Raw genomic sequence first — 59605 nt, 5'->3', positions numbered from 1 at the left:
CATACTGTCTTGTAAAGTGTGCCAATCCATATCTTGTTTACATGAGTAGTTATGAGAAGGCAGACATAAATTTATTTGCTGTTTGTCACTATCACTTATGTCCATGAAAAAATACAGCTACTAATTCAGTATAGTTATAAATAAAAACAGGAGTCAAGAATAACGGGCTTTGATATTAACAATCCAGTTACTAGTAAATTATTGTAAACAGTTTTGTTTCTGATTCAACCTTGAATGAATGAAAAGTAGATGTACAGTAATTTTTAGATAGACAGCATTCTGACAACAGAAGATCATAAAACTTGTGGACATGGTCATCTAGATGTCACCCCATGTATTCAGTATAACTATAAGCACTCATGATGTATCAGAAGCTAACAGGCTATAATTTAAACTTGGAATTATTATAATTATGGAATTTGCATAATTTTTAGTGCTTGAAATTTTTTAATACATTCCCTGTTCATTCTGTACTGTAATGTTCTGTGCTGCGCACAACACATTCTATTACAAAGAAGATAGTACATTTTCAATAGAATCAATGAACTGTGCTGGGCACAACACTATCTAACCAAAATACATTGTATGGAAAGTGTTATGAACCTCTCAACACATTATAATACCAAATAAACATGGAATCTATATGAAAATTTCAACCACAAGAAATTTTGCAAATTCCATAATGAAAAAATAATTTCAAGTTCAAATTATAGCCTGTTAGCTGCTTTAAATTTAGACAATTATCAACCCCTCTAACTTCAAGCTCCAGTTTGTGTAAAAGCTTTCAGCAAAAACTAGAAAACAGTGAAACAAGCTTTAAAGTCCCCCTATATTAAGTGAAACTATCTTGTGAGGTCATCTTTATCTTTTTCTGCTTACGAATTTTGAACCCACAAGTGATAATTATATCAAGATTTAATATAAACAAGGATAAAAAGCTTGTCAAAAAAATATACTTATTTTTCTGCTTACCTGCCCCCAAAAGAAGAATAGGTAGGATTCAGGCAAACAATTTCAAAAATGAAGAAAAATCTCTACTAAAAATATGGTTGGTTAGCAGAAACCCATTAATTATTCAAGCTTTAGTCTTTTATAATAAGTTATAAGCAAAAAATACAATACTGTATTATCATTTGAAAAGACAGCATTCACCATCAAGATATACATTGTAACAAAGAACAGGGTAAAACAGTTGGGTTTTTTTTTAAATGGGATCAGAACATCAGAGATGTAAAAGTTTTATTTCAACTGCAGAAATTATGTTAAATTATTTTGCTTTTTTCTGCAACAGGTAATGCACACCAATGACGTAAATCATTAAATTATAAGTAGTGTGAATTAACCATGGAATATTTAAGATTCTGTTGATATGAGTATGCTTATTAAATGATGCAGGACAATTTTTATGAATGACCTAGTATCTCTCCTTCCTAACGAATCTGAAGGATTGTCAATTGAAGATTTTTGTTAATGAGAGTTTTAGTAAAACTAAACTATTTAATTTATGAGTGGGTGACATATTTTTGCAAACACTTTTAAATTGTAAAATGATATTCAAATGTTGAGTCAATACTTCATAGTAAAAACAAAATTGAATGGATCAATATGGATGATATAGTGTGACAATCATGAGCAGTCACGCTTCACATACCATCTATAGAAAAGTTTAGATACCCCATACAGTTTTAAGCTGTAGGAAGAATGAAAGAATCTACAAAATACTTTATATCAATGAAAGTTTTAGTTTTTGAAATATGATGCACCTGAAATTACTACAGCTGTGTTACAGTAGTCTCAACACAAATCAAAACGTTTAGAATAAATGTGGTACAATAGTGTATCAGTTAGCTTTTCTGTAAAGCCACATGTAGTGCAAATGACTAATCTAGATAGATAGGCACTGTAAAAAAATCTATTTTATTAAAAAAAAAAAAAAAAAAAAATATATATACATGCAAATAAGATGATATATATTATAGGGGTCACTTCTCAAGAGATGTTGACTGGCAAAACTAATGTCCCTCTTCTTTTCATATTTTATTTTACTATATCTATTATATTGTCCTCTTTATACAATAGACAATATTTAATTAGCACAAACACATTTACATTAAATGGTTATGGCATACAGTAATTTATCCAGTATGGTAATGTTTTACTTAAATTAAAAATAATAATGCCTTTGATTTGTACAGTTCTTAATACATGTAATACTATACAAATGCTTGTTTTAAAAGCAAATGAAAACTAATAGCAAAAGTTCCCTGCGCGGACGTCGAAGAAGGCACTTGAGGTTGGAATTCCTATTACAAAACAAAATAACTTTTGATTGGACAACTGCCGCAATGGAATGTTGGGCTATCCCAGTAAATAAAGCTTCTATTCTAATTACCAATGTCTAGTTTAACTTTATCTGAGTTATTATTCTATTTCGGAATATGGTTTCAATTAAACTTCTAAGGTAAATATAAACAACGATTTGATAGATTTTTGGGAAAGAAAATTAAATGGAAATAGAAAATCTGGGACACCCCAAGTGCAGATAAAAATATCATCCAATCAGATCCAATCTTACAAAAAAGTTTCATGTACATGGTAAGTGCGCTCCAAATAGGGAAGTTGATAAAGTTTGAGTCATAAACTGCGAAATGAATTACGAACATTGTATTGTTTACTTTTAACTTTGGACTTGCTTGAGTGCTTTTTATATCATCATTATCTGGAATAACAACCGGAAATCAAATCAACTTTTGTCAAGTACAAATGTAATGGTGAGTAGACAACACAATCAGTTCTTTAGTAATAAAGTACGGGATCGGCCATTGCCAGAAGTTTGACCTATAAAAAGTAGTAATACAATCGCTCTATGTGTGCTGTTGAAATATTTATCTGATTTCTCACATATAAGATATAGTTTCGTTTTTAATTGGAAATCGATATACTTTCGTTTTTATATTGGAACAGATGGGTAGCTGAAAATCAAAGAAAAAGCCACTGTGGATTATGTAGTAAAAAGTTTATACACATCCGTTTTGACCCAGCCTAAAATATTTCCGGATTAGTGTGATTTATTTCTATATTCAAAACCATCAACAAAATGGCTATGGATGGTTCTTGGGAATTAAATATAAATGTGACTGACTTGGCTGTAGAACGGACCCTGAGGGTGACTGGTGACCTTCACATGGGAGGTGTTATGGTGAAGTTAGTTGAAGCTTTAGGTAAGTTTGGGTACCAGTTGTAAAATACACACATGGTACACGTTAAAGTAGTTACAATTTTATACATATAAATGTTCATGAAAAGAATGTAGCTCTTGTACCAGTCCACTAGAGAGGGGGATAGGACCTTAATCAGGACTCCGGGTTCAGGTGTTTTTAAGCCCTGGATTTCTGGTTCAGGACCCCTCCTACCCCCTTTCCACTAGAGTTATTTTCTATCTTTATACATATGTACATGTCAGGTTGAGTGGGGGTTTTGGGTGGGATGCCAGTTACTTAAGGGGACCCACACGGCCCTGTACAAATGTATGGCTATATTTACCTTACATGCACTGTAGATCTAACCCAAACACTACCCTTTAACATAATCAAGAGTTAATCAAACCGTAATGATATAAACTTAAACAAAACCCAATATAGTTAACATGGTAAAGGGTCTCCTGACGTAAATGAAAGCAGGAGCGGGATACTCCATGTGTGAGATTAATTGTAAAATGTTATGGTAAGCATATCTATCTTTGATTCTTATCAAATCTCAAAGTACATGTACATTGTAGATGTGATATAAGTTAAAAAGGTGTCAGGATTAAGACAAACCTGTCCTTCTAATGTACAAAAACTGTAGTTTTACATATGTATTTGTTTTTAGAGTCAAAGCTTACATGTTAACAATACATGTACATGTATAATTCATGTACAATGTATATATTTACTATAAAAAAGAAGATGTGGTATACATGTATATGATTGTCAAAAAATGGTCAATTAGACAACTATCCACAAAAGACCAAAATAACACAAACATTAACAAATATAGGTCACTGTACAGCCTTCAACAATGAGCAAAGCCCATACAACATAGTCAGCTATAAAAAGCCCTAATAAGACAAGTTTTCGTGTTTTCATACATTACATGTATTACATTTACAAATTCTGAATGGAGGAAGGGTAAATTTTTGACACAATTCTAGAATAAGGGAAAAGAGGGGGGATATGACCTTTATCGGGACTCCAGGATCGGGTGTTTTTAAGCTCGGGACTTCAGGATCCGGAAATTCTTTTTTAAACCCCGGATTTCAAGATCAGGACCCATCCTATCCCCCCTTGGAAAAGGATTCTAATATATAAAAGAGTCAAAAATACCTCAAACATAACCATGATAACCATAGCAAGCTTTAAGGCAGTAGATAAGAAATGCATGCATGGAAAGTTTGATGCAGGAAGCAAAACAGAAAAATAAAAAATATGAACAGAAGCTTTGCCTTGTATCTCTTCCTGCAGGAAGTTTCTAATTTGAATTTGGTTTGAACTTATCTATAAAATATTGTCAATTGATATACATGTAAATAGATATATAAATTAAAATCTATTAATTTCAATGTATACTTTGTACAAAATGTGTATATCATCATACATTGATTACAAATTTACAATGTAGCATTTTATGTTATCTCTATTTTTCTCATCTTTTTTACTTGACAATTATTTGGCTTTATATATGTACAACACTGCCTAAATTAAATAGAATATATAGCTTTACCAAAATTGTCAATAACGAAATTCGACTGTCAAATTTGTTTTTTTGCATAAACAAATGTACCCAAAAAAGTAGGTACTAGAAATTTCTACATGCGTTATATACATGTATAAATGTACATAAAAAATGTATATTGTTTCATTAAATTTGTTTAATTTCCTGATAAATATATGGTGCCCAGCATTCAATGTTTAATGATATGTTATTCTAAAAATTTTACATCATTTAAAGGTCATTGTACAGGACCTAATAGTATGGATAAATTTTAATTGCTAATTTCAAGCTGATAATTAGCCCAATCATGAGATATATACAAGATAGTGTTATCAACCAAATACGCAATGATAGTGGGATATTTAGTTTACAATAACTCAGTGACCCATTAAATGACGCCCATTAGATAAACTATTTATAAAGGATATGGAATTTGGTAGTTACCTATCTTGGCCTATTTATGTGTAATGGACCAAGAAGTTTAAACAAATAGAAATGTTTAGTTATGATTTATAGGTCAAATAATAGACATTATATTCTTGTATGTCTATTATTTGAGTTGAACTTCCAACGTTCTTATGATTTAATGAGGTGAACAAATATTTCACGATTTATTTTTTTTTAATGTTGGATGTTTAATGTTGGATGTACAGGCACAATGATGTACGAAACTCAAGTTCAAAACTTAATTTATAGAATAAGTGTTATGCAGCTTATAAATGCTCAAGCATAAAAACATGTAATTGTAAAACGTAATATTAATATGCACAAATGCATTTCAGAAATATTTGTATACTAGTTAAAATTCTAAATGCATTAGAGGCATTAACATAAATGCATATTAATATTTTTAAATGCATTTGTGTACAATGGATGCTCTTGGTACATTTGTTTATTTTAAGTACCAGTTTCTTTGATGTATTTGCTTGTAGGATAATGCAGTACATTTTGTAACTTCCTTCAATATCACCTCAGAATGTTATTCTTTATTGGTGTCCACCTTATTTGTTTATTGTTTATAAAATCAGGCCAACTTGTTTTAATTGCTTCACATTTTGTCATGTCTGTCCCTTTATTAACTTACTTTATGATATGAGGTTGCTCATGATTGAAGGTTCCTTGTACATGTACATCATTTAGGCTAGGGTTTTTAGAGACACATGTTTTCCATATGACTTTTAAGTCTTGAAAAAGTTTAGAGGCAGAAAAGGATGAAATTTGACTCTGAACATTCTGATTTTTATATTGTTTATCTTTATGATCAATTTTAGGATATGATAGAAATGTTTTACAAAGAATCCAATCAAACATAGTATAAGTACTGATTTTTGCGATTAAAAATCAATTTCATTCATATCAAATTCTATTGATTAGATTAATAGCAAGCATTTGATATGATCTAATTTCCTCCGACAATCAATTACACAGCTTAACATTGTTTTCTATTCATCTATTCCTGTACTTAAAACGATAATTCATTATTGACCATTGATTCCTGCTAGATAACCAGACAAAAAGTACATGTATTATTTCAATGGCAATGGCATTTATAAGTTTCATTTGCCAAATGTCCTTGAAATTTAAAATATGGATATTTGAAAATGTATAACAATATATTGCTTCATAACTTTTGCAAATGCCAGATCTCCAAAACCATCAACCTTTTATTTATTCTGCAAAAATATTGTAGTGGGATATTTTTTAGTTGGTAATAACAAGTTCGATGAATTTTGGGCCATTGCAAGAAGATAAACAGTACACTTTCCGCAGGCTTCCAATGTAGGAGTAAATTATAGGTCATTATGTAAAGATTACATAGCCGTTAAGGCAGGATTTCAAGCAAAGATTTTTTTCAGTGGATCTGCCATTTCAAAGAACTGATGATTACTGAATGCGTCAACAATCATGAATGTACAAACAAATGCTGTCATATATACATGTTACTGTATGTGCTCATACATGTAGGTCATAAATTACAGTAGCAGTCATGGGTTAATTTTTGAGAATCTTGTTTGCTTATTCAATATTTCAACAGAATTAAAATTAGAATTTGGGCGATCATCGATTGGCCACTCATCACGATTCATTTGTAGGTGGGTGTGGAAATACCAAAATCCACAAAATGTACAGGTATTCGATTCTACATTTGTAGTTCAAAAGATGTTTTAAAATATTGGTTATAGAATTTTGGCCTCAATATTGTAACCTTATTATGTCAACATAGCGGGGGAGGATGAATGTTATACAAAGATTATTTCAGATTATCAGATCTCCCTTATCACAACATTATCAACAGGAAGGACTGCTGTGTTGTCTGTTTTAAGATTTATAGTCAACAGTTTGTAATCTGCAAATCAATATTTTAAGAACCTCTCTTGTGAAGAGGAGCAAAAGATTATTAAAAATGATGGGCATTTATAGAACATCTCTAATAAAGAGGAGCAAAAGATTACTTCAGATCTAGAAATAAAGCTATCAGTATTATCATTATTCTGAATGAGTTCATCTCCTGATGTTATCACTGTCTTTAGTGTGTTTGTGTTGATGATATTCTAAATGTGGTTATAAAGTACTTATAATAATGCATGTTGTCCAAGAATGGCTTTCATCTTCAAAGGAGACTTGGTCTCTGTAAGATAGTTATAGTTGTGTGATAAGCAGCAAACATACCACATCTGCAATCTCATTTAAATTTTCAATTCACAAATTCGCATGATAGTATTTTCATGTACAATGAATAATGAATGTATATTAACCCCCCCCAAAAGTAAAGGACATGAAAGGGATTTATAAAATATGTAGTCGGACATAGTAAACCTCATGACACTGTCCTGTGAAAAATGAACATCTTTTAAAAACAACTAATATTCTATTATAAAAGTTTAGTAAATTGTGTGCACATATTACATGTAATAAAAGGACATGAAACTTGTCTGATTTGAAAGATAGTATGTTCATATTTGTTTGAATTTATAGATATACATGTGCACTGGAATCTTGTTTTGGTGTCTTCGAATAAGCTCATACAGGTGTCAAAGACATGATTCATTCATTATTGCAGCCTGCGTTAGATTATAGTTGCATTTGAATTATGTAAAATTGTTTTGAATGTTCTCTTACATGTAGTTGATGAGCTAATGTGCTGCAATTTGAAGTTTTGTGTTTGTTGATAAAGATATTAGATAAAAAGTTGTTTGCAAACAGCAACTACACTATCATGACTGTAGCAATGTAGATGTTGGTTTTATTTTGGTAAATTAACATCAATAAACTGACTGCTCATGAAATATCTGGAAGAGTCACAATCAAAGCCAAAGTAGAGTGTACTGTTCCGTATTTATGTGCAAACCATAGTTATAATTTAATTTTCATTAAGTTGTAGATAAGGTAGTATGCTATTAGATTCCAAAGTGTGTATATATGTAATTGTTCAAATGAATTTTGAATATTTATCAAATTTTATTTTACAGATATTGCTATGGACTGGTCAGATCATGCCCTCTGGTGGCCAGATAAAAATGTGTGGTTATCAAGACCTAGAACCACATTAGATCAATACGGAGTAGGGGCTGATGCACGCCTTTTATTCACACCTATGCACAAAGTACTGAAAGTACAAATCCCAGATTTACAAATCCTCGAGCTGAGAATGGACTTTTCATGTAAAGTTTTCTCCGCTGTGGTTCAGCTCTGTAAAGAATTAGGTAATTATCGTTTATCGTACAGTATGATAATGGATTACTATGATCACCCGCCAAAAATAATAATTGCTTCATACTTCCGAATAGTTCTGACATAGTTGAAGTGTATTAAAAACAAACATTGGCTTTTACCAGTTAATATTAAGATGGAGACTGGGTTGATAGCTAATTAATCTCATTCCACACTTACTGTACCTATACTTATTTATGTAGAATCAAAATGCATAGATGAGGATTCACACATTTGATTCTGAAAAAAAACACAAAAAATTGTTGGTGTCAGATATTGAGTAATCTATTGAAACATTGATTTCTGGTTATGATCAGTGATAGATGGAAGAGGGGGTGAAATGGGTGTACTCTTTTAATAAAAAACAAAACATTTTGGCATCAGATCATCAAATAATGCTGTCTGATGTTGAGTAAAATATATTTAAAAGTAGTTCCTGTCAATTTAGACATGACAGAGAGCATATACATCCCTTGGTTAGAAAAAAACAAAATATTTTGGCGTAAAAAAAAAAGGAAAAACACAAAAATACTGAAGTCCGAGGAAAATTCAAAAAGGAAAATCCAAAATCAAAAGGCAAAATCAAAAGTCCAAACATCAACCGAATGGATAACAACTGTCATATTCCTGATATATCAAATTATCTTGATGCTTTTTTATACAATTACAGACAATTAAGCCTACGTATACTCTTCCATCAATCAAACTAGGGATATCCTCTCAGTGGAAATAGTCTGATTTTGAAAAATTGAACCATGTCATGTTAAATAAAAATAAGCAAGAGATTTTTCATAACAAACCAGTTTATTCTATAGATAATTGGCACAATGAGTGATGAATAATGTTAACTGATTCACTTTGTTTGTAATGTTGCCATACTTTCTGAAATTATGCTCCATGCTAAAAATACAATCATCAAGATGTCATGATTTCAAAGAATCTCATGCAACGATGTTAAAGATATCAAGTCTTCATTAGAATCTTTATATACTGCTTAGTCACTGCTTACTAAACTGGGAGAGGCGTGAGACTTGTTTTATATCATACTTATTTTGAAGAGTTCATATGTACTTTGTACCATTTAAAAAGAAATTTACAAATTAGATTTCCAGGTTATTGCCCTCTTTCAACAAAAAATATAATCATAGAAGAAGATTTTTTTTATACTATGTTTGAGATTGGGGTAGAATTTCACTATAATATCAAAAATTTACAAGACTTATACATGAAACTATAGGGAAAACTGGATTGTGATGACTTTGTAATCATGGTTATGGTAATTTTATTTAGAAATTGTTGAGGGAAATATTGCATTATTTTTATTTTGTTTGGTTTTCACGTATTTGCATCCAAATATGATCATCTCTGCTAATACAACAAACCACATAACATCTATTATTAAAATTTCAGGTATAAGACATTCAGAAGAAATGTCTGTAATGAAATATATGGATAAAGATGATTTAAAAAAGAATATTAAGGAGAATTTAAACCATAAGAAAAAGAAACAGGGATCGACAGAAAACCTGGGTGTAAATGGCAATGGAGTACAGTATCATTCTCCCTCTGGGAGTATGGAAAGACTGAGTCCATTCAGTAGAAGTCCTGCGGGACCCTCACCTACAGTAAGTACATTCTTCTCAGGGACTAATATGATGAACCACATGTTGATTAAATAATGAATAATCAACAGGTCAGGAAATGGTTAACTGAGTAAGATTTATTTAGATGGAAAGTTTTTAAATGTAGTAAATATTCTCAACCAGTGATATTTCATCATAATTGAAATATTACAGTTTTATGCATAATTCTGGTAATCATATTCTTTGAAAGTTCAGGAAGATGCCATTTAAGGTCAATAGCTGTCTATAAATATATATGTTATTGTTACTGCATACTTATACAGGGAGATGCCATTTGAGGTCAGCAACTTATATATGTAATTCTTTTCCCTTTCAGAATACTATAGGAAGAACACCGGGATATAATGCTAATTATACTGCTAATTCAGTTTCACCTTACAATACATTAAATGCAAATGGAACATTATCCCCAGGATCTATGTACAGTTTATCATTTGAAAGTGTCATGGAAAATGCCCTGGCAAATAGTCCACAGATCAGTGTCAAGGACGCTGCACAGTACTTACAAAAACCAAAAAATCTGATCGAAAAAGCAAGACAAAACTATGCGTAAGTAATCTTATTTGAAGGAGAATTATTTTTTCGAAGAGCCATGTAGAAAATATGTTGTATAGGTATAGCAGAGTTCACTTGGTTCATTGTTTTTGTTGGAATACCAGTATCATAGATTTCGTAGATAAACATGAACCACAAAATTGAATGATCAACAAAGTTCAATTCTTGTATAGGCTTGATCTATGATCTAAGCAAAACCACAAATTCATATCCATGAAAATACAATGTTTCTTCAATGCTTAAAAAGTGGTATCCATGAAAAAACACAGCAAAAAAAAACATCAAAATCAAATTTCTGCAAAAATAAACTTTATCCTCAATCAATGAGTATTGGCCATGGTACCCTGGAAAATAAATCAAGCTTGAGTACATGTACCTGCTCAATTACTATATGTTGATATATTTTTGTGAAAAATTGGTAAAGTCCTTTCTAAACTCTGTTTATGCACAGACATATTGTGTCTGTTTCTAGCAAAGGGCTAATAAGTCTATTGGAATTTGAGGTAGATTTAGGAGGTTTTACATCTGAGTCATTGTTATATAACCCTTTATTGGCCACTTTATTCTGCTTCTTGGCAAATTTTGATTCCTGAATGTCAGTTGAAATTGGAAGAATTGCCAAAACATAGATTTATATGCTGTGTGATGCACTTCTAAAATGTGCCATTTCACTACTTAAAGTGGTGAACCCCATTTGGGAGATGATAAGCCAGTGTATTACGTAAACATGTATCTAATTAGGTAAATACAGGTAATAAACAGTCAGGTAATAGTTTATGGTATGTCTAATTACCAGATAAATGAATTTAACTTGGTTTTACTGCATGATATAACAAATTAATCGAAAGTTACACAGGAAATCTAAAAGACTTGTAAATGTGCTTGTTAAATAAAACTTTATAGAATTTCTCTCTGTGTGGTAGACTGCCTGAGAATGCAAATTGACAAATGTTGGTCAATATAAGCCTAAAGCTAATAATTCAATGCTATCTAAATGATTTCCATGCATTACATAATTCAAAAAAATGGTGCTCTGTGTACATGATGTACCTTAGTACATGTATTGCAAATGAAGAAGTCAAAGGTTCCAAAACATTGCGGTGAGCTTCTTAAAATTTACACCCCTGAGACAACTTATTACAAATTTCTGAAATAGTCATATACCTGTCAGTAATGTAGTTCTATTATTGAAATTTTTGCCTAAATGTTATTTTTGCAAACACATGTTTGGTACATGCATATGGAACATTTGTGGTTGACAAAATGAGCCTTTTAGGTATCGTAAAGTGTGTCAGAAATTTGTTCAGGCAATATATAGATGTACTTTTAATAGAGGTTTGTTATTGGCTGTTGCATGTGCACATTTACATGCATATTTCCAAGAATCAAGTTTTGTGTCAAAGAATAATGTTTTGTGATTGAATTCTCCAAAACTATCTATAAATAAATGGCATATAAATTCCTCAAATATTTACACTTATAACTTAAGTGGATGTAATATCTAGCTACCCACTCTCAAATCTTACCACAGATTTTGTGAAAAAGATTTATTAATTTTTCCAAGTAATTTGTCTAAAGAAAAAGACTGATTAATTGTTGTTGTTTGCTTTATGTCCAGTGTCAAATATTTCATGCATGTTTAGGACAAAACAAATTGAACAATTAATACAATAAGAAGGTTCTGCATTAGTTAAAGGATGCTGTGATAAAGATTGGGGGGAATTCTGACTGCCACCTGTTAAATGTGTTCTATGGACAGGGATAGAAGTCTTGCATTGTGACACCCTCTTCCCCCTATCTTTATGGACACATAAACAAGTTTTTGCAAGAGTTATTAAAGAGAGTTTAACACTATATTACACAAGGCTTCAGGTTTAACATTCCAATTCTGACCAGACATGACTGCACACTTCTACATCCAGCTGGTCAGTAAAAGATGATAATTACCATATTTCTATTCCCCAGTTATCTTGGTAGAAAGAAACAGAAATGGCATGGCCACTTCATTGGAAGAATATGGTTAACCCTTCTAAAAGTTTTGTCAACATTGTGCCAACTCCCAATGTGATTAGGTTGAAATGACATAATCTATTTGAGTAGTACGATACATTTTGTACTTATATCAATTTAGGTATGATTGTATTTCCTGAAAGCAATCAAAACATTTCTACATGTCTGATTACATGTTTTCTACGTAATTCTGTTTTTGTGTTCAAAAGCTGGAACTGTAATAGATAATGTTAGTGATTGTATATATACTGAAGGGAACTTATCTGATATGATTATGTAACCATATGTTTTGATAAGAAATTCTGACATTACTTAGCTATCTTAGTCTAGTTGAAGTAAATCATGTACTGGTTTATAAGACTTTATCTGACAAGTGTTCTAAAATATTTATTTCAATCCTTTGGGGATGAATATATTAAATTTCAAATTAAAATACAGGCGGAAAAATAATTTTGTAAATATGAGAAAATATTTTCTAAATGTCATCAGTTTCTCGTCAAACTTTACTTGTCATGGTTAACCATTAGTAAACCAGTCTAGACCTAATAGGAGGGGACATGATTTTCTACTTATAAACATTTTTTAAAAGTCACTTTTGAATAATTCTGGGTTAAAAAAGTATTGAAATGACTCAAAATTTTATATCAAGCATTTTTAAGTAGGAACTTCAAAGAATATATTTTAGTTGCCTTGAGAACAGGAAATTGTAGGACCAAACCCTGACTACTTGTTTTTAATTGCTTTTGCCAACACTGGTCATCTTATATAAATCCAGTTGTTAAAGAGCCACATCATTCAAAATTTCCAAAATTTTTATTTCTCATTTCCCTCATGATCCTTCATTTTTAAAACGATTGCAAAAAGTCCGAGGAGAAAATTTACAATAATAACAAAGTTATTACCACAGGTGAGTTTTCGTCGATTTAAATCACCTGGATAAATTTCTCTGTCGGTAAGTTCCGTAAGCTCTCGGCAAAAATACGTCACATCGAGAACAAATATATACTTCCGGTTATTGAAATCACTTTGTTTACACTGAATCTACGTACAAATACCGAATATATATAAGTTTTTGTATCATTATAATGCCGAGGGGAGACCGTGGTGGTAAAAGCAGTGGAAGTGGCACAAGATGTGTTGCTGCCAACTGTGGAAATACACATAAAGATGGATATTCTTTGCATACTTTTCCGAAGGATCCATCACTTTGCCGACAATGGGTTGACTTCGTGAAGGTAAAGAGGGCAGTTTGGTCAGGTCCAACAGAATATTCTGCCATATGTTCAGATCATTTTAACATGGACTGTTTCCCATTTCGTTTTCGGTTTGAGTTGGAACACTTGGGACGAAAACCGAAGAAAGTGCAGCTGAACTGTAATGCCATACCCTCAGTGCATGCCGCACCAGAACCATTGCCATTGGCAGTTACCCCTAAGTCAAAGAACAGTTCCAAGGAGAAACGGAAGGCATCTACTAGCAAATCAGTCACCTCCACATCAGCATCACCAACAGTGACAAATACAACACCAACAGCAACTAAGACTAGAGCAATGCCATTCCCACTAGAAATGTTGTCACCTTCTGAGGATGCAGTATGCCAAAGTTCTCCTCCAAAGAAAGTTCGTAGAGGATATGCAAAGAGAGAAACTGCAAGGGTAAGAATAGTCATCATGGTCATTGGTTTCATTACTCCATAGGTTTATTAAAATTGCAGTACCATTTTTATCATTAATGCATACATATATATGTATTCTAGCAGGGGTCAATGGGGTTGTGGCACTTCCCACATAGTATATATACATGTACAAGATAATAGGATGCCCTGCTTTGATAAGTCACATTCTCCAGCTGGAATTGACATATAAAAAATAAGAAGATATGGTATGATTGTCAAGATAACTCTCCACAAGAGACCAAAATACACTGAAATTAACAACTATAGGTCACTGTACAGCCTTCAACAATGAGCAAAGCCCATTCCACATAGTTAGCTATTAAAGGCCTTGAAGAGACAATGTAAAACAGTTCAAATGAACGACCTAATATGTGTACAATAAATCAATGTATTTAAAACAAGGCATACATGTTTAAAATCTAAATTATATAAAAAGGATAGGGTTCATCAAACACAGGCTGCCACAGTGTAACGTAAGTTACAATATAACAGTCTTACATTTTATGTATATTATCATTATTAATACTTGATGAAGATAGTAAATTTTTTGTGTTAATTTTTTTTTAGCTTATAGCTGAACATGTCCATAAAACAGCTGGAAATACTTCACCTGCAGCAGTAGTTGACAGCAGTAAGGGAGATGGTGTGGATGCACATGTAGTAGAGGAAACAACCGAATTATTGTGTGTTGAAGAGGTAAGCTATATTTTTCTTTGTACATATCACTTGAGAGGTTTAACCATTATATTGAGATGTTTACACATATATAATAAGAAACTTTCTAAATGTTACTCTTCCTTTTTTTTATACTAAATTATAAATTGTGATATATTTTATGTTTATTTTATGTAGTACAGAGGTACTTAAAATATGTAGAATTTGCAATGGTACTGTATTCTATTTTTTCTTTTTACAGGCTACAGAATTTGTTTTAGAAGAACATGGTCCAAGAACCAAGACGAAGGGCACACAGTATAATTGTAAACCAAAAAGAAGATCAATGTACTGTCAGACTAAGTTATCAACAAAAAAGAAACCAGTAAACACTGAAAGAAAAAATATGGTCAATAAAGGTAAAGATTAATTAATAAAATTTATATCTATATTTTTTTATAGTGTTTTTATGGCAAAGCTACAAATGTATGATAGAGGAGGGGCATTACTTTTTTTCTGTGTGTTTTTGTCTGTCCTGTTCTATATGAGGTTGAAATTTAGCCATTATCCATTTGAAGTGATCTTTCCAGATTTACAAAAAAAAGTATGTCAAATCAGGGTTTTGACCCGCATATATGGTTAATCTTTGTTCCTAAAGAAATATGACATTGTTTTTTTCTTAATAAAACAGGTACACAGACAGATTATATACAGAATGCTGAATATCTCATGTCTCATGCAAAACCACCCATGATAGATGACTTTTGTTGGGTAAGACCTGAACACATAGACCAAGAAATGGTAAAACCCCTACTTAAATCAAGGAAAAGGGTCTCCAACAGTAGTGATCATGAACCACTTTCATCCCCATTTAAAGACTCGGATGTACTTGATCCAACTTTTGAACCAAGTTCTTCAGATATGTCAGAAAATGAAGAGGACATGGAAAATGGTAATCATAGAAGGTATACATTTGTATTATTATTGTGAACTGATCATATTGCATATATTAATTAACATATATATTCAGTCTAGGTGGATTGAGTGGACTAGTTTTCAAATAACCAAAATATATACAGAAAAGAAAATACAACTGAAAATGGGAACACGCACACAAATTCTACATTTTAAGTTTTAGTTTATGATGAATTTGTTATCCCATCAACTTGAAAATAGAAACACAACTAAATTATGAAAAGATACTTCACAAATATATGCCAAATTAGGGTTTCCAACCTCATTTTCATGGATCACTGAACATATATAAAATGATAGTGTACTGTGGACACATTTATTTGTTTACATTTTTATTACAGGACAATTTGAGTGCTTCTAAATACTATTATTGTTCTCTTCTTTTTTTAAGGAACTTGCCAGCTGCTGAGATGACAAAATATATTGTTTTTGAGGCGAATTTGCTGGAACTATTTGATAGATGCAAAAAGTGTATGACACCTTGCAGAGGGAACATCAACTATGTGCATGGTTCACTGGTTAAAATATCTTATGTATGTCCTGCCTGTGAATTTTCTTTCAAATGGTTTAGCCAGCCTTTTGTCGGGGGAAAGCCAGCTGGGAATTTAAGCATGTCTTCTGCCATTCTCCTCTCTGGATCAATTCCTAGTAAAGTATTGAGGATGTACAACTTCATGAACATATCCTGTATCAGCATGAGTACCTACATGAGCCACCAGAAGTTCTTTATTTTCCCAGCAATTGGGCATGTTTGGTTTAATTACCAACAAGATTATGTTCATGATGTTATACAAAGTGGTAGAAGTGTTGTTCTTGGCGGTGATGGTAGATGTGACACTCCTGGCCATTGCGCTAAATATGGAAGTTACAACATGATTGATTTGGATGAGGGAATTGTTGCAGATATTCAATTAGTTCAGGTATATATTTACATTTTTATGCTTTGAAATTAGTCCTAAAAATATTATTCTGGAAATCAAATTAATAAATATAATTAATTATTATAAAAAAGTCTTGAATACTGATAAGCTGGACTGACAGATGAGATGGACAAACTGACAAACACTGACAAGGTGGACTGACATATGGACAGCTTCCCCTAAACTAAACTGAACATCACCATGCATGTATAATATAGAGCAGATTGTTTTTTCAGCAGGTCGAGAAGAATATTTTAGCTATCAGTATTTAAATTTTCAACTGTTATTATTTTCACAGAGTAATGAAGTTCCAAATAGCCATCATATGGAAAAGGCTGGATTAGAGAGAAGTATTGAGTTTTTCCGTCACCATAACATACCAATAAAGACCATAATAACAGATGGACACAAAATGATTGCCAAATGGATACGGGAACAGATGCCAGAAACAACACACCACTTGGATGTATGGCATGTTGCCAAAGGTTAGTTTTTTTGAAATGCTGTTAAATGAAGTACTTTTTACAGTACTTTACTATTATTGGCCTTACTAACAGGTATGGGCTTTGCTCATTGTTGAACGCTGTACGGAGACCTGTAGTTGTTAATGTCTGTGTCATTTTGGTATTTTGTGGATAGTTTTCTCATTGGCAATCATACCATATCTTTTTTTATTTTGTTTCTAACCAGTTAACGCATTATGTTAAGTTAAAATATAATATAATGGCTATTTTTCAGGTTTAAAGAAAAAGTTGGCCAAACTTTCGTTAGAAAAAGACTGCAAGGACCTTCAGCCATGGATAAAAAGTATTGTCAACCATCTTTACTGGACTGCTGCCTCTTCGACAGGACTGGACCAGGTTGTCATTGTTGCTAAGTGGTATTCCATTCTGAACCACATCATAAATGTACATGATGGGCATGGTGATGAATTTCCAGCATGTCAGCATGGGCCTTTAGAGGGCAGAGAAAGGCACAAGAAATGGCTTAAACCAGGTACTGATGATTCTTAATAACGATATGTAAAACTAAGGGCATTCAACACAAGAGCCTTGGCTCATGTTTGTTTTCATGACATTTTTATATGTAGTATGTCGCTATTCTCAGCTGTTTTTATGCCCCAGCCGTAGGGGAAGGACATTAAGTTTTGCCCTATTCTGTCTGTACACCCCAAAATTGGTTTCAGTTTTCAGTTTGCTTCATCAATTGTTATAAAACTCATACACAATTGCTTTTTACACCAAAACACAGATTAAATTTGAATTTTGGTGGGCCACTTTTACCTTCCTTAAGTTATGCCCCTTTAAAAATGACAAAAAAGTTATGTTTCCATTCTCTATTTTAGCTAAATGTTATGAAACATATGTCCCTGTAAGTGTAACAATAATTTACAACACCTCGGTCAATATTTAATTTAATTTCAGGAACAAAGGTGTATGAAAAGCTGCAGGGAATTGTGTGTCACTGGCAGATGAAAAAGAATATTGTCATGTTGTCACCAGGCAAACAGACATCAGCCTTGGAGGGTTACCATTCTGTCATAAACCATTTTGCACCCAAAATGATTGGCTTTTCCTACCATGGAATGCTTTGCAGGTAAAAAATTTGATAATGCTCCTCAGTGTACAGCATGGTACCGGTAATCTGTATGCACAAATTTAAATAATTTGCTAAAAAAGTTCATTGAAATTGTAGAAAGCCTTTTTGAGTTGTTGTACAATGTGACAAACTGAAACAGATGGACAATGGTATACCATAAAAAGTTCATGATAGCATATTAAATGAATTTGAGACTCAGTTTCTCTCTGTGCTTTTTATTTTCATAATTTTTTCAGTAATTTTTGGTATGAATCAACTAAACTAAATTTGTTTAATTTAAAATTTTAACAGGTTGTGGCTGGCAGCTCTTCACTTTAATGAGAACAGCCAAAGGGAACAAGCTGTAACAAAGGATGGCAGAGCACGGTACAAGATAGTCTATCCAAAGTTTAAGAAGGGGGATTACTCTGTCAAGAGAATTTTGGTAGACTGCACATATGGTAAGTGATTCAAGAAATACTGATCTTTGAATGCCAGTATGTCAAGTGTTGGTCATTAATGTCTGGATTCTTTGTGTTTTACATAGTATTACATACACCACCAGGATGTTAGACGAGTAGATGTATCTAAGTTACACCCCAAAGATATTATTATCAATGAAAAATTAAAGATTTCTATATTTCGAAGTTAAAATGCTGCAGGATAACAGACAAGTATTTTAATGATAAAACTTTTTATTCTTGTAGACTATGTACAAACAGTAATGACCACAGTGATGGGTCTTGGAAAGGTGTCACATATGAACGATCATGGTGTTAAACTGCTGGTAGATGTTCCTCCTCCTCTTTGTAGTGAATATGAGAGACCAGACAAAGAGATAGCAGTTCAAAATCTTATGAGCCGCTTCAACATTGGAGCAACTAGTCACTGTCAGCCTGATGGAAACCAGTGTAATTCTGGCCCTGGAATGTCCTCCTGATACGTAATACTGCACATGAAGGAATGACTACCCGTACCTCTTTCCCAAGGAATTGCCAGCACCATCTTACAAACTGCCTGTATGCAGTATATCTGCTGCGTCTGAAAACAGAATTTAAACTTTGACTTTGGGACAAATAAAAGATTAAGGACTTTAATTCAAATTATGTAACAATGTACTTAAATTTTTTTAATTTTTTCTTTTTTGTAATATGAATTAATTATGTGCACTACATGTATATCTTGACAGTTATAATAACCAACCATGTGTATGTCCAATTTCATAGGTCAAATGTCAAGGTAAATGTAATTGGGTTATAGTTGAGGACCCTATGACCTTTTGATAAATATTGCGCCAACACTTAAATATCTTAAGAAACATGATTTCTACATACAAGGTCAAAAGCATAGTTTATTGTTGAGATGATAAAAATTGTGTCAATTATTGACAGTGGTTGCTATAGAGATTGCTTACAACTCGTTGATGTCTAGTCTGGTCTCATTTAATCATGGTTGGCAAAATGTCTTTGTAACCCATAGAGAAATAAAGTGTACAATTCCCAACTTTAAATTAACTGCATGAAATTGGTTTGTTTGCTTTAGTATTATATTATTTTATAAATGCGGTAAATTGTTTAGACACATATTTTATAATTTGCAAAAAATTTACAATTTGATTAAGTTAAAAAGAAGTATTGAAGGCAATGAATTAGTGTATTACTCATTAGCTTGTTCTGGTCTTTCGCCATATTCCTGTCTGTACTGGAAGTATGCAACACCCAAAACATGAACATCAAGACAGACTGTTGAAAATCCTGGATGTTGTGTTATGCAGGAAATGTCTTCTTCATTTTTGACATCTAACACCCTCTGCACTTCATTGCAACAAATGCATTCTCTGGCTGTCGGCATCACCTCACAATTTCCACAAGAACACCTGAGGAAATACAAAATTTTATCTACACAAGGAAAATACAAAACATCCATGAACTGTGATAGTAAACAAAAAACTTATAAATTATTAAAGCCATGAATGAGACCCCCCCCCCCCCCCCCCCCTATTTCAAATTATATGACATATTAAAAGGCTATTTCATTTTTTTTCTGTGACGCCTTCATAGTTCAAATAGTAATGACGTCTTAAAAGGCTATTTATTTATTTTCCTGCGATGCCTTCATAGTCCATAAAAATGTTGATGTTTTAAAAGGTCATTCAGCTATGATGTCACGAAGGATTATTTTTATTTTTTAGTTACGCCTTCGTAGTTCAAATATTTAAGAGGTCTTGACTAAGGTGTTTCTTTCTGTGAACAAAAAACTTATAAATTATTAAAGCCATGAATGAGACCCCCCCCCCCCTATTTCAAATTATATGACATATTAAAAGGCTATTTCATTTTTTTTCTGTGACGCCTTCATAGTTCAAATAGTAATGACGTCTTAAAAGGCTATTTATTTATTTTCCTGCGATGCCTTCATAGTCCATAAAAATGTTGAGGTCATTCAGCTATGATGTCACGAAGGATTATTTTTATTTTTTAGTTACGCCTTCGTAGTTCAAATATTTAAGAGGTCTTGACTAAGGTGTTTCTTTCTGTGACACGTGCACTTCCTAGTCCAAAAAAACTATGACGTCTTGAAAGTACATGTATGTTTTATTTTTTTCTGTGACACCTTGTAACTGAAACAGAACAGAAGTCATTTCATTTTTTGATATGACCCTGAACCCTTTGTAAATGACATCATAATTTTTTTATTCCCACCCCCATCTTTTTTACAAGGACAGGTGAGTATTGTCAGGTGACCTTTACTTCATCAAAAATGTATGCTGATCCTACTTTAATAGAAATGTTACTTTTGAAAACTTAATTAATTTGGAATTCTAAACGTTTCTGCCATTTTTTACAGTGATATTTTCATATTTTCTGTACTTGAAATTTTGTTTAAAAAAATGTATACTACAAAAAAATATGTCAACAACTTTGTCGTCTTTTGCAATTTATGTCCGTGTAATACAGAGGATCACAGAACTTGGTTGAAAATAGGGTCCGATGGAGAGAAAAGCCAAAATCGGAAACTTGCAAGGATAAACATGATAAATAGAAGTTCGCAAATAAAATTATATTTACCAAGAATTGTCTTCAAGTCTATTTTCTTGATGATTTTCTCCTTCCTCGTTTTCACTGGTCTCAGAGTCGGAAGCGTATGGCTCGAACTGATATGGATTTATTCCAGCCACAGCAGCAACAACCTCCTCGATTTCATCTGTGTCGGAATTTTCTGTCAGGTTTCTCTCATCTTCATCACCAAAAGATGACGACCCACACGACAAGTCATTTTCTGGTTCGTCTTCGTCATCACTGGGCTTGATAGGCCGTGGTTCAGATGCATTCTCCTCATGTGCCATTGTTTGGAAGTTGATATTTGTTCTCGACGTGACGTCATGCATTGTTTTGGGTATTAGCCGGAAGTGATCGGCAATTAGAATCGTGCATCTTCGGTAACAGGTGCGATAATGAACTTTGGACCATTACTATGGCTTTATTTCTCATTTTTTTTTCATCGGGTTTTTTGCATACGATATCAAACGATATATTAATTACATTTTCGAAATAAAAAAAATATTATTTTTTTTCCTGTTGTGGCTCTTTAAGTTCAGCTGCTGTATAAATAACTGCTTCATTATTAAATTAGCTGGGGTTTTACCTATCTCATAACACAAAGCTACCAGTAGATTAGCTGTCCCATCTATAGAGTGCTAATCAGCATCCTGGAATTGTGACAAACTTTAATTGTGCTAAGAGTCCAAGCCCTCACCAGAAGAAGAGATCTATTTCAAAATTATTTCTGTATTATCTACTCAAAAAACATATAAAAGTACAGAATAACAAATACCTGACATTATATAATGTGTAGGAGATAAGAACCTCACATTGTTAAAGTTGCTAACTGTTGTAATACATGTGTTTCTAATTACTGTCTTAAAGTGTTGATTGGCAGTACAATGTATTATATAGGCACTTGGTAACAAGAATTTGGTATCTTTTTATGCATAATTTGTATTTTGAGAAAGCTCTTCCAAAAAACATTTTGCTTGTTAAACAAAATGCATTGATTTGTCATGTGAAAACAAACAGCAATTCTCAAGCACTTTTATGCTATATACATGTTTTGTCAAATTGAGGGGATTTGAGGCCATATTTACATTAACTAATTCAATTTTTTTTAAATGAAACTTATAAACATATTTCTATAAACAAGGAAATGAAGAAAGACATTTTATAGAAATATTTGTAATTCTATATCTGTACACCACAGATTGACAGTTCAATGATTGTCACATCAAGTGTCGCTTTAGTAGCATATACATATGGTCTGTCGTCTCTGTGGACAAGTAGTTAATAGCAGTTAAATGAACACTTCTGTCAAGAGACTAGTAGAACAATGTCCATATTAAGTGACCAAGTGGACAATTTAATTCAATAACTGAATGAAGTCTGTTTAGAGCTCGATAAAAATATTACCAATTGAGTTTTACAACTTTGAACTCTGACGATTGGAGAATCGTCAATTATTCCTTCTTTAACATATTTACTATCATAGTCCCTACATCTGTTAGAGTTAATTATAAAATCAACAGTAGTTTATGTAACATAGTTTTGCTGTTCAATTATGTATTAATAACAGCTTTATGTGCATGTCCTAAGCCAAGAATCTGTATTCCAGTGTTTATCATTGCTTGCTGTCTGCCAAATTCCAAATTCTTGATAAGCTTTGACCCTTGGTGTAAATAAAACGGATTCTACTGAATTTCAGTCTCCTATAATATCCCCCCCCCCCTACATGGATGTCTAATTTGATTCATTCTGTCATCTAATACATATCCATCAAGATGTGGGATGAAATATATATAACAATACATGGTTAAAGCTATGGTTCACAACCAATACTAATTACAATACATCATGATTTGGAGGTAATGCAATGAAATATTGTGATTATATTGTTATTCATCAAATGACAATACAATTTTCACCCTTTCATCTATTTTTGTGGGGAACACATGACCTGATTCCTTTCAAATTCAAAACATTGATGAAATATATCCATATTTTTCGTATAACTCCTCTATTGTCCCAATGTTTTGAATTATATATCTTTTGTTTATGGCCTCAAAACATACTATCGAGACGACCTTGACTTTTATATTACATGTATTTCATATTATGTAATACAAAAATGTCATTCAGATTTACATCCGAGCCAAATTAAGTAGAAATATGATATTGGTATTCATAACTGAAATTGATCTAACTATTCTCGGGAATAATGAATGTTATGCACGTCAAAATCTTGTTGCATAATGATATCACCTCCCAAAATTCCTCACCATCAATAAATACGTTGGTGTGACAGATTGAGTTTAAAAAAAACGTGTTGGTTTTAGATTAATCTGCAGCTTTGTGCAGTGACTGGTAAAATTATTGATTTTACATGCATCATGAAATCGGTACTTTAAATCGGCAGGGTATTACATATATGATAATGAGGCCTTTTGTCCCTGCAGATGAGATCTGATAGGGTGTAGACATGGTTATAAAAAAATAGTTACTGTAGTAGTATTTTATTTAAAGGTTACACAATGTTCCTACTGTTGTAAGATGTAAAGTCTTTGATCGGACATCAATGTATATTTGTATGTCTTGCACAGCTATATAGATACATGTATACCCTCAGCAAGAGTGTTGCTTTTAACTTCACTTTATTGAGTTAACCTAAAATGTAGATTTGTATTTATATGCTAAAATACTCATATCACGTAGATCTTTTTTGTTGTACCTACAAAATACTAATACTGTGGATTCATTTATTTTCGTGGGTATCAATTTTCGTGGATTGCTGTAAACTTGCATATTCGTGGACATTTGATTTCGTGGTTTTGTCAATCTCTGTATGCAAAGCCTATTGAAAATATGTTATTCGTTGAACATTTGAATTCGTGGTTCATCTGTACCCACGAAATCCACGAGAATTGGTATCCGACGAATAATAATGAATCCACAGTAATATTAATCAAGCATTCTTTAAAAATTAGGTCAAATTAATGCTGTGTACAAGTCATCTGGAAACATGAAAAAAATATTTGTGAAGTGTTCTGTTACATGAAGAGAGCATGTCATATTCCAAACTGAACATGAACAAGTCCTCTTTCTCACAATTTAAAAAAAAAAAAATTTTTTTATAAATTATTTTATTTCTATTACAGATGGTTAGACTCATCCAAATCGCTGATGGAACAGGGTGTGAGAGAAAATGAATTTGTTGTCGTCAAGTTTAAATACTTCTCATTCTATGACCTGAATCCTAAGGTAAGATTGAATCTCATACCTGTGGTTTTTGTGGTCAAGACTGATTGTCCTCAGCGTCACAGCTGGTCTCAGGGTAAAACTTTCATTCAATAGAAAATACAAGGTTTGGGTACATTGTTTTCTTTGTATTCATTCATGAATTTACTATTTTTGTAAAGAATAGTATCATACAGCTGGGCGTTGACTTGTGCATGTTATATCTGTACTTAACATATTGATAGTGTAAATTAATATTTCTAAAGAACATACTGTGTGGGAAAAAGCAAAAAAAATGAAAATTTATTAAATTATATTCACATTAGTTTGAATGGACAGGTCAATCTTCATGATTTGTGTTTCTCTGAAACTTTAAAATGAAATGATAAACCAAACTATATGTCACAAACTACAGATTTGGGAAAAAAACAAAGAAAATAAGGAATAAAGTGACTTCATTCATGACTGTAAACCTCTACATCTTTGTTTTAAGCAAATGATGAACTTTTTTCCCCTGTTCATCTTACGGTTTAAGTAAGGCACTCAATGTGCAGTTTGTGCTTCACTTGAAGTTCAAGATAGCTCATATCACAGTTTTGATTAAAATTGGAATAGAACTATGGCACACATATTAAGGGTAAAGAAAATTAAAGTCATCTTAAATATTGGCCATTTTTTGCCTTGATCAATTAAGAAACAATAGCAAAATTTTAGACAACAAGATAACTTGGCAAGATATAACATGATATGTTCACTTTTTTGCCATTTATTCTTCTTAGGTTGTTGTTTTATATGCTATGACATTGTATCATTATGAAGAATGCTTTATGATGAAAATGCATTGAATTGTACATCCTGGTAATTTTTCCCCTCTAAAATACATTCTCTTCCAAGAATTCAGATGAATCAGCATTTTTCATCTGTAATTATAAATACATTGTACTTTTCTTAGGAATAAAAATCACTGATTGATGGTTGCAAATGTTTTCATCAAAACTGTAAAAATATAAATTTAGAAGCAGACGCGTTTTCAATGCTATAAATTGTTTCTGTAACAGAAGCTACCACCATTTCATCACATAGTTAGCATACTTCCCTGGCATCATTTGAGATGTACGAAATCTTCAAGTCTCAACAATTCAGCGATCTACAGGTGTTTTTATAAAGCTGATCAATTAGATGGAATAATCAACTACATAGATGTACTTAACGGTTATGATATTAACATATAGATATGTTAATAAGATGACTAATACTAGGATGTCTTAATTGTTCTTTAAAGATGTTGTTCTTCATTTATAAATATGCTCTACAAGTGTGTGGGGAGGAAATACTTGGCAAGGTTGCTTCAAAAGATTGGAGGAAGGCCAAGCCTCTACTTCAGCCTCGTAACATCCGCTCACAAGTTACGTTTCTGGAACTCATCGTACACTCATCTCTCGTTGTTTACGCTATAAATCAGACAATGTATATTTACTACCTAGGTAAAAACAAATACACAATTTATCATCAATTAACGAAGGAAGAAAAACAGGTGTCTCATGACCTAAACATTTAAAACAAAATATCTTTTCGTACCTTTGCCTTAAGCTTAAAGAATAATAGCTACCTTATACATCCTAATAAAAGCTCTATGTATTAAAAGTCACCTTTATTTAGTGCAGCTATTAGTCGCTGTACAGCCTTCAACAATGACCCAAACCCATACCACATCGACAGCAATAAAAGATCCCAAAAGGACATGTCAAATGAATAAACTAGAGCCCTAATTTATTGTTTTGTCTAAACTGAGTAATAAGTTTCAACAAAACACAATCAAAAATTTGTTATTAAAATATATTACTTATATTAGTACAAATACGGTAACTATGAAGAATTTCATCAACAAAGATGAGAATATGATAACATATGTAATTAATAATCATTGTCACTCATAATTGTGTATTCTGTATGTTTTAAATGGTTTAAAGGTATTTACCTTTCTCTTACAATAAAGATCATTGACAAGTAAATGTTTGTAGAATGTTACAAATAAACTTACAGGGAATCTATTCGGGTCAATTGAAATACAAACAATGTACTTCTAAAATGAATAAATGTCAATGGATGTCATCTGATCAGACAATTAAAATCCCTCTTAATGAAAATAAAATTAGAAAGTCTTTAAACTAGACAATTGAATTCCCTCTTAATGAAAATATAATTAGAAAGTCTTTAAATTGTTGAGTACAAGTTTCCTGCGGTATAGTTCTAGAGTTCGTAAATTAGTATAAAAGTTGTCAATAGATGGCCTTTGAATAAGACAATTGAAATCCCTCTTAATGAAAATAAAATTAGAATGTCTTTAAATTGTTATGAGTACAGGTTTCCTGCGCTATAGTCCTGGAGTTAAGAAATTAGTATAAAAGTTGTAAATAGATGTCGTCTGAACTAGACAATTGAAATCCCTTGTAATGAAATTAAAATTAGAAAATCTAGTAATAATTCCTGTGGCCATGGTCTTTGAGTTCAGATATGAGTATAAAGTTGTATAGGGACATAGATAATAGACATAAGAGAAGTCAGCGTCAGGTCAGGGAGATTTAAAAGCCTCTTCAGCTCTTTCTATAGTTCAGTCGGATCAATGAATTAATTACTTTTATAGGAATATAATCCCCTATATTTGACTTCATACCTCTTAGTTAATAACTATTTCATCAGGAACGGTACCAGTAGGTACCAGTAGGCAATAACTTGTAATTAAATTTTAACCATGAAAAAAAATCTAACATGCTTCTGCCAATTTGCTAACAGCAGTGCTAGAAGGTAGAAAAAAATGTGTAAATGTATTTCTCTATCAATAAACTGAATGAAGTGACCCAGGTTGATTTTTTTTTATCAAAACTTAAATGTCTACAAAAATTAAGTACTTCAAGCGAAGAATCTAATATTTCACACTTAAATTTCTCTCATCAAAGGCATATTGATATAGACTTTTTGAAATACAAGACTATCTTCCATTTAGGTAAGCTTTTAGTGATCACCATTTCATTGAACCAAGTATAATAAGATTATAGGGTAGTTACTTATTTGGTCTTGAAATATACGTTGTACTCTTGTAAAACATATTGTTGTACTTTTACAATCAAGATAGATACTTATTTGGTCATGAAAATTATGTTCCTATAATATTCTCGGAAAGTATATTGTTATTCTAAAACAATCAATAAAAGTAAGGAATTTGAGAATAATAGCTATAGCCTAATCTTATCTGTTTAATTACATCACCCTTCCTCACTATTGGGAGTCTGGTATACACTAAATATTGATTACCAAAAATTGCTATGTCAGCTAAAAATTTACATTTTTTCATGCAGCACTTATTTACTAAATTACATATTCATGCGAAAGCTTAGGAATTTTACAACTTCTCCAGGTATATTAAGTACAACTTGTTATAAATGTGTTTTACAGATTTTATTTCACTACAGAACAATTTTTAAATTCCTAGCCTTTTGTATCTATAAACACATTATTAAAATGAAAAAAAACAGCAGTCGGTCAAAGGACAGCCACAGGATGTGAATTTTTTTTACTTAATTTAATTGGTTAATTATGTAAAGATGGAATTTATTTAAAGAATGCAGAGATGTTTTTTGTCTATAGTTTGATAAAATTTCTTTTGAAGCTTATGATAACCCCTCGGGATCTTAACCGTTCTAAAAATAGAACTAAATATCTGGCAAATGTTATGAAGAGCGTGATTTGTATATACCTGGTAATCTATAAATTATCCATATCTTAATTACCAATTGCCTAGAAACCACTCTATCATAATTTACAAATTAATAGCTATATTTTGTAAATCTCTGTCTTATCTGTAACCCTGTACATAATTTAGGTGAGATAAGAAGGGGAGATGATTTAGGGATTATCCTCATGGTAACAAAATACTGAGGATTTAATGAAATTGGTAGGGCACTAATTTTTGTGGATTTAGTGGGTGAACCACAACTTTTAAGATTTGAATAAACTGTGAATTTCCTATAGGCTTGTATGATCTTGTATGAATAATTGTCCAACTCATGAAATCCAAGCATATCAATGAATATTTTTTTCCCTCAATCCTCAATTCTCAATGAATTTATCTCTGTGACCTACTTTTGAAATCCTCCCTCCTGGCGTTTCCCCTGTCAAACAATATTTGTGTCCATCAAGTTATTTATTTTGAAGAAAATATCCCCTTTCTACAAATCTACATTCTCCATTTTTCGTAACTTTCAGATTGCAGAAGTTCAGGATTTAACATATCACAATTTTAATTGCTTAGAATTTATGACAGGTGCCCCATTAAGCACATATTAAAAAGATATTTTTGTGATATTTTATGATGTGAATTAAAAAAGTGTTTCAGTGAATTCTAGTGCAACTATGTTATTAACGAACATCTGCATTGTAATGTTCAGTCAGCAGTCTTTGGATAACTTATCCTTTTCATAACATTAAACATGTACTATATACGGAAATAAAGTAGTCAAGGGAATTGAATTTATTAGATTTATAACACCTAAAAATAAACTTTATTTTACAGGGAAATCACAATATTTTATTGCAACCATTTGATTTATTTTTCAGTATGATGGTGTCAGAATTAACCAGATATATGAACAAGCCAAGTGGTCACTGCTGTCAGAAGATGTAGATTGTACAGATGAAGAAATGATGATGTTTGCAGCTTTTCAGGTATGTCAGTACCGTTGTTATATGATGATTTAAGGAATTGATATACATGATATATAGCTAACGCAAACTTGTTGCTTTTCTGAGTACTTTTTACTTGAATGCTCTAGAGGGAATCACATGTAATGCTATGGCAGTTTCAGAGTTTGCTTTTGATTTTGTCTGGAATAGTTGTACTTAAAACCAAAATTTCCAAAACTTTGGAAAGCCATTGTGTTAAGATATGGAGTGAAACGAATACAAAAAAAAAATGATGTGGTATGATAGCCAATGAGACAACTTTCCACTAGAGACCAAATAGAGTTAATTTCTAAAATTTGAAAATAGGCATTAAACTGTATGAAGGTCCTAGACCACAATTATTACTCAGTGCATTTCTTTTAGAACATAAATCAAAAATAAAAAAAAAATCCCACCTGCGCTTTCTCAATGAAAATTTTACAGTGTGTTGTAATACTTTTGGGACTAATTATATCAAAATTATAGAAAACTTCATTGGTTCTAACTCAAAATATGGTCAATTTTATGTTTAGGACGTCTAGAAATCTTTTGACAGCTTTTGAAGTGCTAATTTTTAACCTTTTCAGCTGGACCAAACCACTTTCCTTTAAAATTCTGGATCCAATTTTTTTAACAGTGTAATGTACAATGTAGAGTGCAATAGTACTGGTTCAGAAAAATTTGTCACCATGTTGTATTTGAATTATGCTGTACCATATTTGATTCACTATTTATAAATTTACATAAATTCAAAATAATAAAAGAATTGTTGTTCTTTTACAGCTACAGGTCCAGATGCAGGCAGGACAGCCACAGCCTAGTGAATCCATGATGGATTCATCTACGATGTCCAATCATCTACCAAATGATGACATTGACGCTGATTTAACAAATTTAGAGGAATCATTAGACAGTACAGTGTTATCATCAGCGGGAGATATTACCTCCATTCCCGAACTCAGTGGAAATGTCAGATATTTTAAGTAAGCTTGAGAAATTTGTTCAAAAACTGTAATGTTGGAAATTTCCAAAGCAGAAAGTCATGCAAGAAAAAAGTTGGCACATTTATAGTCACAAAAGAAATTTGCATAGATATACATGTACTTGAATAGATATGCATCATTTCAAATTTACAACAGCAGCAATAATAATAGTAAATTCAGAAATAGGTATGAGGCTTTAAAAAATATGAAAAGTATGACTATGTAAAATTTTCAGTGATTTTCATTCCCAGAATTTGTGAAATCCCATTAATTAGATCTCATCATTTTCAATAGTGATCAGTGATTAGCTATTATAAATGCATGCATGCATGACTTTCTGAATTTAGTAAAACAAAGTGACAAATCCACCCTGATAAACAAAGTTTATAATGGAAATAGAAGTAACGATTATAGAACACAAAAAAAAACCAGATTTAAAATTGCAATAAAAGAAAAGATGTGGGTATCAATCAATTACACAAGATTAGAACATGCACTACAAAAAACACAAAACGCAAAGAAACAGTGCTTTCCTTAGTTTAAACATATTTATTTATAGTGGATTGGGAAACAAGTTTTGCAACTTATATTAATCCCTTTCCACTTTGCGGGTGCGAGTGCTGCCTTGTAGCGGCATTAGCCTACTCTTTTTCGAAATCTACAAGGGTGTCTTTAACGTGCAAGAGATGTGTCTCTCTCTTAACACGGGCCAGCCATTTATCGTCCCCGTCCGACGGACTATCATCGTTTCCTCAAGACCATACTCGCAAATGGTGTCAAGGGAGAGCCGAAAATTGAGTTCCTGAAGTTTTCATCCCAAACGGGAATCGAACCAGGAACCTTTGTGTTAGTAGTCCGAGTTGCTTTCCTTGCTGTTCTTCATCTAAAAGTAACAGTATCAGCAAGGCCCACAATGCAACAAAAAAAACTCATCTGAGGGTACCTAGCACCTGTTTCAGCTGGATTCTTTGCAACCCGAAGTTTGTGACGCTATGGAGAATTGAATCAATATCACAAAAAATAAATCTGGCAATTAAATCAAACATGTTCTGTTATGAATTAGGCTAACAACCACTTTGAAGCATGCAATTAATCCAGTTTTGCACTATTATTGTTAATGTAACTTTTGTTTCATTTTAGACCAAAGAAATTAACATTGAAGAGTTATAAAAAAGCATTTTGTAGATGTAAGGATACTCACATAGCCTTCTATAAAACAGAGGAAGATTCTAACGGCACACCTGCCATGAAAATCAATATAAAAGGTAGGATACAGTTATAGATAGTCAAATTCCTCCAAGTGACCTGGTGACCTGGTGACCTGAGGATATTTTTAATGTAGTCTGATGACCTAAAGGGGGAGGGTACCCAACTGGAGTCCCCCAGTTAGCCTTATATAAATTAACTAATTGTGTTTCTGTTTGTTGAATTGATAAAATATCAAAAAAGAACTTGTCCTGTTTAAAAGTTAAATAAATTGAACTGAGAATTCTCCAAATGATATTCAAGGATATAATTAAAAGCATAAGGACATGATAAAAAATTACATGATATGAAAAACCATAAGGATATGTAAAAAAAAAAGACAGAGGGATATTATAAAACAAAAAAAGACATAAGGATATGATAAAAATCCATTTAAGGAAATGATACAAAAAACACTTATTTAAAATAACTTGTGTTTCTCTCCTTTATATATTGACAAAATATCAAAAAAGTAGTTGTCCTCAGTATAGTTGTGAATAAATTAAACTGTGTATTCCCCTGGCCCAAATGACATTTAAGGATATGAAAAAAGACGTGAAAAAAAGAGACACAAGGAAATGATAAATAAACCCATAAGGATACTTTAAAAAATATATTAGGATATGATATAAAGACATATGCATGTAGAAAAATATACATAAGGATATGACAAAAATACATTTAAGGAAATGATACCAAAAACAATCAAATAGGAATACTTTTGTCAAAATAACAGACATCAAACAATTGTCATACAAGTAGGAAGTTTAGCTAGCTATAAAATCAGTTTAACCCACCATTTTTGGAAAATGCCAGCACAAAGTCAGGAATATGAAATTTATTTTGCTTTCAATCTGTTTGTTGGTATAGTTTGATTTTTTTTTAATTTGTCAGGTTCTATAGACTTTTCCGTTTATGAATTTACCTTTGAGTTCAGGATTTTTGTAACACACTATTTTACAACGATTGATCTTTGACCCTGTAACAATGACAAATTTACATGCCTGTTTTATCAGTTCATTTATATGTGAGTTTGAGTATCAAACATTTAAAACATCTATAAAAAGGACATAAAATTAAGTTCTGCATTAACAAGAAGTCTGTTATTATAATACAGGTCATATTTACGAGAGGATATAAAAAGGTCACTCTAAGTGCACCATTGATACATGTCAGATATAAACAGGAAAAGATTCAGTTCAGCATTGTTGTATACCTACGTACAACGTTTAATTACGATATCAAATTTCGGTTGATCCTGTTAAAATAACAATAATGTGACACATGATGGTTTCAATTGCCTCTTATTTGTCATACCTCACATAACGCTCCTTGTCAAGGGTTAAATTACATGTACTTATATCCTTAAATACCAAATACCAACAGAAGGTAAATATGTCTTTCTGGTACGCTTTGTAAAATGATAAATAAAGATACAATAAATGCATTTCCTCAAATTCCAAAAAAATAATAGAAATATTTATATCTTTCCCATAAACTTCTGTAATACATTGTATTTGATGGAATGATTTGTAAAAAAATACTAAATAACATGTACTTTGCTCAAATACTAAAAAAACAATAGAAGGTAAATATGTCTTTCTTATACCATTCTCTAATATAAGTAAAGATAGATAAAAAAAAATGTACTTGATTACATACATGTACTTTCCTCAAATAACAATAGAATGTTAATATGTTTTCTACTTGCACTTTGTGGTATTATAAACCTGAAAGTCAAATAAATAAAATTACTAAATGGCATGTACTTACCTCACTATCAATAACAATTAAAATGTTTCTCTCCTACGCTTTACAATATTTTTTAATACATTACTGTAAAATTACTTTAAAATTACACATACTTTTCTCAAAAGCCAATAAAAATAGAAAGTGAATATGCCTTTCTCCTACACTAAGATAAAAATAACCTTGTTTCATATACTTTTCTCAAATACAATAACCAAAAGAGATAATAAAATTGTGAATGGAAATGGGGAATATGCTTCTCTCCTGTATTTTATGATGATATTTAAAATTACTTAATTACACAAACTTTCCTCACATTTCAATAACAATAAAAGTAAAGATGTCTTTCTGGTTCTTTTCATTATATTGTAAATACTGAAAGTTAAAAATAACTTTATTACATGTACTTTCCTCAAATACCAAGAGTAATAGAAGGTAGATAGGTTTTTCTGGTGCACTTTGTAATGTAATTACTTAATAACAGGTACTTTTCTGTAATACCCGCATATAAGTACATTCTTTGATGTACTTTGTGATTATATAATGATAGATAAATACCATATTAGTTACATTCATTTTGAAAAAAGTAATGACAGAAAGTACTTTTAATCCATTTGAAGAACTGTAGCTAGAAAAAAACAATAATTGTTATAATTTGCTTTGATAAATGACTGTGACGCCTACTTGTATTCTATGTTTGTTTGTAAAGTATGGAATTACAATAATAAAACAGACTCAATATGAGTTCAGACGTCTATTATTCTCATAAAGATGGAATAAGTACTTATTGCTATATTTAAACCTTGAGAAAGGTACACAGTAACTATTTTAAGTTTTCTTGATTAAAAACTGTTTAGTAATATGAAATCTTGTTATAGGAACAATTGAAAGGAATTGTTTCTCATACCCAAAAATCGTGCAAATCTCAGGCATTTTTTCAGATAATTTGAATAAAAAACTTGATTTTATTTTACGATTTATTTTATTAGGATGTGAAGCCCATCCAGATCTTAACCTGGCATCTCAGAAGTATGGAATTAAATTATTTGTTCCTGGTTCTGACGGAATGTCAGAAATATGGCTGAGGTTCGACAGTGTAAGTACTACATGTATAAATTATGTACAATAGCGTGTACTTCTATTAAAAAAAAAGAATATAATAGTTACACACAAAAATAAAAAAACAAGAAAAATAAATTTTAAACTTGTCGTCTTGAGAAACAGCGGGCTGTTTACTTCAAACAGTCTGAAAACAATCATTAATAAAACTTAGATTGGAATTAGATCTTAAAACATTTGTTTAGTGTGCTAAACTCTATGCATACCCAAGAATCCTTGAAGCAAACTTTTCAGGGTATTTCATTGACTAAATGAAAAGCTGAATTAAACAGGATTTTTATCTCAATATCGCAAAAAATTAGATTGCATTTAAGTCTAAAATAACAAAATCACAATAATAAGTGCATGCATAATTTTGGAATTAAAAGTAATTGAAGGATATAAAATAATCCCACAGTAAATATAGAGTAGACAATTTAGAGCTTGAAACATTGAAACACCTCACCCTCTATCCACAAGTTGCTGTCTATCGGGCTATACCCCACATTTCCTCTCATCAACAATCTCCATTTATTTTAATAGGAGGAACAATACTGCAAATGGATGGCAGCTTGTAAACTAGCATCTCAGGGGAAGACAATGGCCGACAGTTCGTACGTAACAGAAGTAGAATCTATAAAGACGTTATTAAGTCGACAACAGCCGTCACAGTCACCAGCTCCAGTACAATTACAGTTTGATGTCAACGTCAATGCTGAAGACTTTGTCGCACCTCGTTACCATAAAAGGATAAAAAAGAAAACTGTAAGAAATATGTATATTTTTTTCAGATTTATCTATTTACAAATACCATTAGATATTAATGTTCTGATGCAACTTTAAGTTTTTTTGTGTTTTTTTTTTAAAGTTTTTGTATCACGGTTTCACTGGTCATGTCAAAAGTTTTATTTCTTTTAACAGTTGGGGTTTGTTTAACCCTAATAAAGAAATCAAAAAGAGATCTTTTCATGATACATACATTAATGGTCACCATACAGCATTCAACTATGAGTAAAACCCATCTTTTAAAAAAAGTTTTTAACAGGTTTCCCAAATACTTTTAATTATGTAAGAGATGTTTGTTTGAAAATCATCCTGTCAATAATCTGAAAAAGCCAGCTAATTTATTCAAAGTACAGTATAAATGAAGAATTTCTGTTATCTTTTTTTTGTCGGATTTTGAACCGATATCTGAACTGAACCTTACATATCAATTTCATTTGTTGCAAATTCTTTTATTTGATATAGTCACATTTAAACAAGAGGATAACCATATTATTGACAAAGATGATCAAAAAAGATAAAATTATGTCATGTTATTTAACACTATCATGTTACCTTTATAATGCACATAGTGAAATTAAATATTAAAAAACTCATTCAGTTTAGAAAGCTTGACTTGATCCAGATACTTTTTATTGTTAGGGATGTACTCAGATCAGGTTTAGGAATTTGTGTCAAATGTTCTGACTTTTGATGGTGTTTTTTTTACGATACAGAGTAAAATATTTAAAAAATCAAAAATATCTAGAAAACAAGCTCCCTAACCTATCTATGTTTTTAGCTTATTTTGCTCTGTTTCCATATAATTTAAACAGAAAAGATCTTTTTAGCAGATTTTTATCTATTTTATGTGCATACCTCAATAAAGGCCTGCAACTTTGAAAATTAGAAAATTATTTAACTTAAATACCCTAATAGATATCAAAATTATCTCCCCTTGATCACTGATCCTTTCCTCATGCATTTGTATGATTATTTTATGTTTCTTTTATCACTCTATAATGTTTATGGCATGTTGTAATTAATGTTATTCTCATGATTGGCCCTTTAATTTAGAAACTAAAAATATTGTATTGTATAGTATTGTATTGTATCGCTTTCAGACTTGTTGTATCAATTTTAAATTCAAGGTTTTTTATATAATATTTATATTTTCAGTTAGTACAAAGAATAATGGAAGCTCATTCAAATGTACAGAATTTAAATTTAATTGAATCCAAGATGGCGTACATAAAAGCATGGCAAGCTTTACCAGACTTTGGTATTACTTATTTTGTTATTAAACAAAAGAACAGTAAAAAAGAAGTAAGTATGATTTACATGAATTATTTTCTGATTCATAAAAATAAGCATGTACAGTTATAAACAAGATATAGATTATTTTTTTTTAAAACATGGATAAAGCATATACAATGGGTTGAAGGACTTCAGGATGAGGCGTTAATTTTCTTGTGGGAATTCCATTTTGGGTCTTTATTTTCACAGGATTTTCAGAATAAACCCTTATCAGAACTCTTATTATGAATTAAACATGAATTTCTCTGGATCATGGAAAGAATGTTTTTATTTCTTTTCATGAATTTGATATGGGACTCCCTCTTACCAGCTCTCATGTATAAATCGTAAAAATCAAAATCTTGAAAACAGAATTTAAAATCTCAGTCCTGGTTGAAATACCATTCTTCGAGAAATTGAATGAAGGAACGCACTCGTGATAAATGAGAAGATTCCACACAAACTCTTCATACTTTAACAATACCCCTGCTATCTGAGATTGATCATTATCAAAAAACTTGCTCTCTCCTTCTGCAGTTTGCATCTGCAACACTGCCTTAACAAGTGACTAGTTTTCAGTGAAAGTTGGAGAAAATTGATAAATGATATACAAGTGAGCAGGATATATACTTTAATATATATAAGAATATTGATAAGAATATTGATAAATATATACATAAAGACCAAATATTCAACTTTTTCTGAACCATTGACTAGATTTAAATGAATTTTTTAAGAGCATTGATACATATGAACAATGGAGAATGGATCTTGAATGCACAACTTTTCACAAAAGAAAATTACAAAAAAAAAAAAAAAAAATCAGAGGAAAATTCTAAATAGAAATTAGGTAATTAAATTGCAAAATCAAAAGCTCAAGAAAACACATTGAAAGAATGGATAAGAACTGTCATATTTCTGACTTTGTGCAAGCATTTTCTGATGTCTAAACCATTGACTGGATTTTAATGAAACTTTTATACTTAATGTTGTATTTGTATAGATGATAATCATTCATTACTAAGTTTACTGTAATTTTTCAGGAAATACTTGGTGTAGCATACAACCGTATTATGAGAGTAGACATGAATTCTGGTGATGTAGTAAAAACGTGGAGATACAATACTTTAAAATCATGGCGGGTTAACTGGGAAATACGACACGTAGTTCTTGAGTTTGAGGAAGAAACATTAAACTTTTCAACACAAAGTGCTAGCTGTAAGACAGTTCATGAATTTATTGGTGGTTATATATTCCTTTCTATGAGATCCTCAGACAAAAATCAGACATTAAACGAAGAATTATTCTTAAAATTAACAGGAGGATGGAACTGAAAGTAAAAATTTTAAATGTTTGACCTTAGTGCCTCAGTTGAAGGTCGTTCAGCCATATTGGAAAAATGCAGGGCATTCAGGAAAAGGAAAGGACTTGCTAAGTTAGGTCTGGAAGTTTTAAATTTTGACAATAAAATTATTAAAATGACTATATAAGATATAAATCATTATTCACTATTTATCATACAAACAATCACATCAAATGTGTAAAAGATTTTTGATATTGCATGCAGCTGTAGAAAGGAGTTTATAGACGGTACCGTTGTGATGTTTGTTAGCTGAAATTGGAATGAAAATATTTTACAGATTGTCAGGAAATTATAGATTTGTGTATCATTGTTCTAATTATACTTCCTGTGTTTTGGTCTGATGGTTGATTTTAGCAGCAATTTGAATATAATGAGGATTAGTTTTAATTTTTGTTTTGTTGTCCAAAAAAGGTCATAAAAAGCTGCAATATAAAGTGAATTAAAACTGGAATATTAAAAAGGAATGGAAAAAATAGAAATCAAGAATTGCACTCCAAAGAACCATCTTTTGAGACATTTGTGTGACAATTTTTACTTTATTAAGTTTGCTCCTTGAGGGAAAACTGAATGTCAAAATTATAGAAAAAAATCTTTTTTTTTGTAAAATTTTAAGGTTTTTCTTGATTTAGTAGTCAAAACTCTGCATTCTCCCCTCACACAAAAGAACAAAAAACAAAACTGAGCCAATATCTTGTCTGCAGTGTTTGTACAAACATAGTCTTGAAGATATTCTTTAAAGAGTAAAAAAGTCTGTTTATTTATCTGCTGTTGGAGCATTCACTGAACCAGGAAGTAATAAACTGAACATTGATACACAACCTATAGATGACCTTGATGACTACAGATTTAAATGTTGTACTGTGATAGAAGTTGCATTGTAAAACATGTTCCTTATACTATACCATAGATAAATACCATAAATATTTTATATAATTTTGTTTTTATGTTTGACTTGTGTTTGGCCTTTTTTCTCTCTTAGTTTGTTTTTTTTAAATTTCAATGCACAGCAACAATAGTTCCTAAAATTTTATCCAGAAACAGAAAATATTCAGACTGTATACAACCTCACAGATTGTTCTGTGAAATCGTTTACAGTATGAATAATATAATATCTACAATAATATTACAAATTATCTCCCTTTTTAAAATATTATAGGAAAACAACTTTCATTCTATTCTAATATAATTGGTTCTACGCAGGTCTGTTTTGATTTAAATTAATCAATATATTAGTATCAACAATGAATTAATTTTAAAGTGCAAAATGATGTACACATCTAAACTGCATTTTTTTGTCAATTTAAAATAAGTATGAATTTTACCAAAAACTATTTCTGAAAATTCTATAACTAAACATCTGCAGGGTTACTGTGTTTATTGGGTATGAGGAATTAAGAAAATGAATTATAAACTCTGGAAATGCCTCTATTTCAACTCAAAAATGACATTTCTTATTCTGTTTATAAGCTGTTATCTTAAACACAAGATAGTATAGCTTATTTTTAAAGCTAATTCTTAGATGTTAGTTGACTACACAAATAACATTTACTCTGTGAGAGATGCTGACATACTGACGTTATATCATGGTATAAACATTAAATGTTTTGTTATTGTTGAATATTTATTTATTTTTGTTTAATGTATTCATTTGACAAATTTGCTATTGCAAATATCATACATGTTATTTCTGTTATAAGTAACCAATTAGTTTCATACTGTGGATTAATTATTATTTGTTGGATACTAATTTTCATGGGTTCAGGTAAACCACCAAATTAAATGTTCAATGAATAACAAATTTTTCTATATGCTTGTATGCAGACTTTGGCAAAACCACTAAATTAAATATCCACTAACAGGCAAATTTTCCTTAATCCATGAAAACTGGTACCCAAGAAAATAAATAAATCCACAGTAACTAAAAATAGATGAAATTTTGGGAAGACAAATAAGACTGGAGGTGGTTACTATATTTAATAAGACATTAACCCAACAACCTTTAAAAAAAAACCACTTTTTAAAATTAAAACCACCATTTCTTCTATTGTCAAATTTTGGTGCATACATTTAATAAAAAAAACAAATGATGATAACATAGAAATAAACCAAACTCACATTGATATATATTGTTGTATGGTGTCATAAGTGTGAGCTCAAATTCATTGCCCTTCCTCATTTTCTGGCTCTAAAGTATACAATACAAGTTTTAAGCTGATTGAAGAACATTAGAATGGCTTCTTTGGTAAGCAAATGATTAGTTTCTTTTGAAGCATCAGTAGATTTTGTGACACCATTGGTGAAATCATAGTTTATCTAGCTTAATTAACGAAAAATTATAGCTTCTGATAATCAGAAATTAGTCATACCTTTAATGGTGTTCAAGTTTTGAACATAACTATCAATAACATAACCATTTTTCACCCAGTTTAATTGCAACACATGTACCAACTACTACAAACAAAAATAAACTGAACACTTACAACTAAAAAGTATAATCAGAGTTAAAGATAAATTGTATTGAAAGTATATACACCTATCAACCTTCCATTACATGTATTTCCTGGAATGGATTTAATATGAAATACTTTACTATATGTTTGGTTCAATGAATCAAGTTATTTCAGAAAATTGAGTCAAGTCAACATGATTTGAGTTTCTTTAGTTACTACACATTCAGTTTAATTAAGGCACATAATCCAGTAGATAATGTAATATCCAGATACCTTTAAGAATGGGCAAGAACATTAAAATGTATTATTTGGATATTTTCAGGAATGGACTAGAAATGTTGATGGGTGTATTTTTTGGGAGGTTATTTTGTATATATATCAGCATTATATATAAAGTATACAGACCTGTATGTTCATCATCATATAAAACTTTTATACATTTTATGTTCAGATCTCATTATAGCTTTTTTACTTCTGATCAATTATTGTTCATGCACTGTATGTAGCAGAACTTCCTAATGGCTTAATTAGTCTACCTTCATTATGCATTTACATTCAGTTGATTGAATACAAATAAATATTATGACATTGGAGGGTATTTTATATTTTGTTTAAATGCCCTGAAGTACTATCAACTTGATGCTTGAGATGCGAAAGAAAATTAACTTGAGTCTTATAAAATCATTCTGGTGTACCTGTTTGGCCTATCTTAAGCCGAGAACCTCATCAGTAGCTGGTTTTTGGCGTAGTTAATTTTTAAGTTTAAAAAAAAAGAAAAAAGATGTGATATTTATTGCTGATCCTTATTTATTATTAGAAGATTTATTCACTTTCTCAATATACTTGTAGAGTTTAGAGTTTGGGATATTGTTAGAGATGCTTATCTATTTTCGAAGACTATAATGTCTTCTAGATAAGTATCTGTCAAATTTTGTTGTTTAGTTGCTGTATCATTGTTATACGCTTCACATCTCCTTTAATCCAAATTAGGGAATTTACAGAGGAGTGCTGTTTCTGACGACCTTGTAGGAATATTTAAAAGTTTGTGATTGGTAAGTTTAAGAGGAACTACTAATAGTTATCTTTCTTTTTGGTATGCAGTCTTGCACACTGAAATAAAATTGCCAATACTTCTCATGGCAGTTAAAGAGGGACGAAAGATACCAAAGGGACAGTCAAACTCATAAATCCAAAACAAACCAACAACGCCATGGATTAAAATGAAAAAGACAAACAGAAAAACAACAGTACACATGACACAACATAGAAAACCAAAGAATAAACAAACACGAACCCCACCAAAAACTGGAAGTGATCTCAGGTGCTCCGGAAGGGTAAGCAGATCCTGCTCCACATGTGGCACCCGTCGTGTTGCTTATGTGATTACAAATCCGGTAAATAGTCTAATTCGGTAGGTGACATTCATGAAAGGGAAGGGGATTATGCACACATAAAAGAAACAACGAGGATACAGGATAATATCGTTTTTAGCTCACCTAGCCCGAAGGGCCAAGTGAGCTTATGCCATCACTTGGCGTCCGTCGTCTGTCGTCGTAAACTATTTCAAGAATCTTCTCCTCTGAAACTACTGGGCCAAAAACTTCCAAACTTTAAATGAATGTTCCTTAGGGTATCTAGTTTATAAAATGTATACGAAGTTTTGATCTATCAACAAACATGGTCGCCATTGCTAAAAATAGAACATAGGGGTCAAATGCAGTTTTTGTTTATCAAATATTGTTTATCAGGTCAAGATCTATATGCCCTGAAATTTTCAGATGAATCAGACAACCTGTTGTTGGGTTGCTGCCCCTGAATTTGTAATTTTAAGGAAATTTTGCTGTTTTTGGTTATTATCTTGAATATTATTATAGATAGAGATAAACTGTAAACAGCATTAATGTTCAGCAAAGTAAGATTTACAAATAAGTCAACATGACCGAAATGGTCAGTTGACCCCTTTAGGAGTTATTGCCCTTTATAGTCAATTTTTAACCATTTTTCGTAAATCTTAGTAATCTTTTACAAAAATCTTCTCTGAAACTACTGGGCCAAATACTTCCAAACTTTAACTGAATGTTCCTTAGGATATCTAGTTTATAAATTGTATCCGAAGTTTTGATCTATCAACAAACATGGTCGCCATTGCTAAAAATAGAACATAGGGGTCAAATGCAGTTTTTGGCTTATAACCCAAAAACCAAAGCATTTAGAGCAAATCTGACAATGGAAATATTGTTTATCAGGTCAAGATCTATCTGCCCTGAAATTTTTAGATGAATCAGACAACCTGTTGTTGGGTTGCTGCCCCTGAATTGATAATTTTAAGGAAAGGATGAGTTTCAGAGTATCTAGTATAAATTTTATATTTTATTTCCTTGTATGTCAAGAAACATAGCTCCTATGGCTAAAATAGAACATAGGAGAAAATGATTATTTTTTGGGGGCTTTTGAAGAAAATAGGATGATCCAAAGAACATTTAAATAAATTGAAAAGCCAAAATAATCATTGATGAAAGATTTAACCAAAAGAATTAAGGTGAGCGATTCAGGCTCTTGAGAGCCTCTTGTTAGATCAGCTTACTCAAGTATGGAAACCATTAACTTGTTAATTTTGCTAGCTGGTTTGATCATTAAGGATTTTGATATGGCAGTTGTGCACACAATTTGTATATAGCTGTATTTCAGAAGGTAGATGTCCTTACTTGATGCTTCATACATTGATTACTAATGCCTTGTGTAACAATGTTTTTAAAAGTCTGGTTTTGTTTGCAACATTAATTTCACACTTATGAATAATATGACGACACCATTTTGCTACATACAGGGCCTAACCCTTACTTCATTTAATAACCAGTGATAGATAAAGTTTTGGTTACAAGGTCTGTTTCACAAGTACTGTAAGAAATATGTCGACTATTTGGTGTAGGGAACGATTGTAAGGTGTATATGGTTCATTTTATCGATATTTACTATTAAGACTTTCAGCTTCAATTAAGTAATGGTCATTAAATCAGGCGAGTTATTGTAGGTTTGCACTATCTTGTTATTAAATATGATAACTGTTTTTTGTCGAGCCTACAAATTTTGTTGCAAAAAGCTCTACATAGGGATAGTGATCCGGCGGCGGCGTTACTTCTAAAAGGTTTATATTTTAGAAGGTGAAAGACCTGGATGCTTCATACTTTGTATATAGATGCTTTATGTTACGAAGTTTCCGTCAGTCACATGTCCAATTTCCTTGACCTCATTTTCATGGTTCAGTGACCACTTGAAAAAAAAGTCCAGAATTTTTGTAATGTTGAATTCTCTCGTAGTATAAGTAATAGTATAACTATATTTGGTATGTGTGTACCTTGTGCAAGGTCCTCATGTCTGTCAGACAGTTTTCACTTGACCTCGACCTTATCTCATGGATCAGTGAACAAGGTTAAGTTTTGGTGGTCAAGTCCATATCTCAGATACTATAAGCAATAGGTCTAGTATATTTGGTGTATGGAAGGACTAAGGTGTACATGTCCAACTGGCAGGTGTCATCTGACCTTGACCTCATTTTCATGGTTCAGTGGTTATAGTTAAGTTTTTGTGTTTGGTCTGGTTTTCTTATACTTTATGCAATAGGTCTACTATATTTGTTGTATGGAATGATTGTGAGGTGTCCATGTCTAGTGGGCAGATGTCATCTGACCTTGACCTCCTTTTCATGGTTCAGTGGTCAAAGTTAAGTTTTTGAGTTTTGGTCTTTTTAGCTAATATTACATGCCAAAGGTCAACTATATTTGGTGTATGTAAATATATTATGATCTATATGCCAATCCCGCAAGTTTTATTTGACCATGACCTCAATTTCATAGTTCATTGCACAGTGTTGAGTTTTTGTGTTTTGGTCTATTTTCTTAAACTATAAGTAACAGGTCAACTCTATTTGTTGTATTGAAGCATTGTTAGCTGTACATGTCTGCCTGGCATGGTTCATCTGACCTTGACCTCATTTTCATGGTTAATTGGTCTTTGTTTAGCTATCTTGGTTAATGTTAAGTTTATGTGACAGTTGTGATAAAGCTTTATACTTAAGACTATCAACATAATATCAATGATTAGTAAAGAAGGTGATACATTTCTGTGTGTGCACTCTTGTATACTATTATTATTGACAACTGTCATGACTCTTAGCAGGTTGATTTGTAATTGAGATCTCTTCTTAAAGGGACACCAGCTACGGAAAAGATAAAAAAAAAAACCACCAAAATATGATTTGATTTCATATACAACTGCAAACCAAACAATGCGATCGTATAATGGTATGATGTCGTCTGCATCGTCGTTGTTTACAATGTTTTTTAAGGGGTCCATATTTTTTTCAAAATTTTCTTTAATTGCACTCTGACAGCATTGCACAAGAAAGTGGAAGAGCTGAATTAACATTTAACAAACTAGCGATTTAATCCATGGAAAAGAAAGAAACAGACTGCAACATAGGGGTACCACTCTGAAATAATTTCATATGTACCCTTGAAAACAAGGCACTAATGGTTGGAGTATGATTATCAGGCTTGGGGAAACATTGCAATAATAGTATACCGCTGTTTAATAGTCATATATCGATTTTACTGACACAAATCCTGGTCAAGCCAAAACTGAGTGAATCACGTCAACTATAACAGGAAAACAATGGACACACTGGAATGAAACAAAAACAAACACCAACATTTATAGAAACGGACCTTTTGATAACAACTGCCACATTCCTGAATTGGTATAGGACATTTTAAGGCAAAATGGTTGGTTAAACATGGTGTTAAGTCTAGCCAAACGTCCCGCAATGTTTAAATTACCGCTAAAATGACAATATTACGTGACACTAATACAGTACACGTTAATACAATAACACACATGACATAGAAATAAACAAATAAACAACATAATAGTACATTTCAATATGTAAACCAAAAATAACCACGAATACGTAAAACAAGATACATCTTGCAACAGACAACTCCGGGTACTTGAGATAACCACAAGAAAGTAGAAGAGGTAGTTTGATGTGACATCACGATCAACACAAGCGGACAAAGACGATGCTAATTGAAAAACTTTTGAAAAAAGCATTATGATCATACGACCATACGACCACATGAACACCTGGCATGTTACAAGATATCAAACTAACATAAGGAGGAATTCTAAAACAAGCTAATGAATGAAGATGTCAGCGAAGAGTATTAAAAACGTCCAACGAGTGTCTTGATAACTATGAACTGGAACTGGACTTGTACTACACAGCTTTAATTTTTGCCTACATAATAGCACTTACAGTAACTATGGTGAAGCTAAATGACATGCGAACCTGGCTTTGCTGCTAACAATTGGGTATCTAGACGCGTGTTTGGTCTAGATGGCACTGAATCAAAGTTGTTGAAGTGGCAAATAAATTAAAAATACCAGTTTCAAGGCATTGAAAAACCAATCTTCTGCAGAATTACGCCAAATATGTCAGTCAACATAGTTACACAATTTTGAAATATACTAAAAAAGAACATGATCTATAAAGCAAAAGGTAAATTTCAACGACTAAGAAAGCTCCTTTTTTTCATATCTCGAGATCTTCTGTCAAAAGTCTGCCCAATAAGTATAAAGATTTTTTTTTTTGCTTTTGAAATTTAATACATATATCAATGTACCAATTAGTGTGAATGGTTATTATCTTGCGTAATGTATATCCAATCTAAAGATTGGTTCTCAAATAATGAGCTTTAAACGAATTTTTACAGAAGCCAAAAACGGTTCTGATCTATTTTTCTCAAATATTATAAAAAAAAATTGAAGTTATGTGTTTCAATAAACAGACATTTTATCTTTATCTCATTTTATTTTATCTTTTTATCTCCGATTTGCTTTAATTCAAGGGCGAATTTAGTTGTTAAATTGTAAGTCACTTCAAGTATACTAATATTCCGGAATTGTAGTCTGTCATTGATTTTTGAGGTTATATTTTTGTTATCGGTAATTATCAACAACAAAACCGAAAATAAAAGAAAGAGAAAAAAAGAGAAAAGAATGATAATTGTAACGCCAACAACAACAACGGCACAAAAACACAAATCACCTCGGCTATATTAAACAGCAATATAAATTAAATCAGTATAACTCCGTTCAGTTATGACTGTCAAAACCAACAGTACCCATCAGCGTGTGTGAAATCAGAACCTATGTCAATTTAGAGCCGGAAGTGAAAATAGAACCATATTTTACACATGCGTTATAGCCTACTAATAGACATATATATCTACCCAAAAGATGATGCGAACTGTCACGATACCGGATTTATTATCAAATTAAGTAGCTGAAATCAACACCATTTTTACAATTATCATTGGACATCATTAAACTGTTTTAAATAATAAAATGTACGAATAAAATGGCAACATTTAAATATTTTTCTCTGTTAAAGGCACATAAATTTATGTTCTGTTTGGCATGAATAGGAGTCTGGATGGGGTTTACAGAAAAGGGAATAATAGTAAAAAAAAGGTGCAGAATAAAGGGTAAAATGAATAAAAAATATAGAATATTGGCAAAAATGATAATAAAATTTATAGACAAGAGTATGGTGCACAATTACAAAGAATAAAGAAATTGAATAATGGGCATGCAAAATAAATAATAAATATAGAAAAAAATGACCTCAAAATCAAAGAATAAAGACATAATAAAAAAGACCATCCCCTTCAATCCAGACCCTCATGAATTTGATTCCAGTTCTATCGTAATTAATTACAAACGCTTGTTGACCTTGTTGAAATTATTGAAAGCTTAGTGTTGATGAACGCTTCAATGTGCCAGTAAAGTAAAAAATATATGTGTATTTATTTTTTATCTGGGACTAATTAATACATTAATTTACTAGTTCCAGTTTCATACATATTAAAATAGTCATAAGTTATTCAATATTAGAATGTAATATGTGTTTTTTTCATAGATATCAGGTACAACGATCTACAATACTACATAAATATAAGTTGTTAATCCAGAACCAAACATGTAATACTACATTTATGATGGGTATTTCTAAAATATCAAAATATGATTACAATTATACAAGCATTTTCTCCCATGTGAAAATTACTTTTATCGACCAGAATTTTTTTGGCATATGAGTAAAACAGAGGTTGGAATTTAAAGAGAAAGATTAGTTTGACGTAGTTTATTTATGTAGGCATGTAAACGATTAAAAATCTTTAAATGACAAAAAAATAATATGATTATCTACGTAATGTCTACATAAATAAAACGTCAAAACGAACGCGATTTGTTATTAAATTCTGTTTAATGGACGACTATTTTATTTTCGGGGGAGATTTAGGGGAAGAAATCCGCTAAAAAAAATGCATATACCTACCAACAGTGGTAAATGAATAGCCAATCCACAAAAACCAAGAATACCAAATGCCCGTCCCCTTAAGTAAAATAAGGACGAAGCCAAGTAAAATGGTATGGATAGGGTTCTTTAATTTCTGTATTCTTTAAATTTTTGTGTTAATCTACATCCAACCATGTGAATCTAGAACCAAGACCTGGTCAATCCAGAACCAAGACTGTACATGGTATAAATATAACGTGTCAATCTAGAACCAATACTGTATATGGTATAAATATAACGTGTTTATCCAGAACCAAACATGTATGAACCAAGACCTTGTTAATCCAGAACCAAGTTAGTATATGGTATAAATATAACGTGTTAATCCAGAACCAAACATGTAAATCTAGAACCAAGACCTTGTCAATCCAGAACCATGTCAGTATATGGTATAAATATAACGTGTCAATCCAGAACCAATACTGTATATGGTATAAATATAACGTGTTAATCCAGAACCAAACATGTACATCTAAAACCAAGACCTGGTCAAACCAGAACCAAGTCAGTATATGGTATAAATAGAACGTGTTAATCTATATCCAACCATGTGAATCTAGAACCAAGACCTGGTCAATCCAGAACCAAGACTGTACATGGTATAAATATAACGTGTCAATCAAGAACCAATACTGTATATGGTATAAATATAACGTGTTTATCCAGAACCAAACATGTAAATTAAGAACCAAGACCTTGTTAATCCAGAACCAAGTTAGTATATGGTATAAATATAACGTGTTAATCCAGAACCAAACATGTAAATCTAGAACCAAGACCTTGTCAATCCAGAACCAAGTCAGTATATGGTATAAATATAACGTGTCAATCCAGAACCAAAACTGTATATGGTATAAATATAACGTGTTATACCAGAACCAAACATGTACATCTAAAACCAAGACCTGGTTAATCCAGAACCAAGAATGTATATGGTATAAATATAACGTGTTAATCCAGAACCAAACATGTAAATCTAGAACCAAGACCTGGTCAATCCAGAACCAATACTGTTAATACTAGTAGTATAAATATAACGTGTTAATCTAGAACCAAACATGTAAATCTAGAACTAAGACCTTGTCAATCCAGAACCAAGTCAGTATATGGTATAAATATAACGTGTTAATCCAGAACCAAACATGTAAATCGAGAACCAAGACCTTGTCAAACCAGAACCAAGTCAGTATATGGTATAAATATAACGTGTTAATCTATATCCAACCATGTGAATCTAGAACCAAGACCTGGTCAATCCAGAACCAAGACTGTACATGGTATAAATATAACGTGTCAATCCAGAACCAATACTGTATATGAAATAAATATAACGTGTTTATCTAGAACCAAACATGTAAATCTAGAACCAAGACCTTGTCAATCCAGAACCAAGTCAGTAAATGGTATAAATATAACGTGTTAATCCAGAACAAAACATGTAAATCTAGAACCAAGACCTTGTCAATCCAGAACCAAAACTGTATATGGTATAAATATAACGTGTTAATCCAGAACAAAACATGTAAATCTAGAACCATGACCTGGTCAAACCAGAACCAATACTGTATATGGTATAAATATAACGTGTTAATCCAGAACAAAACATGTAAATCTAGAACCATGACCTGGTCAAACCAGAACCAATACTGTATATGGTATAAATAGAACGTGTTAATCTATATCCAACCATGTGAATCTAGAACCAAGACCTTGTCAATCCAGAACCAAGTCAGTATATGGTATAAATATAACGTTTAATCCAGAACCAAAAATTGTAAATCTAGAACTTAGACCTTGTCAATCCAGAACCAAGTCAGTATATGGTATAAATAGAACGTGTTAATCCAGAACCAAACATGCATGTAAATCTAGAACCAAAACCTTGTCAATCCAGAACCAAAACTGTTTATGGTATAAATATAACGTGTTAATCCAGAACCAAACATGCATGTAAATCTAGAACCAAGACCTGGTCAAACCAGAACCAATACTGTTAATAGTATAAATATTACGTGTTAATCCAGAACCAAACATGTAAATCGAGAACCAAGACCTTGTCAAACCAGAACCAAGTCAGTATATGGTATAAATAGAACGTGTTAATCTATATCCAACCATGTGAATCTAGAATCAAGACCTGGTCAATCCAGAACCAAGACTGTACATGGTATAAATATAACGTGTCAATCCAGAACCAATACTGTATATGGTATGAATATAACGTGTTAATCCAGAACCAAACATGTAAATCTAGAACCAAGACCTGGTCAATCCAGAACCAATACTGTTAATACTAGTAGTATAAATATAACGTGTTAATCTAGAACCAAACATGTAAATCTAGAACTAAGACTTTGTCAATCAAGAACCAAAACTGTATATGGTATAAATATAACGTGTTAATCCAGAACCAAACATGTAAATCTAGAACTAAGACTTTGTCAATCCAGAACCAAGTCAGTATATGGTATAAATATAACGTGTTAATCCAGAACCAAACATGTAAATCTAGAACCAAGACTTTGTCAATCCAGAACCAAGTCAGTATATGGTATAAATATAACGTGTTAATCCAGAACCAAACATGTAAATCTGGAACCAAGACCTTGTCAATCCAGAACCAAGTCAGTATATGGTATAAATATAACGTGTTAATCTAGATCCAACCATGTAATTCTAGAACTAAGACTTTGTCAATCCAGAACCAAACCAAGACCTTGTCAATTCAGAACCAATACTGTATATGGTATAAATAGAACGTGTTAATCTATATCCAACCATGTGAATCTAGAACCAAGACCTTGTCAATCCAGAACCAAGTCAGTATATGGTATAAATATAACGTTTAATCCAGAACCAAACATGTAAATCTAGAACTTAGACCTTGTCAATCCAGAACCAAGTCAGTATATGGTATAAATAGAACGTGTTAATCCAGAACCAAACATGCATGTAAATCTAGAACCAAGACCTGGTCAAACCAGAACCAATACTGTTAATAGTATAAATATTACGTGTTAATCCAGAACCAAACATGTAAATCGAGAACCAAGACCTTGTCAAACCAGAACCAAGTCAGTATATGGTATAAATAGAACGTGTTAATCTATATCCAACCATGTGAATCTAGAATCAAGACCTGGTCAATCCAGAACCAAGACTGTACATGGTATAAATATAACGTGTCAATCCAGAACCAATACTGTATATGGTATAAATATAACGTGTTAATCCAGAACCAAACATGTAAATCTAGAACCAAGACTTGGTCAATCCAGAACCAATACTGTTAATACTAGTAGTATAAATATAACGTGTTAATCTAGAACCAAACATGTAAATCTAGAACTAAGACTTTGTCAATCAAGAACCAAAACTGTATATGGTATAAATATAACGTGTTAATCCAGAACCAAACATGTAAATCTAGAACTAAGACTTTGTCAATCCAGAACCAAGTCAGTATATGGTATAAATATAACGTGTTAATCCAGAACCAAACATGTAAATCTAGAACCAAGACTTTGTCAATCCAGAACCAAGTCAGTATATGGTATAAATATAACGTGTTAATCCAGAACCAAACATGTAAATCTGGAACCAAGACCTTGTCAATCCAGAACCAAGTCAGTATATGGTATAAATATAACGTGTTAATCTAGATCCAACCATGTAATTCTAGAACTAAGACTTTGTCAATCCAGAACCAAACCAAGACCTTGTCAATTCAGAACCAATACTGTATATGGTATAAATAGAACGTGTTAATCTATATCCAACCATGTGAATCTAGAACCAAGACCTTGTCAATCCAGAACCAAGTCAGTATATGGTATAAAAATAACGTTTAATCCAGAACCAAACATGTAAATCTAGAACCAAGACCTTGTCAATCCAGAACCAAAACTGTTTATGGTATAAATATAACGTGTTAATCCAGAACCAAACATGCATGTAAATCGAGAACCAAGACCTGGTCAAACCAGAACCAATACTGTTAATAGTATAACTATAACGTGTTAATCCAGAACCAAACATGTAAATCGAGAACCAAGACCTTGTCAAACCAGAACCAAGTCAGTATATGGTATAAATAGAACGTGTTAATCTATATCCAACCATGTGAATCTAGAACCAAGACCTCGTCAATCCAGAACCAAGACTGTACATGGTATAAATATAACGTGTCAATCCAGAACCAATACTGTATATGGTATAAATATAACGTGTTAATCCAGAACCAAACATGTAAATCTAGAACCAAGACCTTGTCAATCCAGAAGCAAGTCAGTATATGGTATAAATATAACGTGTTAATCCAGAACCAAACATGTAAATCTAGAACTAAGACTTTGTCAATCCAGAACCAAGTCAGTATATGGTATAAATATAACGTGTTAATCCAGAACCAAACATGTAAATCTGGAACCAAGACCTTGTCAATCCAGAACCAAGTCAGTATATGGTATAAATATAACGTGTTAATTTAGATCCAACCATGTAATTCTAGAACTAAGACTTTGTCAATCCAGAACCAAGTCAGTATATGGTATAAATATAACGTGTTAATCTAGAACCAAACATGTGAATCTAGAACCAAGACCTTGTCAATCCAGAACCAAGTCAGTATATGGTATAAATATAACGTGTTAATCTAGAACCAAACATGTAATTCTAGAACCAAGAACTTGTCAAACCAGAACCAATACTGTATATGGTATAAGTATAACGTGTTAATCTAGAACCAAACATGTAAATCTAGAACCAAGACCTTGTCAAACCAGAACCAAGACTGTACATGGTATAAAAATAACGTGTCAATCCAGAACCAATACTGTATATGGTATAAATATAACGTGTTAATCCAGAACCAAACATGTAAATCTAGAACTAAGACCTTGTCAATCCAGAACCAAAACTGTTTATGGTATAAATATAACGTGTTAATCCAGAACCAAACATGCATGTAAATCGAGAACCAAGACCTGGTCAAACCAGAACCAATACTGTTAATAGTATAACTATAACGTGTTAATCCAGAACCAAACATGTAAATCGAGAACCAAGACCTTGTCAAACCAGAACCAAGTCAGTATATGGTATAAATAGAACGTGTTAATCTATATCCAACCATGTGAATCTAGAACCAAGACCTCGTCAATCCAGAACCAAGACTGTACATGGTATAAATATAACGTGTCAATCCAGAACCAATACTGTATATGGTATAAATATAACGTGTTAATCCAGAACCAAACATGTAAATCTAGAACCAAGACCTTGTCAATCCAGAAGCAAGTCAGTATATGGTATAAATATAACGTGTTAATCCAGAACCAAACATGTAAATCTAGAACTAAGACTTTGTCAATCCAGAACCAAGTCAGTATATGGTATAAATATAACGTGTTAATCCAGAACCAAACATGTAAATCTGGAACCAAGACCTTGTCAATCCAGAACCAAGTCAGTATATGGTATAAATATAACGTGTTAATTTAGATCCAACCATGTAATTCTAGAACTAAGACTTTGTCAATCCAGAACCAAGTCAGTATATGGTATAAATATAACGTGTTAATCTAGAACCAAACATGTGAATCTAGAACCAAGACCTTGTCAATCCAGAACCAAGTCAGTATATGGTATAAATATAACGTGTTAATCTAGAACCAAACATGTAATTCTAGAACCAAGAACTTGTCAAACCAGAACCAATACTGTATATGGTATAAGTATAACGTGTTAATCTAGAACCAAACATGTAAATCTAGAACCAAGACCTTGTCAAACCAGAACCAAGACTGTACATGGTATAAATATAACGTGTCAATCCAGAACCAATACTGTATATGGTATAAATATAACGTGTTAATCCAGAACCAAACATGTAAATCTAGAACTAAGACTTTGTCAATCCAGAACCAAGTCAGTATATGGTATAAATATAACGTGTTAATCCAGAACCAAACATGTAAATCTGGAACCAAGACCGCTGACGGCATATTTCCTGTTCTGATTGCTGATATGGATCATATAGCAGATGAACTGTGGTTGAATATGGCTGGAGATCCTTTAGTTCCTCTAACTTTCCTGATACCGGCACTTCGTGACAGAGAGGGATTTTATAGTGGAGAGGTCATCATCAAAACGATCGAAAGGCGGTCATATTCAACCACAAGACTGCAGCACGATGTCCTTTCTGCCACAGAAGACAATGAAATCCTAGACAATCTCATGTCCTTCAATGAAATTAAAGGATTGATTATCAGAAAATTTAATGAAGCCCATTGGATTTCGATCCCCATTATTGACAGTAACTTTACTCTTATAGACCCGAAAGTGAAATCAATGAGAACACTGTCATCTAGCGATGTATGCCAACTAGTAAGGAGCCATTGTTTTCACCCTGGAGCCGTTTACATTGTGCAGGTAAAATATAATCAAAAACAATTGCGCTGGACAGATGCTATACTATAGAATATCCTCCTAATACTGATTTGTTAGTCAACTCAAACATTAACCACATATGTAAAGTTCGATCTGATCGAAACACAGATCCTTCATCCATGCTTCGTTTACAGGGCCATATTTCATTCTATCTATCTACACACACAAACAATACAGGCAAAAACGTGTAAAACTAGTAAGGCCGGCAAGTCAAAGTCAATAGTGTTACTTTTATTGTATTCGAGGACAAGAAGAAAATCAAATGAAACGATGTTCAAATATACCTACATCTCGTTCACATCTTTAGAATTTAGAATACATATATATTTAACATCACTGAAAGAAGTTGACTTTCTCCCCATTTTTCATGCCTTATATATAATGTAATTTCAAAAGTCAGATCATTTACAATGATTTATTATAAAAAAGAATAATAAGACACAAACGGATTTAGTTACTAGCAACGCTTACGATATTTAGACTAAAGTTCATTGTGATATAGCTACAATACTTGTATGTTCCATTATAATACATTATTTTTATTGGCTATTGGCAATCGTGTGTCAATGTGAAATCAATATTCTTTTCCCAATGAAGTGTAACATTCATGATGCCACGAGCATTTACAATAAAGTGCACAGGTAAATAAAAGAAAAACTTGAAAGAAATCTTGATTTCATGATCCTATAAAAAAAAAGTGTAATTATAGTAATTAAATACGATTTTCAGTAATCTTATAGAGATGTGAACGCATTGACAGTGCGTACATTTAAAGAATTCAAATTTCGGAAAACATGGAGAAACCGGTACGACAAAAAAAAATTCATAACTGTTGTCGGACACTTTAACAATGGTAAATCCAGAAAAGCGGTTCGGACATGTGAAATTATTAAACGTGTTGTTTCCAATTTCTTACATAATAAATAAGTTTAGAAAAAAATCATAACTTGATTTTCGGTTACAATTAAGTTACGACATGTTTGTTTTAAAATATTTTACAGAAGGACACTTGTCAAATTGGAACAGACGAAAACATAGAAAGCACTGATGTAGAAGAAACTGGAGAGGAGATAATTCAGAATGAGGTTAAGGTTTATGACCCCTTCTGTGGCCATTTTTGTACGAACTTTTCAAACTGCAACAGTATCAAAACAACAAATATAATGAAAAGTATAGATAGACCATTGTGTATATATACTAAGGGGGAACTTGATGTAAAGCATGGTTTTTTACTGTTTCATTGTATTTGATAGAAAAAAGGGGCTTTGTGGCAAGTAAACCAAGATTTTAAAAGAAAAATACAGAGGTTTGTGTTATAAAATTTTAAACAAAGATAACTCACTTGCTTTTCTATGATGTGCTAGCATTTATTGTTTACAACAGTGGCGAATCTAGAAATTTTCATAAGTGGGGGCCCACTGACTGCCTAGGGGGAGCCCGCTCCTGTCATGCTTCAGTGGTTCCCTATTTAAGAAACCAATTTTTTCCCAGAAAAGGGGGAGCCCGGGACCCCTGCCCCCTAAATCCGCCTCTGTTCAAAAAGTTTTAAGCAATCTGTAAATTCCAAAAACACCCCATGCTGAGTCACTTAAGTCGAGCGCACCCTAAAAGGTGTACTTGATTTGGTTCATACGCGCGTTATTCAGTGTGCACCAATTTTTTTATTTCTTCATAGACAGAAAAAATATTACAGTCATTCTTTAATGAAATAATACATGACAGTTAAAAAAAATAGTTGATAATCATAAGACGTCTGACTATCATAATAAGTCATGTCGCGATGTGTCTTATGTTTACGACACAAGTTATGATATATCCAACTTGGAACTCTTTCGCAAACATATCTGTTGAGACTATCATAAGACATGTCTCAGTAATAAGACACTTTGAAAACAAGGCCAATGAATTAAATACATGAGAGTATATAATTAACGAACTGTCTATATTGCAGGTGAAACGAAATTACGGATTAAGGAAGAAACCACCAAAGGTAAATGCATAGAACATGTTTAGAACAAATGAATTACGGGCGAACTACTTTTACTTTTTTACGTAAATTCGAATTTTGATAGGTATAAAATTTTTGCGCAAGCAACTGCATGATATTACATTTGACGAATTTAAAGAGCCATACCTGTATCATTTAACACAGAAAAAATAACCTGAACTTTACAATATTTTTTTTTAATAATTAATTATATTGATAAATATACATTATATCATTCGTTGACTATAGACATTTGAAAGCAAAGGCTTTGATATAAAAACACAGTGTGTGTGTGTTAATTCTCAAAAAGAACAAATTATAAAGAAAATAAATATGTCGAAACTATTTATTTATAAAAGGATTATTATTTCTAATGTATGCTTCACAGAAAAGAAGGACGAGTTTTTGGTATGAATTAGACCATAAGAAGAATGCCAAGAGATTGCCAGCTAATGTAAGTGTCAATCATTCATATATTTTATAATTTGCCACGTTACACTTACCAAAATATTGGTAATTGTTAAAAAAAAAAGAAGAACAGAATAGAAGACAATTCAATAAAATTAAATATTTCATTTTCAAAAAGAAAACAAGACAATTTTACAATAGCTGTTATATAAGGACAGGGAGTTTGTATTTAACCTGCTAGCAGGAATTGTACATGTTTCCCCAAAAATGTAATTTAAATTTCTACATATTGAACCGTTGACTGATTTTTAAATACATCAGTATAAAATGACTTAGCAATAGTCTCCGCTATCTATGCATTTCTTGCAATGATAACAAAAAAATGTTCGGGTTGTATTTCTCCATAAAACGAGTTTTGTTAAACTTTCAAAGAGATCGTCTTTATTTATATAAATATGAAGTTCAACTGTAGGCATAAGGGTTTAAAACGTCATAGCTTCGTCGCAACTTGGGTTAAACACTTCCAAGCTTTCATTCAAAATCTCGAGTATTTTTCTTTATTAGAATTGATTTGTTATAGTAGTTATGATTTTGTTCATGCTTTATAAGAGTGAACCGCATATCGCTTTATGTATATATACAAAAAAACGTTATTAATTTCAACTGTTTTACAATTAGTCTGTGGAAGACAATAGTAGAAATACAGATGAGGATGAACATACGCAAAATGACGAAGAGGACAGTTCAAAAGGTAATATACTAGTATTCGAAATCCATACTGTACACAGATATTGTCTTCAAATTAATGGAACTGTGTATAAGTAAAATAAATGAAAAGGTGTTTTACAGTAATTTACAAATGTATATCAAGCCAAACAACCAATGACTTTATGAATGGCTATCACACGAGATAAGGGAGATGTAGGGTGAGAGACCGTGATATCGAAAAGTAAATCCGAATGTTTGTTTTTTATTTGGTAGGTATATATCATGTAGGTATATTATTGACGTAAGAAAAATTTCGTAGCACATTCATTTCTAGCCTCATTTAGTATTACTGTGGTCGAATTTTGTATTTAAATCGTGCATAAATTTCTCAGTTGTCATATTATAATGATCTAAAATGTGTCAGACTCAATAGAAGCAACAAAAGTTGACTCGTCAATTTGTCACGCATACTAATTTTCACAATTTAAAATGAGAAAGTGTTTTTGATCAATTATACTATCCATAGATATGAAACCTCGATGAAATTTCGCCCCATAACTATGGACTTATCAATAACTACAAAAACAAGTATTAGCCTTTCAAAAAGGACTAGCCGTCTCTTAGCTGATGAAAATGGGAAGTGTTCTCGCTTTGTAGATTAATTCATTTAGAAAATCCACGTGCATCAATCAACAAATTTTACCACACACGTGAGGTCACACGTTATGAAGTAGTTACATATCGTTTAACATTGTTGTTTACGAAACTCCAGAAGATTCAGCTATTTATAGATAAAAGTTACCTGTGTACCAATATCATGAATATGCATGATTAATGACCAGGCAAACTCTAATTGCTAGAATAGAGAGGACAAATCCGATACTCTACGGGATTGAAGGACATTAACTAGGTTTGGATTGTCCTAAGCAATCAATAAACTTTGATTATTCACGTCTCGTAATATCTTCCAATCAGGTAGTAAGAAGCATTCACGCAATGACTGCCCATCGTTCAATTCTTAATATCGTCTCCTCGGAGACGATAATCACTGAGACAGTCGCACTCCATCCACACCTTCGGCCGGCTTCCAGCTTACGGTAGTTTTCTAAAATATACCGTTCTAACGAAAGGTTAGGAAATATGTAAACTATGTCTTCAATTTGATTCGAAGTTTATTTCTTCTTATATACATTTTATTATGCTTTGAAGTGCATGCAAAATACATTTGAAGAGATTTATTACAGTAGGTCAAAAAATATTTGTTTTATGGGCTTTTATGTAATCAAATTGGAGAAAGCGGACAAAATTGATATTTAATTTCACCGGTTGCCCCTTAATAACTACAGTTTTCAACTTTTAAATGTTTAAGTATAATAAAATGAATTGGAGAAAAGAAAAAAAAATGTACTTTTGTGTTTGTTTCAGATACGCCAGAGATTTCTGAAATAGACGTTACGCATGTGACATGGGTGAGTGAATTCAAATAGAATTGTTTGTATACAATATATTTTAAAACAATTGGTGCAGTAATGTGCGGTGCTTTGTAAATATATTTATCAAAAACACATGGTGGGCGTGGACCGGTGTTTGCATCCAACACTAAATGATGAGTAGGTTCAAAGTACATGTATGGAGTTGTTTCATATTTTGTTTCCCTTACGATTAAGTAGAAATATGAATATATATACAAAAATAAGTTCAAGATCAACTTCGTACGTTATCTTTTTACAGCTTAATAAAGACAGTCCAGATGACACGGAAGTTGGAAACAATGAAGAAGAAGAAATAGATGAAGGTAATATAATTATGCTCGAAGGTCGAGGGGATTTGAACAGCCCTTTTTTCTGCGGAGGTCTATCAAATGTCAATATTAGGTTAATAATTGATCTTTTGCTGTCTTTCTATTTGTCAAAAACATAACAGAAGTACACAAAAAGCACTTGAAGAAGCCTAATTCTTATTTGATATATGAATCAATCAAAACCCAATCAAGACCTCATTTACAACTTACTGACCATTGAATATTCTGAACAACAACTAATTATTATATGTATAATATTTGATGTTTTTAATCTGATATTAAACATGAGATAGATTCATAAAGACTAAACCTTAGAAAACAGATATTAGCTTTTCAAAAAGCTTAGTTTCATAAATTCTTATCGAATAGACTTAAATGCACAAGGTCCTTCACACTATTCAACGGTTAA

The 59605-nt window shown here is 31.8% G+C and overlaps 3 protein-coding genes across 4 annotated transcripts in view; all 3 read left to right on the top strand.

Moving 5' to 3' along the window:
* The first annotated feature begins 2588 nt into the window (after positions 1–2588).
* Positions 2589–38910, top strand: LOC134701444 (fermitin family homolog 2-like). Of its 2 annotated transcripts, XM_063562602.1 has the most exons (13): positions 2589–2771; positions 2965–3221; positions 8223–8456; positions 9874–10088; positions 10423–10655; positions 24679–24781; positions 29372–29479; positions 30260–30459; positions 31600–31724; positions 34443–34549; positions 35095–35316; positions 36493–36639; positions 37653–38910. In XM_063562602.1, exons 2-13 carry the CDS (start codon positions 3098–3100, stop codon positions 37941–37943), a joined length of 2109 nt encoding a protein of 702 aa, XP_063418672.1. In that variant the 5' UTR covers positions 2589–2771; positions 2965–3097; the 3' UTR covers positions 37944–38910. The 2 variants fall into 2 exon arrangements, with proteins under 2 accessions (XP_063418672.1, XP_063418671.1); XM_063562601.1 differs by having other exon boundaries at positions 2589–3221.
* Positions 13670–20465, top strand: LOC134701443 (uncharacterized). The gene is made up of 10 exons (XM_063562600.1): positions 13670–14326; positions 14914–15042; positions 15263–15419; positions 15692–15965; positions 16367–16895; positions 17194–17380; positions 17634–17891; positions 18320–18491; positions 18786–18934; positions 19181–20465. The coding sequence occupies exons 1-10, from the start codon at positions 13757–13759 to the stop codon at positions 19411–19413; spliced, it is 2658 nt and encodes an 885-aa protein (XP_063418670.1). The 5' UTR covers positions 13670–13756; the 3' UTR covers positions 19414–20465.
* Positions 38911–53869: 14959 nt separating the features above from the next.
* The window catches only part of LOC134701520 (uncharacterized), an 11611-nt gene continuing 5875 nt past the window's right edge, over positions 53870–59605 (top strand). The window contains exons 1-7 of the mRNA XM_063562669.1: positions 53870–54274; positions 55294–55377; positions 56244–56282; positions 56668–56733; positions 57366–57438; positions 58821–58864; positions 59127–59190. Of these exons, the coding sequence (XP_063418739.1) occupies positions 53870–54274; positions 55294–55377; positions 56244–56282; positions 56668–56733; positions 57366–57438; positions 58821–58864; positions 59127–59190 (775 nt within the window). The remainder of the gene's footprint in view (positions 54275–55293; positions 55378–56243; positions 56283–56667; positions 56734–57365; positions 57439–58820; positions 58865–59126; positions 59191–59605) is intronic.

This window comes from Mytilus trossulus, unplaced genomic scaffold (genome assembly GCF_036588685.1).
Source record: "Mytilus trossulus isolate FHL-02 unplaced genomic scaffold, PNRI_Mtr1.1.1.hap1 h1tg000244l__unscaffolded, whole genome shotgun sequence".
In the NCBI taxonomy this organism is placed as follows: domain Eukaryota; kingdom Metazoa; phylum Mollusca; class Bivalvia; order Mytilida; family Mytilidae; genus Mytilus; species Mytilus trossulus.
Note: the sequence above shows the minus strand (reverse complement) of the source record. Positions and strands in the feature narration are given on the sequence as shown.

Bases quoted from the DNA above. Each gene is read 5' to 3' on its own strand.
- LOC134701444 (XM_063562602.1), top strand. From the start codon at position 3,098: ATGGCTATGGATGGTTCTTGGGAATTAAATATAAATGTGACTGACTTG. The intron at 31,725-34,442 runs GTAGGATACAGT...TTATTTTATTAG, and splicing joins CATGAAAATCAATATAAAAG to GATGTGAAGCCCATCCAGAT. The intron at 35,317-36,492 runs GTAAGAAATATG...TTATATTTTCAG, and splicing joins AAAGGATAAAAAAGAAAACT to TTAGTACAAAGAATAATGGA.
- LOC134701443 (XM_063562600.1), top strand. From the start codon at position 13,757: ATGCCGAGGGGAGACCGTGGTGGTAAAAGCAGTGGAAGTGGCACAAGA. The intron at 15,043-15,262 runs GTAAGCTATATT...TTCTTTTTACAG, and splicing joins AATTATTGTGTGTTGAAGAG to GCTACAGAATTTGTTTTAGA. The intron at 18,492-18,785 runs GTAAAAAATTTG...AAATTTTAACAG, and splicing joins TACCATGGAATGCTTTGCAG to GTTGTGGCTGGCAGCTCTTC.